Below are 72,089 nucleotides of genomic sequence, written 5' to 3'. Positions count from 1 at the left end.
TGTGATGCTTTAGAAGACCGAACAGGATGTAGCCGTAGTGGATCATAAGAAGGATGTTCTCATGATTCAAAAGGACAAAGGGTTTAAGAAGAGTGGAAAACTGAAGAAGAAAACTGTGCCCAAAGGAAAAGGAAAACGAACTGCCAAATCCAAGGTCAGAAGTCCACCTTCTGATACAAAGTGTTTATACTGTGACGGCAAGGGTCATTGGAAGAGAAACTACCCTAAGTTCTTGGAGGACAAGAAGAATGAAACGGCAGCTTCCACTTCAGGTATTGGGGGTTAATTTATCAAATACTGAAAATTCCCCAATATGGTATGAGATATACCTAATGCTCTATCATTTTGAATGTACAGGAGCAGTTGGGAACTAAGTATTTGGATAAAGGAGAAGTGATCCAAGAGGGAGCAGAAGCCAAGACTGCTAAGGATGCTAAAAGGGATCGAAATCTTCTTTAGGCACTAATCTAGATTAATTTGTTTTTCTACTTAGACATCATCTCTGTACTAAGTATTATGGAGAATCAATTTAAATAGTTTAGTTCTTACATTGAGATGTCTTAAAAGTGCTAAATTAACCGAAATATTCTAAACTTTGGTTATACCTATAAAAGAGACGCATCGAGATGTGACTCATACAACGAGATCATTCCAATGACAAAGGGATGAGAACAGAGTGTTCAATATAACCAAGAAAGCTTAAGAAGCAAAGAATTGAATTGACAAGAAAGAAGGTCTTGAGTCAAAAACAGAAGTTGATCGTCACTTTTAACCAATCCAAGTTGGAACGTCCAAAAGGATATGAATTGAAGAGTACGAATCAAGCTCTGTCCTCCGATAAACACTTTTTCTAGACATAGCTTCCCACATATAATCGAATTCCGTCTTAAAAGGCTAAATAGGGCCATGTATAAGAATTACAAGGCATAATTAGCGAATCTGACGCAATTTCTATAAAAGAAATTTGGGCTCCACACAACTAATCAAGAGAACAAAGTGTTTGTTGCTCATGATGATATCCTCCTAATAATTAGTTCCGAAAGGATTAATTAGTTGTGTAGGATAAGTGGGAGGAAAAGTCAAAGGCTTCGACCAAGAGCAACAAAACTGTTACATAACAGTGGGAAGAAAAGGAATGAGTACCTACCTCGCAAGATAAATAGAAATTCGTCAGAGAACGATCAAGTAGTTGAAAGTTACTCAAAAGAGATATCTCAAGTGTTGAGAGTATCAAGTTGCTCATAAGCCATGAAGGTCATTACTACTTATCTAACAAGCTCAGAAGATTAAAATCATACTGATAAGAGACAAGAGCATGGACCTGCGCAGAGACGGAAACCAAGTTTACTATTGCCTAGGAGTCAATACATTATGGAATCCTTTCTCATCAAGATCAAAAACTTGATAATTGGTCAATGGAGCGAAACTATTGGACGGAAATTAGTTTTCAAAGGAGAAAACTGAGAAGGATTGAAACATTAGAGTTTCCCAAAACTAGACGAAGAAGATTAAGACCTTGGATTCATAGACTATATATGAACGAGATCTTATATCAGTCTAAGTTTAAGTCCATAACTAACAAAAGGAAGTCAAAAACCGTAACGGTCACCGACTTTAGAAGTTAGTAAACAAGCATGCTTCGGAGATCCGTCAAGGGAGTGAAGCAAGCAAGAGTTGGAATCTTCGATTCGAAGAAGAAATCAAAGACGTTTGATTCCTGGAAGAATGAAGAAAATCTTGAATCTCCGGATTTAAAGAAGGTTAGTGGGAGTAACGCTTTTCAGGTCCGGTGTGCAATGTACACACCAAAATTGAGAACAACATAGGGGTGTTGGAATCAGTTGATGAAGGACCACAAAGGATGAAATGCTTTGGGCATCATATGTCTACGAGTATAGATCAAAATGATGATAGGGCTTAAATAAGAAAACTTGGGATTCTTAAAAGTCTAAATACGAAAGACTTTGGAAGAGACATTCGACCCAAACTTTATGGCGCATAGCTCAGCAAGACTCAGAGTCGGGGGACCCTGATGAGCAAGCATGCATGAAGAAGATGGTTATGTTATAGGCATAAGATCGATCATGTGGGACATGAATTAGCATTTGCCCAAGACATCGAGAATACTGGAGTATTGAGAGGTGTTAACATCCAAACTCAGATAAGACAATCTGAAACCACACTGACATCCTAAAAGGCTTGTAAAATTGCTAGGATGAGTTAGAGTGGAGAAAGTTGAACATGTTAATCAAACTTCCAAACATGGAAGGAAAGGAGGCTGAAAGTGTTTCAAACCGGGAACTGTTGTAGACTCTACAAACGAAAGAATGAAAGCCTTAAATCTAGTAAAGGATTACTAGAAACTATCAATGGAAAATCAAAGGAATCGTCCTTCGATTAATTGATAATAAGCAAAATTTGATCGAATGACATAGGTAGTCAACTAAACTGTCACCCAAGATAAAAGTATGAGAACCATAAAATATGTCCAAGGCATAAGGTATTTCAGAAATAACCTTGACTAAGTAAATTGAGTATGTAAAAGTGTTTTACCGAAGAGGCTCACATTTACAAACTCTCGTTATCGGAAATAAGTTAGTTATTTCATAGTCCTCTAAATTTGGTTTAGTGTTTAAACGACAGTCAACGGATAATAAAACATTCCAAGTAGGTTTGCCAGATACGTGATCTGATAAATGAAACCCTATTAAGTGAACTTGGACTATTTAATTATCATCTCCCTAGTCCAGGTCATTGCATGGACAACAATGACTTAGGAAGACTAGCACGTGAGGTCGACGAGATAGCGCTGTTTAATGGGCTATAGGAATAAGACTATTTGAATCGACTACATGGGTGTAATATTAGGAATATGCACTGGATAACCCTCAAATGAGAAGAAATACATGATGAAGGTCAAAACGCTTCTCATTGAGAAGATTGGAAAGATTCCTCAAAACATGAGTACTTCACTCATCTTATGTAAGGAATGTCCGACTTTGGCTTCGCCAAACGTCGCACCGTAAAAGGAGGTTATAAAAGTAGATACTGAGAAAGACATGATAGAAATGAAGCTGAGTGGAAGTACAAGAATGGATTGTGTCATCCTAATTATATTGGGAAAAAGTGTCTCAAGGCCGCTTGATGATTAGCGACTGAAAATGCGTGGCCGCGCTCAAATGGATTAAAAGTTAATCATTTTCCTTTGACAGTTGTGCTCGGGATCAAGAAAGTCTGAAAGATGTGACGTATCAGATGGGATCCAAATTGACACGGGAATCGAGCATTGCACTTGTTCTTAGTACAAGTGGGAGTCTGAAGGAGATATCCTTAGACCAAAGATGCAATGCGAGCAATTTGTCGAATAGGACAATTAATGAAGAAGATCAAGTCTAGACGATTTAGGGATCGTAGTGTTTAGCTAGAAACCAACTACGATCGTCGAATTACACAAAAGAATGTCTATTTGATCGAATGATATGACTAATGGGATGAGACATATATCATGGGAGAGTCCCACAAACATGTCTCATAGGACTAAGAGAAGTTTAAGCAAAGATAACACGAAAGGCCTGAAAGAAGAGATTTTGGGCGAAGGCTTAAAAGTGAAGTTTTAGAGCCCGGATTGGGGCCAGCCTTGGCTGGTCGGTTCCCCTAATGGAGCGGGTCAGATCTGCCCAGTTGGGCTTGATTTGGATGGCCACAACTTAGGAAAAATAGGAAAATAGAAAGTAGCTTCTGTTTTCGACTATTTCCGTAATCTTATTCAAACGAGACTTTTTGGGAAACCTAATTAGGGTGGGATTCTAACTTAGGGTTCTATATAATGTCTCTTAGGGGCTTGAATAAGGTATGAAGTTTCTCAAGAAGCTTTCTTACTTTACAACATCAAGTAGAGGAAGAAAGAGAGCTAATTCCCAAGCTATCTTAAAGAAGAAGTGTTCTTCTAACAAACCACCATTGTTGTTCTAGCTAGCAACAAGGTGGGAGATCAAATTGATCATTCGGGTGTCTTAAGTAGAGGAGCAACACTTGGAGCTCTTGGTCTTCATATTCGATTGGAATGGTTCGAGGAAAATTTAGCGATTAAGGTAATCACTAAACTCTTAGTTAATTATTAGCTTATACATGATGATCTTAGGACCTACTAGTGTTAGACATGAGATGTCTGTGATTCCGCTTAGAACAGTAGGCGACACCACGACCCTACACTGAAAGACACAAGAATAAGAATCAAAAGTTACTTCACCATTAACCGATTTAGTAATTTCGGAAGCGGAAATAAGAGTGAACTTAAAAGAAGGAATACAAAAAACATTACGTAGGATCAATGTTGAATTAAAACTAATAGAACCGATATTACATAATCGTACTCGAGTACCAGCGAGAAGACGAACAAAATAATTTTCCGGAGCCGTCAAATAATTTGAAAGGAAAGAAAGATCCGAACAAATATTTTTGTATGCACCTGAGTCAATAACTGAAGGAGCGAAAGGAAGGTACGTACTTGTTAAGTTAATACCCGAATCTTGCATGGTTGATGCGCCTGTAGACAATGGGACTGGGGACGTACATTGTTGTTCAAGAAGGCCGACCAAGTCTTGGTATTGTTCAAGAGACATAGAAGTTGGTAAAGGCACCAACGAATCAAGAGTGGCATTAGAAACAGAAGCGGCTAATGGGCCTTCTTTGTTTTTAGGAGGATAACATGCAACTTGTAGCAAGTGGACTGAAGATGGCCATGAAGTTTGTAATAATCACAAAACGGACGAGGACGCTTTGGTCTCGGTTTGTCAGATCGGTCTGGTCGGGTTCCAAACCGGCCATCATTATGACCGAAGCCAAAGAAGCGGCTTCCACCGTGATGATGGAGGAGTTCACGATATTTTGTTGTATCTCCTCTTGTTTGACAAGAGAATGGATTTTCAAAAGAGATGGAAAATGATCCATTAATAAGATTCTACTCTGAATAGCCGAGAACTGATTGTGAAGACCTTGAAGAAATTCCATGGCACTGTTTTGATTGGAGCGATCAAGAATAGCCATGTCCACAAATACACAGATCAATAGTCATTAAAGACATTAATTAATCTTGAAGAGATTAAGGCGGGTGAAATAAGATGTGACATAGAACCTTAATGTTTGAGGGAAGTAATAGCCCTCTTTAGTTGAAATGCCTTAGGGGCGTTTGTTTGATAAAAACGATCGTGGAGATTTTTCCATATGTCAGACGCAATATCATCGTAAAGACCGGATTGACGAAGATCCGGATCAATAGAGTTAGTAATCCAACTGACTACCAAATCATTACAACGCTCCCAAGGAGAAAGAGAAGATGTCATGATAGGTGTAGTAGTTTTAGAAGTAGTGTCTTCGGGATGAGTCATTAAAAAAATAATGAAAGGCTCTTATACAATATGAAGTGAGTATTCTCACTGTGATAATAGAAGAAATTGAGAGGGAGAGAGAGAGAGAGATCTGTTTGACCGAGAGCTATAGAGAGATCGAGTATAGGAGAATTATTAATTACGATTTCTCTATATATTCAAATTAGGGTTACAATGGTGTCTCTATATAGTTGTACAAGTAAAGATAAAGATAAACATGGACCAAATATACATTAGTCTATATCAAATCTAGGGTAGGTAGGATCACTTGGGTGAGCCCGATTGGGATCTTGCATGCCGGGTCGATTGGGTCGTGTTGGGTTGGACACATGGGTCGAGTACCCATAATAGATAGTGCCCATGGATGTGCTTTTATCTAGACTAGTGTGCCATGCCTCCCTAATAAGCACTTATTTATGCACTTACAAAAGAACACATACCTGTGTTTTCATATTTCATCTTTGGGTCCTGTCATGTGGGAACAAAGCACATGATAAATTTTAAAAAAATTTCTTAGTACTCACGTAAGAATCGTAGAACCAAGATTCCAAAAAGTAGTTGAAAGCTTATAAACTAGGAAAAAAGTTGATGTTTACCATGCCCCCTTGAGGCATATGGTAATATGGTATACAATCCATGCATCTATCTTGTTTTCATTGAGATTTTCTTACAGGAGGTTATTAATACTATTCAACAAAACTTTCCAACCCTTTATCTTGCTTACGTATTGGCTATTATTGACTTCATCATTCTCTTTAATACGAGAAAACAAAAATGGATGGCTAGTAGTTCTTGTTAGATAGAGAGATACGCAAGTAGTTGCCTAATTCTATTGGTTTCCAGATATACAGAGACTTGGTATTAAAATTGTATTCACAATACCGTGCTGGTAAATACATTGACTTATGTAGTGCTTTCTTTATTTGACTTATGTGGCGCTTTCATTAATTTTTAATCAACCCATGCATTTTTTATTCTCATAACTTTGTCATTGACTTTGATCGAACGTCACTATGATGAGAGCATGACGTAACTTTATTCACCTAAATAAGTTTAATATTTTGATCATGTCCTTAAACAAACCATAATTAGTTGGGTAGATCACACTACAAATTTTAGCCTACTAACATAGCTACTTCTCTTCAACAAAAAAAAAATATAGCTACTTCTGAATGCATTTATCTATTGTCAGTAATAACATAGAGCGGATCTAATATAGCTTTTGGAAATCAGAAAGAAAACATCCTACTCATAAAAAAAAAATTGATTTTTATGCAAATGTGTAAATTTAATAGGATTTTCGTGGGGTACCCCTGGTTAATTGGCGATTTGGAAAAAGAAAATTTGGCCAACACTCCCTAAAAAATATGGACCTAGGTTAAAAGGATAGGTCAATTTTTTTTAGTCTTCAGCTCTTTGAGTACTTTTTTAATTTGGAGAACTTTGCGACACCCTTGCAACGCCTTGCAACAGCTTTGCAACGCCTTGCAACAAATTTACAACTGCTTTGTAATAGCTTTGGAGCGCCTTGCAACACCTTACAATAGCTTTGTAACACCTTTGCAATGCATAGCAACACCTTTGTAAAGTCTTGCAACACCTTGCGGCGTCTTTGTAAATATTGAATTTTTAGCCAAACAAAATTACAAATATTTGGATTTTTAGCAAAATAAATACCAAATTTGAATTTTTAATAAAAAAAAAAATTAACTTGTTTTTTTAACTAAAAAAAGTTTAAAATTGGGTCTTCAACTCAATTTCCTGTTTGGAAATCTATCACCCAGGTTTAAATATTATGGAACTACCTTATTTGAAAATTTTGAGATTCTTTTGCCCTTATAATTAAAGGATATCTAGAATTTTTGGACATTTTTTTCCTAAACTCCCGAGCAGAACAACCCGTGTTCTCTCTCTTTTCTCTCTCTTCATATACTTCGCCACGCTGAAATCTTGAAATCTCATCCGCTTTTCGATCTTTCGACGAGCAAGGATTGGTTATTACGGTTCCACTTGCATCCGAAATATTTCGGAAAGCTTACATTTCTCTAGGTCGATTAAGGCTGAAGGTACCTCATAATTTCATTCTTAAAAAATTCTATTCATCCCTCAATTTTGGTCCTTTCCCCCAGCCCACCGCCGATGTGGCAACATATCACTGGAGTATATTTTGACATCGTTCTCTCTCCAATTGCTCCACACTCCAGTGATCTATTGCCACATCGGCGGAGGGCTGGGGGAGGAACCAAAATGGAGGGATGAATAGATTCTCTCTTCATTCTTAAGGATAGTGTGCGGGCAACTATTGTATTACCAACTTGAGGAATAGCTTACAGGCAGTCACATTCTCCAGAACGTATAATATATTTTGTTACAATACAATGTATACATACTATCTAAAATAAAATTGACATTTTTTTGTTTTGAAAGTAAAATTGACATTGAATGTTCTGGATGCAACAAATGAAAAAAAGGTACTTTAAAAGTCCAAACTTTGTCTTTAAAAGTTCAAACTTAGTTGTGTTATTAAGGATAGTGAGTGCGATAATCGCTATTGAATTCTCCAACAAACCTAGATAATCTGAGCCCATTCATAAAGCCCATAAAACTAAGCAATTCACTTGTCTTTTTTTAAGCAGGTGATTCATATTAATCCGAAAACCAAGGGTGTGTTTGATATCTCCTATTTCAACGGAAACAAAAGAATTTTCATGAAAATAGGTATTTCCACCGTTTGAGACGAAGTATAATTCCTTGACTTTGATTCCCTAGGGATTCTATTTCGATGAAATAGTCCACTTTTAATTCCTAGCTCCCCCTTGGAATTTGTTTCCGTGGAAAGTCAAAAATAAAAATAAAAATATTTTAATTTCGGATACTTGAAACTTAATATATATTTCCATATATGTTCAAAATGACATTTTTACCCATAAAATTTAGCAAATAAACTTTTACTTATACATTGGGCAAATGACATTTTTACCCTTCTTAGCAAATGACATGTTTACAAAGTTGTCAAATGACATTTTGACTGTATATAACCAAAATTACATTTTTACAATATTATAATATTAAATTGACATTTTACCCTTATGTTGTCAAAATGACATTTTTACTCTCGTATAATATCAAAATGTCATTTTTACCCTTTTGTGGTCTCACTGACATTCTTATCTTTATCTTGTAAAAATAGTATGTCTACACTTTTACATTAAAATGACAATTTTACCCTTTTATATTACTAAATATCTTTTTTATCCATACGTTGTCAAATTTACATTTTTATCTTGTTTTTTTTAAAACTTGACATGATCTTACTCTTAAATTAGCAAAGTGACACCAAGTTAAATAATTTTACGACATAGGTGTAAAAATATAATTTTGAAAATATAAGGGTAAAAATGTAATTTAGACAACATAAGGATGAAAATGTAATTTTGACAACATAAAAGTTCAAAATGTCATTTTGACTACATAAAGAATAAATAAAAACTCTTAATTGAATATTATATTCGTAGAAGTTAGTTGTCAACCAAATAACAAAGTTCGTAATTCAACGGAATAAAAATGACTACCAAACAAAAAAACTCTTATTTCCACGGAATAAATTTTGTGGAAGACTTTCCATGGAACTCTTTTATTTCCATTAAGTTATTTCCTTGATATCAAACACAACCCAAGAGTTTACAAGTATGTAAATAGTTCTTGAGAAAATTAACAGGTCTAAGACCTATCAAACTAATACAAGTCCGAAACACATTCAAAATTTGTAGATTTGATAAACTCCCTTACAAAACCAGGGACGGAACTAGGAGTAGAAATCAAGAGGGGCCAACCAAAAACCTTGTAAAATAAAAAATTCACAAAATCTAAGCCTACTAGTGCTCAAACTCGGGTCTCTTATGTCCACAACTCCCACATCTACCATCTTAACCACACTACATATATGTCATGAGTTTGACTTGAACGTTATTTATGTGATAAACCAGAGGGAAATCAACATTTCTAAATCAATTTGCAGCAGGTCAAGGGGGGCCATGGCCCCCCTTGGCCTGCATGTAGATCCGTCCCTGTACAAAACCACTCAGAATCAACTCAAAACCCATAAAAACACCTTCAAATGATTTAACTACTTTTTAAACACTAGATTAAAAACAAATTATATAAAAAATAAGAGTTTCTAGAATTGTTGATAATAAAGTCACGGAGTGCTCAGGGCGCCTGCAAACAAAATAAGTGAAAAGGTTAGGCATAATGGAATGACAAACCTAAAATAAAAAGATAATGTGCCTATAAAAGCATCCACTATCAAAATAACTGAGAGTTGAGTAATAGGGAACAGAGTGTCTGTTAGTTAAGAAATAACTGCCACTATTGCGAATCAGTTGGGTTTGCTCTCTCTCTCTCTCTCTCTCTCTATTTCTATATCTATATAGACTCTCACTCTCTCGTTGACCTTAAAGTAACAAAACCGCATCTAGTAATCAAAAAGAAAGTATTGTTGGTGCCTTTTCATTTCTATCTCTCTCTCTCTCTAAAGATCTATCTCAAACTCTTGGAGAGGATTGATTCACCTACTCACTACTCTTAAATTAGCTGTTATTTTCTTGCTGTTGGTTCTTCTTGATCGTGTCAAATAGCAAGTAATGATGATCACAATGACCGTCAAAGGAAAATCGTTGAATTACTTGGCCCTGAAGATAAGTATTGTTGTTTAACCTGTCGATATCCTTTGTCAACCAATTCCTGCCCATATCAAGAAGGTTTATCACTAACAGAATCACCAACATTGCTTATGTTCCTTCTGTTAGAGATGAAATTAATGTCGGAGTTTTGAGAAAAGATAACAACTATAACATAAGGATCTAACACCATATACTCAAACTAACTATCTTTCAATCACAAATCTTCATTCAACATAAACACTAACATTGTTGTTGTTCCTTTCATTAACAAAGAAAAAGACATTCAAAAACATTAGATAATAGTTATAGATACATACCAATTAATTACTTCAAATTTCTTCACAAAAGGATCTTCTCCAAAGAAAGCCCTAGTTCTTTCTCTTTCTAAGCTTATTCAAGTAGACATAAGAAACTCTACTTCCTCTCTTTAATTAATTTAAGGAGTCATTTTCCTTCTTTACCCCTTCTAGTTTGATAGAACTTTTACTCAAGTCCACATTTCATATTAGGCCCAAACTCAAATTTTGTTTAGAAGCACACTTTCAACATCCCCCCTTAAACCAAATTTCTATAGCTTCTCATACCTAAGATCCACTTCAATCTTTCAAAGGCATCATGCTTCAAGGGCTTCGTAAATATATCGGCTATTTGATCTTGAGACTTGCAATACATCACTTCAATATCACCTTCTTTAACATGTTCACGAATAAAATGGTAGCGTGTATCAATGTGCTTGCTTATTTCATGACAAGCGGGATTCTTGGCTAAAGCAATAGCCGATTTGTTATCAAGGAACACTTCGGTGGGACCAACTTGAGGGCATTGAAGATTCTTCAACATATTTCTTAACCAAATTGCATGACAAACTATAAAGCTAGAGGCTACATATTTCGCTTCACAAGTAGATAACGTCACAATGGGTTGTTTTTTGGAAGACCAAGTAAATGTCGTGTAACCCATAAAAAATATAAATCCCAATGTACTTTTTCTTTCATCTAAGTCTCTGCCCCAATCACTATCGGAATAACCGGTAAGCTTAAAATCTTGTTCACAAGAGAAAAATAAGCCATCATTAAGTGTACCTTTAACGTATTGAAGGAGTCTCTTTGCAACATTAAGATGAGATTCATCCGGTGTCTCCATGTACCTACTCACTAGCCCAACTCCATAGAGAATATCCGGTCGTGTACATGTAAGATAACGTAAACTTCCAATCAAACTTTTGAAATATGTAGGATCGACATCACTTCTCCTTGTGCATTTTCTCAATTCTACTCCACTTTCAAGAGGGGTGTTTACCGGATTACATGACTCCATTTTAAACCTTTCAAGGACTTCCTTAGCATATCCACTTTGAGAAATAAATATGCCATTTTCCATTTGCTTCACTTGAATACCAAGGAAATGACCCATCAACCCAATATCAGTCACATCAAATTCTTTAACCATACTCTTCTTGAACTCATCAAATAGTCTTAAATCATTACCAGTGAATATCAAATCATCAACATAGAGACAAACAAATAACATACCTCCATCTTCTTTCACTTTCATATATAAAGTGTGCTCATGAGGACACTTTTCGAACCCATTTTTTTGAAAATACTTATCAATTCTTGCATTCCATGCACATGGAGCTTGCTTTAACCTATAAAGGGCCTTCTTCAACTTATAAACTGTATCTTCTTTTCCATTTCTAACATACCCCAAAGGTTGTTCAACATATATCTCTTTCTCTAGAATACCATTCAAAAATGTCGACTTGACATCAAGTTAATAAATCTTCCATGAATATTGAGCAGCTATAGAGATTAATAATCTTATTGATTCCATACGAGCAACTGGAGCAAATACCTCACTATAATCAATGTCGGCTCTTTGCTTGTAACCTTTAGCTACAAGTCTTGTTTTATATCTTTGGACTTCTCCATTTGCATTCTTCTTTGTCTTATACACCCACTTTACACCAATAGGTTTGTATCCCTTTGGCAAACTTGTCAATACCCAAGTATCATTCTTTTCAATTGCATTAATTTCTTCATTCGTTGCATTTTTCCATTTTTCTTCTTGGATGGCCTCTTCATAACTAATAGGATCACAATCCATGAGAAAACAACACAAGTTTAATTCTTCTTCATTATCCACAACTTCATAAATCTCTCTCCAACTTCTAATTTTCATTGGCCTTTCATTAGACTTCCCCCCGATGATGAGGATGATGGAGATGAGGACGATGGGGATGAGGATGATGGTGTTTGTCGGTCTTTTTGAAATTCTCTTAGTGGTGCATCTTCTTGTTCATCACCTTCAAGTCTAAGTTCAACTGGAGTAATTTCTTTTCCTTTCCATTCCCATGTTAAATCTTCTTCAAATACCACATCCCTACTAAAAAGAACTTTATTGACAATTGGATTAAACAACTTGTAACATTTTGTTTGCTCATCATACCCAAGAAAAATACATTTCTCACCTTTGTCATCAAGTTTTGTTCTTCTTGCTTCTGGTATCTTTGCATAAGCAATACATCAAAATACCTTTAAATGAGCTAAACTAGGTTTGTAATAACCCCATGCCTCTTGCGGTATCTTCATATAAACACTTTTAGTGGGACATCTATTTAACAAGTATGCGGCACATGCAACGGCTTCACCCCAAAGTTCTTTAGGCAAACTTTTTTCTTTTAACATGCTTCTTGCCATGTTTAATATGGTGCGGTTTTTCCTTTCGGCAAATCCATTTAGTTGTGGTGTGTATGACGGAGTAAATTTATGAACAATCCCATGTTCTCTATAAAACATATCAAATGCTCTTGAGGTATATTCTCCACCTCGGACCTTAGTTTCTTTATCATAAAACCACTTTGTTTCTCAACCATGTTCTTGAATTCTTTGAATATTTCCAATCTTTCGGATTTATTTTTTAAGAAATAAACCCATGTTTTCCTACTAAAATCATCAATAAAAGTAAGAAAGTAATTATTACCTCAATTTGTCATTGGCTTCAGTGGACCACAAACATCAGTATGCACAAGCTCCAATATATTAGATGCTCTCCACCTTCCTTCTTTAGAAAAACTTATTCGATGATGTTTGCCAAAGATACATCCTTCACACACTTTGTTTGGGTGATCAATACATGGTAAACCCCTTACCATATTCTTGCTTGCCAAGGTCTTTATCCCGTCAAAGTTTAGATGCCCAAGTCTCAAGTGCCACAACCAAGATTCATCTTTCACAATAGAGTTTAAGCATTTTACATCACCATGTTGAATGTTCAAAGTGAGATGAAAAATCCTTCAATCTAATATCATATCCCTTCTCTAAAAGTTACCCCAAACTCAAACTCAAAATATTATTCTTCATATCGGGAACATAATAAACATCGGAAATATAGCTATGTTTGTCGTTTTTTAGTTGAATGAGAATGCTACCTTTTCCTCACACAGGAATCTTTGAGGAGTCACCAAACTTTATATTCCCCTTTATATTTTCATTTATAATTCTCTTTCCTATAAATATAATTACCCGCACCGGTATCGAAATACCAAGTTTTTGTTTGTGATTCATCAAAACCATCACAAGAAAAAATAATAATGTAGGATCAACATTAATTTCTACTTCATCTTCAACAAGGTTTGATTCTTCCTTAACTTCATTTTTATACCAACATTCATTACTATAATGCCCAAGCTTGTGACAATTATAGCATTCAACATCCCTTTTGTCTCTACCTTGGCTATTATAAGGTCTAGTAAAGTTTCCTCTACCTCTTCCTCTTGATCCATTTGTTCTTCCTCTATTAAATTTTTTTTCCTCTTTGGCTTCCAAAGCCTCTTTAAGATTATCATAACCTCTACCATAACTCTCATAGTCTCTTTCTTTTTGGGGTGTATATTGTTTTTCTTCTAAAGTGAGTTTTGCTTGAAGTACTTGATCAACCGAACAATTTGAAGAGGTTGCAACATTTCTATTTACCCTTTGTTCATGGATTTGCAAAGAACCAACAATAACCACATTATCAAATTTAGGTGTCAAAGATCGTAGAATTTTCTCCATCACCCGAACATCATCACATTTTTCACCACACCTTTTCATTTCGTTAACATTAGACAATACTCTTGAAACATAATCGCAGACAAGTTCTCCTTTATTCATACTCAACCTTTCAAATTCACCACACAAAATTTGAAGACGAGCCTTCACCACTTTATCAACTCATGTAAAAGAATTCTTGAGAATATTCCAAGCCTCTTTCGATGATTTTGCTTCGGACACTTTTTCAAATGTAGAATTATCAATCCCTTCATATATAAGAAACAAAGTTTTTTTTATCATTCTTTCTTCAATCTTTAAGGACACCTTTTTGCAAGTCATTCATGAGATCAGGTTCATGTTGTTTTTTGGGGATGCCTCTAGTAGTTCGAGGAGGTAACTGGTAGCTTGTATTTTCTATACCTTCTACAATGGAGGAATTATCAGGTGAATCTAGTTCAGTTACCTGTGGAGGATCAACTGGATCCTCAGGGTCTGATTGGATGAGTGGTGGTGGCATTAAAGGAGGAGCTAGAGTTGCAATGATATCTTGTTCAACATTTGTTGTCAATAGTATCCTCTACAGATATAAAGTTCTCCCCCTGCATGGATACTCAGAGTCCCCACTGAGAAATAATACTCACTCTGACAAAAAGTAACATCAACGGTAACATTCATATTTTGAGTAGGTGGATGGTAACATCTATAGCCCTTCTGATTATTCGAGTCACCAACAAATACACATTTACGTGCTCTTGGATCAAGCTTACTACGTTGATGAGGATGAATCTGAGTGTATGCAACACAACCAAATATGCGTGGTTCTAAACTTGTTGAAGACAGTATATTATGGAATGAACTCAATGTCTGTAAAGGAGCTTGGTATTGAAGAGTACTAGATGGTGTTCTATTTATAAGATATGCAGCGAAACAAAGAGCTTTACCCCAAAAATTTTGTGGCTTATGGGCTCCAAACAAAGAAGCACGAACAACTTCCAACAGATGTTGATTTTTTCGCTCAGCAACACCATGTTGTTAGGGTGTGTTAGCACATGTCGTTTGATGCACAATGCCATTTTGAATAAAAAAAATTACTCATCTCATTAGAAGTATACTCTCCACCATTGTCGGAACGTAGTGTCATAATCCTTTTTCGAAAATTGTGTTTGAACATATTGATGAAACTGTTTGAACTTGTCAAAAACTTCACTTTTTTTGCTTGAGAAGAAAAATCCATGTCATTCAGGAGCGATCATCAATAAATGTCACAAACCACGGGAAATCACTAATGGTAGGGATTTTAACCGCACACCAAACATCAGAGTGAATAATCATAAAAGGCATAGAATTTTTATGTAATCTCAAATGATAAGAAATTCGACGACTTTTAGCCAAAATACAAGTTTCACAATGAAAATTTGATTCTATAAACTTAGAAAATAAATCTAGAAACAAACGTTTCAAATAACTAAATGATGGGTGCCCCAAACGCCTATGCCATCTGTTTCATTATTTTTGATTCATCTCCTTTAACATGATGTGCTTGACTCAACCTTTCACTACAACCTTGTGTCAAGTCCAGGTAAAATACTCGTCCTCTTCTAGTACCACATCCAATCACGACCCTGGTGAGAAGATCCTGAAAAAGACAATACGAGGGCAAAAAACACACAGTGCAAGTCAAAGAATCAATTATTTATGGAATTGATAATAAGTCATAATCAAGAAAGGGGACAACCAAGACATGATCAAGACTCAATGATGGAGTGAGAGAAAGAGGTCGTTCTCCAAGGACAGGATAAGTAGTTCCATTAGCACTAGTAATATGGGTTTGGCTAGATGATTTAGTGGAATGTAGACCGTCAAAGCTAGATGGCATGTGGTCAGTAGCACCAGTGTCAATTATCCATGATCTATTACAAGTAAATGAGGGATCGCGTGATATACCGGAAGTAGCTAAAGTCGAAGCACTAGATGTACCTGCTGGAGATTCTGATGATGCCTCTGGAGCGCCGTCAGTAGATGCAAACGATGCTCTGCTTGTATTCTTCTATGGTCCTTTGTGAACCCATTCATCCTGCTGGATAACGAATCATCTCATAACAACCTTTAATTGTATGATTTTCTAGGCCTCACTTAGTACACTTCATTGGTGGTCGATTTTGAGTAGAGTCTGACTTCTGGTTGCCTAGACGATATCATTTGGATTTAGATGTAACTAAGGATGTGGCTTCGAAAGAAGTATTATCAAGTGACATAGTGCCCTGTCGATTAACCTCTCGCTTAATATGTGAATATACTGCTTCAAGTTTAGGCCTTGGTACGATTCTTAAAATTTCACCTCTAAGCTGATCAAAATTAGAATCTAATCCTGCAAGAAATATATAAACTCGAAGACGCTCGATTTCCTGACGTCTAGTTTCTTTATTTGTTGGGTTCTCCAAGTTACGCGGACTTAACAGATCAAGTTCCTGAAATATCCTTGTAACTTCACTATAATAATTGGCAAAAGAACCACCGCTTTGTTTCATAGTAAAACTTCTTCTATGCAGGTCAAATATTTTTGCTTCATTGGGTCATCAGAATGTGTTTTTTAAATTTCATCCCACACTTGCTTAGGATTCATATAATGAATAAATCGTCGCATTAAACTGGGTTGTATAGCATCAAACAACCAACTTCTAACTTGACAGTTTGCAGCACGCCACTTGTTATAAGACGAACCTGTCTTTTCCAATTGAACATCAACACCTGTCAAATAACCATGTTTTTCCTTTCCAGCAACCTTCATCTCAATAATTTGATGCCACAATGAATAGTTATTTTCATCTAGTTTAATACCGGCTGAAAAATATGAGTTGTTGTGACCACCGATGGAGCCAACAGATGACCCATCCATGATCAATGATTGAGTATCTTTTTCACCGACCATTAGAAAAGAAATAGGAGAACAAAATGAACCCTTTTTTTCTAAAAAAAAGTAGAGAGAAAAAGCTAAGTTAATGACAGAGAAAACTGATGGTGTTACCCGATGAAGAAATTGATTGTATCAGTCCTCTCCTCAATCTAAAGAAGAGAAACAAACCGATGTAAATCACTGACTTGAGAGGCTATGAGAAGTAGATAGATCTGATGTTGAATATATATTCAACTCAGACCTTATAATGAGAATGAAGATGATCCGACGAAGAATTTTGCACAACTATTGTGAAGCATCAAGATATATTAAGAGTTATGTTACAATGGGTATTTCTACAAAGTGAGTCGATATACAACAATGGAAACTACCAAATTTATACTAGTCTAAGTCTATACGGGGACTGCTTACCAAATTGTTATATTAGTTGATGAACAGGGAAAGGAAGCGGAAGTAACCCATTCGTCATACCTTAGCTTCCTACATGAAGCTCTCTCTGATGAAAGTGTTCCATAGTTTTTCAGCCTTTAGATGGAATCTGATTTTATTGTGATTTGGGTTGAATTTTTGGAAAAGCTATATTTTGTTGTTCCTCTGGTTATCAATTGATAAGTCGATATCTCTCTGTCTCGTCTTGATTAGACAGAGTTTTCCTTTCTCTAATTTATAGAGAGATAGACGATAAGCGAATAATGATTTGTCAGTATTCCTTCTTTTGGATTAACCGAGTTAGACATACATTAATGTAGTCGAGGCGAGAATTAATTCTCTTTCCTTAAGACATTTTACACCCGTGTAACAGTACCCAACGTTAGGGTGTATGCCTTCGGGATACAATGACTTTCCTTTCAGAATTTAAGATGGTACTTCTATATTCTGAAAGCGGACGAACCTTCGTACGTATTATGAGCTCTCGGACTAATGCGAGTGATCTTCTAGACGCTTTTAAAATTCACTCGAAACTTCTTTCTTCCTTTTTCTAGATATTCCAGACACACCAGAATTACTTCCCAATAATATATTCCAGACACACCAGAATATACTAGAATTACTTCCCAATAATATATTCCAGACACACCAGAATATATTAATTGTTAGAAGAGAAGAAGAGAATGAATTTGATGTGACGAATGAAGTGGGTTTGGTTGGTTTACATAGGAATCGAATGGGTGCATTTGTCTTTTGGGTTCAAAAGACATAACCCTTCAAATTCACGGACTCATCTGAAACTTAGAGTCGGTGCAATCTGGGCCTTCAGATTTCGCTTGAAATCGCGCAGCAAACGCGATCCGTTAGATAGAGAATGCTTGTCCCGAATTTGTGCTTAACAGAGGATCAAGATGGTCGTTGGATGACGATCTAAAGAGATCCTGCCTCCTGCCCGACGCGGGGCGAAAGACCAACGTTGGATCTTGCGGATCGAACTTTCCTGATTAAATACCAACGCTATCCCGAGATAGTTTGCCCGCTCTGTTGGATGCGCTCGGTTAGAACGCCAGCCGTCCAGATCTAGACGTGCTGGCTTCGACCACATGGCCCCCATTCCGACTTGTCTCCTATGACGCTTTAGTCCCTATTTCAGCTGATCTTCGTCAAAACTTTAAACTTGAATTTCTCATTCATTCGGAATCGGATATGAGTGATTCTTGACTCTAAATTGAAGAGTTCTATGAGACGAACATAATGGAGCGTCTCGTTCTGAGTTTGACGAGTCGGGTCGAGCCAAAATTGGCTCCTATTCGAACAATCCCCCACATGAATGAAAATTCGAGGTTTTACTTTGATATATGCAGACATACTATCCTGACAGAGCTCATATGCGGAACTTCGCTGCATCGGAAGAAGGTAGTCTTTCGACTTTGAACTTTTCCTAGTGAATAACTACAAGGTCTACAAGGACGTCAGTGAACTTTTCGTCTTGAAGTGAGTCCTGAAAATTGTAAACCAAAATAGCTATCACACAGCTAATCCCTTACTTAGTTAGTGTTAGAAGTGACTCGAATATGGATTGGTATCGGACCCGGTTTACAACCCGCCAACCCGTTTACCGAAGGTCTCGGCGCCGAACTTTGGACCCGTCAACGGAGCTGATTGCCGAGACGAGCTGGTATTCGAAGCAGCGCTGTGAGGCAGAGCTGGACTCTGAGACAGAGATGAAATGCGGAAGCTAGGCTTATGTCGGTGATTAGTGTTATCCGTGTATAATGTCGGTTGTAGAGAGTGGGTGAGGCGGTGGGATTAGGGTTTAGTGGCTATATAAACTAAACCCTAAGGAGATATTAGTAGCACAATCTCATGAATCTCTTGTATAAACTTGTTTGCTTATCATAGTGGAAATCATCGCGCCGTTGTCGCCGTGGAGTAGGTCTCACCAACCAAACCACGTAAATCTCTGTGTTCTATTCTTGATTGTTCTTTACTATTCCTATTGCTTGTCTTGGATTACTCGTATTGTTCATATTAACCCCAATTGGCATAACAAACTGGTATCGGAGCTGAGGTTTAGAGGTTTCTGTGATGGCGAAATACGAGATAGAGAAGTTCGATGGAAGTAATGATTTTAATCTTTGGAAGATTAAGATGCGAGCAGTATTAGTTCAACAGGGTCTGCTGAAGACGTTGAATGGGAAGGCTGCACTCGCTTAATCACTTTTGAAACAGAGAAGGAAGATCTCATGGAGAGGGCTCATGGTCAGATTCTGCTTTGTTTGAGCAATGAGGTCTTGGGGGAAGTAGCGACAGAAACTACAGCCGATGGACTATAGAGTAAGCTGGAGACAAGGTATATGACAAAATCTCTAACTAATCGTTTGTATCTAAAGAAGAAATTATTTAGTTTAGAGATGTTAGAAGGGGAATCGTTGAAAGACCATATGGATGAACTCAACCGAGTATTCTTAGATTTGGCAAATATAGATGTCAAATTCGAAGAAGAAGATAAGGAAGTACTATTGCTTGCATCCCTGCCACCATCATATGAAAGCTTTGTTGATTCTTTTATGTCTGGTAAAATAACTACAACCTTTGAGGATGTTAAAACAGCATTGAACTCGAAGGAGTTAAGACGGAGGTCAATGGAAGAAAGCAGCTCAGGAGATGGTTTGGTTGTAAGGGGAAGGTCGCAGCATGTGGTCGATGGGAAGGGCCGTTCACGGTCTAAATCGAAACCTAAGAAGTACAGATGCGTTAACTGTAAGAAAGAGGGGCACTTCAAAAGGAATTGTCTTGAGCTTAGGAAGAAGCCAGCAGAGGCAACAGTCATCGAAGAAGATGATGGTAGTGTCTTGGCAATCATTGAAGAATGTGATGAAGCTATGGTTCTGGCGATCAATACCTGTTTCGCTGAAGATAGGTGGATTTTGGATACTGGTTGTACATTCCATGTATATCGTCATAAGGAATGGTTTTCCACTTACACAATCATTAATGGCGGTAAGGTGTTAATGGAAAACGACGCTCCTTGTAAGGTGGTTGGAATTGGTATTATTCAGATCAAGATGGACGATGGTGTTGTGAGGACCATAACAAACATCAGACATGTTCCAGATTTGAGGAGGAATCTACTCTCTTTGGGAACTCTGGATGATAATGGTTGCAAATATGTTGGTGTAGGTGGTGTTCTTTGGATTTATAAGGGAAGTCTTACAGTTATGAAGGGGTTGAAAAAAAATGGTCTATATGTGCTACAGGGTAACATCCATTCAGATCTTTGGGGTCCCTCTCGGGTCAGCTCACATAGTAGGGGTAGATACATGTTAACCTTGATAGATGATTTTTCCAGGAAAGTATGGGTCTACATACTGAATCCAAAAATGAGGCATTCGTCAAGTTCAAGCAGTGGAAGACCTTGATCGAGAAGCAGACTGGAAAATCGATCAAACGCTTGAGGACTGACAATGGCATGGAATTTTGCGGAAACGAGTTTAATAGGTTTTGTGTAGACGAAGGGGTAGTGAGACACCATACGGTCAGAAACACCCCCACAGCAGAATGGGGTGGCAGAACGTATGAAGAAAACTCTATTGGAATGAGCTCGTTGTATGCTTTCGAATGCAGGGCTGCTGGAGGTGTTCTGGGCTGAAACAGTGAACACGGCGGCGAATCTGGTAAATATTTCACCCTGTACATCTATTGAGTGTAAAACTCCTAATGAGGTACGGTCCTCTTATCCTGGCAATTATGATAACTTGAGGATCTTTTGTTGTCTGGCTTATGCACATGTTAAGGAAGATAAACTTGATCCGAGGGCTAAGAAATGTGTATTTCTTGGGTATGAGATGTTACTTTGATGAGTTAGCCATGGTAACTCAGAAGTTAACGCCTGTAGATACTCGGGAGGTGGTAAACAAGTGGAGCAGGAAGATCATAGGGAGCAGGTGGAGTTTGAGATAGACACTCCGGAAGAGGTTCGGCCTCAGGTAAATGAGCAAGCTGAGGAAGATGAACCAGAGCTGGTTCATTACAGTATTGCGAGGAACAGGGGAAGGAGAGACATCCGGGCACCAGAAAGGTATGGGATGGCAGATATGGTTGCATTTGCACTTAGTGTGGGAGAAAGCATTGATGGAGGTGAACCATGCACCTACGAAGAAGCTATGAGGAGTGAGAATCACGACAGTGGTCTCTTGCCATGAATGAGGAGATTGAGTCTCTTCGGAAGAACTGGGCCTCGGAATTAGCCGAGCAGCCTAAGGGTCAGAAGATTGTTGGTAGCAAATAGGTTTTCAAGAAGAAGGAAGGAATCCCAGGGGTGGAAGATGCACGATACAAAGCACGATTAGTAGCTAAGGGGTTTACACAGCGAGAAGGGATAAACTTCAATGTGGTATTTTCTCATGTTGTTAAACATATCTCTATTAGAGTGATACTTGCTATGGTTGCTTTGTATGATATGGAATTGGAATAGCTTGATGTTAAGACTGCGTTCTTACATGGAGAGCTGGAGGAACAAATCTATATGCGTCAGCCAGAGGGGTTTGAAATTCTCGGGAAAGAAGACCAGGTCTGTTTGCTGAAGAAGTCTTTGTATGGACTGAAACGGTCTCCTAGGCAGTGGTATAAGTGTTTTGACACGTTTATGGTTAAAAACGGCTATGACAGAAGTGCTGATAGCTTGCAAGGATATGTCGGAAATCCACATGTTCTTGTCTCAGAAAACGTACATCGAGAAGGTGTTGGAACGTTTTGGTATGACTGAGGCAAAACCTGTCGGTACTCCATTGGCAGCACACTTCAAGCTTTCGGGTGAACTGTCACCGACAACTGATGATGAGACGGAGTAAATGTCTCGGGTGCCTTATGCAAATGTAGTAGGTAGCATTATGTATGCTATGATGTGCACAACGCCTGATATTTCACATGCTGTTAGTGTAGTAAGCAGATACATAGGTAGACCTGAGAGAGATCATTGGCAAGCTGTGAAATGGATACTGCGGTATCTGGGAGGAACTGCGGAACTTGGTTTGATTTACGACATAAGGGCTGACACTGTGGTTCAGTGGTTGGATTTACAGATGCGGATTTTTCGGGAGATCTTGATAGGAAGAGGTCGCTAACGGGCTATACGTTCTTACTCTGCGGGAGTGCCATTGGTTGGAGAGTAGTGCTGCAGTCGGTGGTAGCGCTGTCTACAACGGAAACTGAGTACATGGCAGCAACAGAGGCGGTGAAGGAGGCAATATGGATGAGTGGTTTAGTTCAGGATTTGGGCCTAAAGCAGGAGGTGACAGAGGTCTACTGCGACAACCAGAGTGCTATTCATTTGACCAAAAATCAAATGTATCACGATAGAACTAAACACATTGACGTCAGGTATCACTTTATCAAGGAAGTAATTGAACTAGGGAAGATCACGATGAAGAAGGTTTCTACGGCAGAGAATCCAACGGATATGCTAACCAAGGAAGTTACAACTTTCAAGTTTAAGCATTGCTTAGACTTGATTGGAATTTCCAGATGTTAGCCCTACCAGAGCTGGAGCGACGATGGCTCAGAGGCGCTGAGCTATGATGGTGGCAGATCTAAGTCAAGAGGAGCATATTCAAGTCAAGGTGGAGAATTGTTAGAAGTGACTCGAATATGGATTGGTATCGAATCCGGTTTAGGTGTCGGCGCCGAATTTTAGGTCCGTTAGCAAAGCTGATTGCTGAAACAGACCTGGTATGCGAAGCAGGGGTGTGAGGCAGAGCTGGACTCCGAGAAAGTGCTAAATGCGGAAGCTAGGCTTATGTCGGTGATCAGTGTTATCCATGTATAATGTCGGTTGTAGAGAGAGTCGGTTGTAGAGAGTCGGTGAGGTAGTGGGATTAGAGTTTAGTGGCTATATAAACTAAACCCTAAGGAGATATCAGTGGCACAATCTCACGAATCTCTTGTGTAAACTTTTTTCCTTATCATAGTGGAAATCATCGCGCTGTTGTCGCCGTGGAGTAGGCCTCACCAACCGAACCACGTAAATCTTTGTGTTCTGTTCTTGATTGTTCTTTACTATTCCTATTTCTTGTCTTGGATTACTCGTATTGTTCACATTAACCCCGATTGGCATAACACTTAGGTTCTCAGTTGTGTTGATTTCGGCCCTGAACAATCCAGATTTCGTTTATGCTTTAGAGAAGTCGGCCTAGACGACCTTCTTATAGAACCGGCATCACTTCACAGACATATAGGTTCTCCGTAATAAGGTATCCTGCTATACCTCACGTTAGAATCAAGTTCTAAGTTTTCGGATTCATTTAAAGCTTAATGCTTAGCCTCTCACTGCAGGCAACATTGTTGTCATCCTAGGAATGGGTAAGAGATAAAAATCTCTTACAGTGTTACTTTCGAGTCAGGATATAGCTTCAGTTGTCCTTTGAACCTAGATCGTGGGATCTCCAGTCATCTAGGTAGGGTTTCACCATGCCTTTACTCATTTACTTTAGGCATTAGCCCCATTCCCCTTGATGGTACAACTACTGACTCTCTAGATAACCCTTTTGTAAATGGATCCGCTAGGTTATCTTTGGATCCTATATAATTTATAGTTATGATCCCTTCAGAGAGAAGTTGCTTAACGGTATTATGTCTTTAACGAATGTGTCGAGACTTATCGTTGTACATCTTGCTATGTGCCTGTGCAATCGCTGTTTGGTTATCGCAGTGGATATTGATTGCAGGCACCGGCTTTGGCCATAGAATTATCGCAGCCATTCTACTTCTTCCCCTGCTTTATTTAGAGCAATGAATTCTGAATCCATTTTCGATCGAGCAATGCATGTTTGCTTCGAAGATTTCCATGATATGGCAGCCCCTCCCAGTGTAAACACATATCCACTGGTAGACTTTGTGTCATCGGCATCCGATATCCAATTTGCATCTGCATATCCCTCTAAGACTGCGGGATATGTGGTATAATGGAGTCTGTACTCTTTCGTCTTTCTTAGATACCATAACACTCTCGTTATGGCGTTCCAGAGAGTGTTATTCGGGTTACTCGTAAATTTGCTTAGCTTACTAACTGAGTAGGCTATGTCTGGTCGAGTACAGTTCATTAGGTACATCAGACTTCCCATAATCCGAGAGTACTCTAACTGTCTTAGTCTGTTCCATGTATTCTTCATTAAGTGAATACTTGGATCTATCGGAGTATTCGCCACGTTTAGGTCATCTTTGCTGAATTTGTCTAAGATTTTCTCAACGTAATGCATCTGAGATAAACTTATCCCTTCAGCCGTCTTGGAAACCTTAATTCCAAGAATGACCTCCGCTTTCCCTAAATCTTTCATGTCGAAAGTTTTTGAAAGCATCTTTTTAGTTGTATTAATGACATCTAAATTATTTCCCATAATTAACATGTCATCCATATACAAACTTAGCCACATTAATCACATTCGTTGATCTTGAATCCGTTTTATAGTAATGTGTCATCAAACTTTAAGTGCCACTGCTTTGGAGCTTGCTTTAGCCCATATTGTGATTTCACGAACCTACACACTTTCTTTTTCTTGACCCGGAGCTATGAACCCTTCTGGTTGGTTCATGTAAATCTCTTCTTCGAGTTATTCGTTTAAGAAAGCGGTTTTCACATCCATCTGATGAATTTCAAGATTGTATAAGGATGCTATAGCTACTAACACTCCTATTGAGGTGATTCGACTAAGTGGAGAATAGGTGTCGAAGTAATCTAAGCCTTCTTTTTGTCGGAATCCCTTTGCGACAAGTCTCGCTTTATACTTGTCTATAGATCCATCTATTTTCAATTTCTTTTTGAAAACCCATTTGCAGCCTAAAGGCTTACAACCCGGTGGGAGGTCTACTAGCTCCCATGTGTGATTTTGCATGACGGATTCCATTTCACTGTTAACAGCTTCTTTCCAGAATGGAGCTTCTGAAGTAGCCATTGCTTCTGCGAAAGTCTGAGGTTCATTTTCTACCATATAGATTACAAAATCAGGACCAAATGTCTTAGCTATTCTTGTCCTTTTGCTTCTTCGAGGTTCGAGTGTTGTTTCCTCGATTTGCATATCATCTTCTTTAGATGTTTCTGGATTTTCCTCTTCCTCATTTCTAACACGTTTTCTACTTTCAGATGAGACTTCTGAATTCTGTTTGAAAGGAAAGATGTGTTCAAAGAACTTAGCATCTCTCGATTCCAGAATGGTGTTTACGTGTATATCCTCAATTTCAGATTTTTGTATTAGAAATCTATAGGCGCCATTATTCATTGCGGGCCCTATGTATACACAGTCCGCAGTTTTAGGTCCTATCTTGACCTGTTTAGGAGGAGGAACTAATACCTTCGCTAGGCACACCCACACTTTCGTGTATTTAAAGGATGGCATCCTTTCTTTCCATAGTTCATATGGAATTTTCCCCGTCTTTCTATGGGGTAACTTATTTAATAAGTTATTAGCCGATAGTATCGCCTCCCCCCACAAGTTCTGAGGTAAACCATAACTAATTAAAAAAGCGTTCATCATTTCTTTTAACGTTCTGTTTTTCCGTTCTGCTACACCATTTTGTTGAGGTGTATAAGGAGCAGTCGCTTGATGAATTATGCCATTCTTCGCACATATCTCGGTGAAAGGAGATTCATACTCTCAACCTCGATCACTTCTCAAAGCCTTAATCTTTTTATTGAGTTGAATTTCTACTTGGGTTTTATAAAGCTCGAACTTTTCGATTGCTTCATCCTTACTCCTTAGTAAGTAAACATAACAAAAACGAGTAGAGTCATCGATGAAGGTTATAAAGTACTTTTTTCCACCTCTGGTTTGAACCATCTTCAACTCACAGAGCTCACTGTGAATTAAGTCTAGAGGTTATGTGTCTCGTTCTATTGATTTGAACGATGTCTTAGTCATTTTTTACTCTACAAATGTTCGTCTTGAGTCAATTTCGAATTTCGGAATTAACTCCAAGTGTATTAACTTCTTTAATGACTTATTATTCACATTGCTGATGTCGAAAATTGGCTCCCGGTTAAATCAACATGAAAAAAGGGAGTTGATGCATGACAGCCTCCGCTATGATAGAATATTCTGTTTAGAGAGGGGAGATTCCTCTGTACAGCTCTGCTTCTCTAATCTGCTCCGCTCCTCTGTTCCGCTTCTTTGCTCCTTGCTTCCTGCTTCAGCTCCTGACTTATTATCCAGCTCCTGATTCCTTGCTCCAGCTCCTGACCCCTTGGTCCTGTTCGTCTGTTCCCGAGGGGGCACAACCTGCAAAGGGTTCGAAAACCGCTCCGACGCTCAAGACAGTCAGGGTGCTCTGTGCAGTAAAAGAATGAATATTGATTGATCCTTTTGGGGGGGCGAGTTATGAGAACTCTGTTTTGGGGGGTGATCCTTCTGGTGTGAAGGGATCTTATTTTTAGGAGAGATGGTATGTTTGTTTCTCCAGAGATCGTGTCCTTTGAAGGACGATGTGGGGGGCCTTTTATAGGCGAATGTAAGCCGACTGTCCTTAGTGACGGTGGTGAGGCAGTGGCCGTCAAACCATAATAGAAGTTACCTCTTTTGCGTATCTAGGGTTTCTCTTCGAGTCTATCCAGGATCTTTGATAAGTGAAAGTTCCTAAGTTTAAGGATACTTCGTTGATATCTTGCCAGAGTGATAGATTCGAAAGGAGAAGTTTCCTCCTTTAGGTACGTGGAGTCCAACCGGGCTTAAACACTTCAAGATGTGTAACTGACTGAGATCTTTCAAAAAAGTACGGGTTTAAGTCATTAGGTTGCGCAGCACTGATATCTTCCCAGTTTTGGGCGTAAGATATGGGCCGCACCTGTGGAGACCCCCCTTATTCCTTTAGAGATCATAGGGCCGATCTATCCATGTCAAGGGAGTTTTGTGCAGAGCTGGTTTCTTCTGGCCAACCTCCCGATTGTGGGAATGTGTGGTGGACCATCAGGGGTTTTAGCTGTCTTGCTGCCTTAAGCCGAGCTGTTCAGAGAGACTTCTGGTCTGATCTTTGACTCTTCAGACATTAGTCAACGTTTGGACATTTTATGCATCATCATGAGTCCCGCCACTCCTTAGTTGAAAGTAGAGAGACTAAGGAGTAGAAGTAACTCGTGTGTTTTACTTTGAAGCCCAGAAGTCGAAAGTACTACCTTTCCCAGAGCTGTATCGTGAAGCTCTTTGGGTCGTCGATAGTGCCGAGCTGAAATGGCGTAACATTCCCTGGCGACCGCTTGATCCCCTTTTATTGTTCAACGAGATCACAACTCGTGATTCTTTCAAGAAGTTCCTTCCCAGGATAATGTTGTACGCGTGTAGTTCGTCGATGATTACGAACTCCATCATTAGTGCTCGGCTTAACGCCCCTTCTCCGATGAATATGGGTAAAGTGACCTTTCCCCCAGCTCGTAGTCGATCTCCCCCGAAACCTGTCAAGTAATGATCATAAATCTCGGTGTGATGTGCCCTCACCTGGAGTTTTTGGAGGCATGCTCGGCGTATGATTTCTGTGGAGCTTCCCATGTCAATTAGGATACGCCCTATTCTTCGATTGGCAACCAGTGCTATTACCACTAGGGGGTCTGTGTGAGGCACGATTACTCCTCTCAGGTCATTATTAGTGAATATTGTCGGAGGTGTAGCCTCGTCTCCTACCGTCATGATCTCAGGATCTTTCCGTCGTCGTTTGTTGCTTCTGTCCTCTGCATGAGTTGGTCCTCCAGCTATGACGTTGACACTTTCTTCGCCCTCGGATTCGGACTTCGTTTCTGCCTTGGCGAATATTTCCGCCAGAGTTCTTGATATTTCGCCGAGCTCTTTCGCCAGTACTGTCAAGCGTCTCATTGCTGTCACTGCTGGGGTCGTGTCTTGAGTTCCCTGGCTATCAGCCTGGCCTTTTCGACTTAAGTTGGCGGCCCTTTCGTCGGAAGGCTTTCCGAACGCATCGAGAATGGCTCGGGTGAGATTTGTAAAATTTCTCATTTCTGAGAGCGATCCTATTCCCGAGAATGTAGGACCCCTCAGATCGTCTGCCGTTCTGGGATTTTTGCCCAGTAGGGATTTCAACCTAGCTTCTGCTATGTCTAGGTTGCTCTGAAGTTTCATTATTCTCTCATCTTGTTTCCTTCTTTCAACCTTAAGCCAGTCGAGACCTGTTGAGATCATTATGAGGTATAAAGATCCTTCACGGTCTTCACCGGGTGTTCGTTTTTCTACTGGCATGTCTGCCTGAAGGTCTTTAGGAAAAAGTGATTAGTTCTGAAGAAGTATTAAGTAGAATTCGAGTTACCGAATGTGAGGATTTACTGAAGAGATCCCCTCCTTCTAGCGCCAAATGCTGATGTCGAAAATCGGCTCCCGGTTAAATCAACATGAAAAAGGGAGTTGATGCATGACAGCTTCCGTTATGATAGAATATTCTGTTTAGAGAGGGGAGATTCCTCTGTACAGCTCTGCTTCTCTACTCTGCTCCGCTCCTCTGTTCCGCTTCTTTGCTCTTTTCTTCCTACTTCAGCTCCTGACTTATTGTCCAGCTCCTGATTCCTTGCTCAACCTCCTGATACCTTGGTCCTGTTCGTCTGTTCTCGAGGGGGGAAAACCTGTAAAGGGTTCGAAAACCGCTCCGACGCTCAAGACAGTCAGGGTGCTCTTTGCAGTAAAAGAATGAATATTAATTGATCCTTTTGGGGGGCGAGTTATGAGAACTCTGTTTTGGGGGGCGATCCTTCTAATGTGAAGGGATCTTATTTTTAGGAGAGATGGTCTATTTGTTTCTCCAGAGATTGTGTCCTTTGAAGGACGATGTAGGGGGTCTCTTATAGGCGAAGGTAAGCTGACTTTCCTTAGTGGTGGTGGTGAGGCGGTGGCCGTCAAACCGTAATAGAAGTTACCTCTTTTGCGTATCTAGGATTTCTCTTCGAGCCTATCCCGGATCTTTGATAACTGAAAGTTCCTAAGTTCAAGGATACTTCGTTGATATCTTGCCGGAGTGATAGATTTTAAAGGAAAAGTTTCCTCCTTTTGGTACGTGGAGTCCAACCGGGCTTAAACACTTCAAGATGTGTAACCGACTGATATCTTTCTGGAAAGTCCGGATTTAAGTCATTAGGTTGCGCAACACTGATATCTTCCCAGTTCCGGGCGTAAGATATGGGCCGAACCTGTGGAGACCCCCCTTATTCCTTTAGAGGTCCTAGGGCCGATCTATCCATGCTAAGGGTGTTTTGTGCAGAGCTGGTTTCTTCTGGCCAACCACCCGGTTGTGGGAATGTGTGGTGGACCATCAGGGGTTTTAGCTGTCCTGCTGCCTTAAGCCGAGCTGTTCCGAGAGACTTCTGGTCTGATCTTTGACTCTTCAAACGTTAGTCAACATCTGGACATTTTATGCATCATCACACATGTCCTAGCCTTTCGTGCCATATATTGGAGGGCTCAACAATATAAAAGGAATTATTAATTTTATTAATAATAGACGCCTTTGGCGTTACAGAGGTTACATTTAATTTAAATAACCCGCCACATAAGTATCCCTTCCCAACATAAATCTCATTCTTAGACAGGACGAAGTTATTTGACTCATAGACTAGTTTGAACTCATTCTTGCTTAGAAGAGAACCAGAAATCAGATTCTTTCGGATGTCTTGAGCATGGAGTACATCGTTCAAAGTTACTTCCTTTCCTGAAGTGAACTTTAGTATGATCTTTCCTTTTCCTTTCACCCTAGTGGTTGAGTCGTTTTGCATGAATAGGGTCTCTTCTTCGGCTACTTCTTTATAAGAAGAGAAAAGGCTTTTGTCACCACAAATGTGACGAGTTGCTCAGGTGTCAATTCACTGCTCTCTTTGGTTGTTAACCAGGTTAACTTCAGATACCACAACACAGAGGTTCAATTTCGGAAGTTTCTCAGACACTTCTTCAGCTTCAGTAATCATAGCACATAGATTCTGATTTTCAGTTTCTTCTACTAGCGAGGCTTGGTCATTTGCCTTCTTATGTCGCTTGCCAGATTTGGAGCGACAATCCTTAGCTAGAGGGCCCTGTTTGCCACAGTTGTAGCATTCGCCGTTGAATTTCTTTTTCTTCGGCTTTCCTCCATTCTTAGACGGATGCTTATGCTTCGAATTCTTACTTGGACTCACCTCTACGACGTTCAAATTAGAGATCTTTTCAGATTTGTGCTCGACAATGCGATTGTCCTCTTCGATTCGAAGCTTTAAGATGAGTTCTTAAAGACTCATATCCTTGTTCTTATGGCGGAGATAAGTTTTGAAGTCTTTCCACCCCGTGGGTAATTTTTCGATCAAAGCTCGAACTTGGAAAGGTTCATTCGTTATCATATTCTCTACCTGTTGTTCTTGTAGGAGACTTTGCAGTTCTTGGACTTGGGCCATCACTGGTTTTGAATCAGTCATCTTGTAGTCCAAGAATCGTCCTACGATAAACTTTTTGACACCCGCCTTTTCACTTTTATACTTATTGATAAGGGTGTCCCACAGCTGTTTAGACGTTTCCATAACCGAATATAGATTATAGACTCCGTCGTCTAGACAGTTCAGGATGTAATTCTTGCACAAGAAATCATCTTGTTTCCATGCATCTATTTCAGCGGTACGTTGTGCCTCATTCTCTTTTTCTGCATGGGTGTGTCTCTCTTCGGTTAAGTATTTAACCAGACCCAATATCGTTAGGAAGAACATCATCCTCAACTTCCATCCGTTGAAGTCAGTTCCCTTGAACTTCTCTGGTTTTTCCCCATTCGTGGTGTTAGGCGGAATAACTCGTAGAGTAGTTCTTGTTCTTGCCATTTTCTTTTGTGAAACACACAGAAAATAAACCAAATCAATATCTTATAACCAGAGAAATAATCGTTATAAAATGTCTTAAGATTGTCGTTCCTCTGGTTATCAATCAATAAGTCGATATCTCTTTGTCTCGTCTTGATTAAGACAGAGTTTTCCTTGATCTCTAATTTATAAAGAGATAGGCGATAAGCGAATAATGATTTATCAGTATTCCTTCTTTCGGATTAACCAAGGTAGACATACGTTAATGTAGTCGAGGCGACAATTAATTCTCTTTCCTTAAGACATTTTACACCCCCGTAACAGTACCAAATGTTAGGGTGTATGCCTTCGGGATACAATGACTTTCCTTTCAGAATTTTAAGATGGTACTTCTATATTCTGAAAGCGGACGTACCTTGATAGGTATTATGAGCTCTCGGACTAATGCAAGTGATCTTATAGACGCTTTCAAAATTCACTCGAAACTTCTTTCTTCCTTTTTCGAGATATTCCAGACACACCAGAATATACTAGAATTACTTCCCAATAAGATATTCCAGACACACCAGAATATACTAATTGTTAGAAGAGAATAAGGGAATGAATTTGATGTGAAGAATGAAGTGGGTTTGGTTGGTTTATGTACGAATCAAATGGGTGCATTTGTCTTTTGGGTTCAAAAGACATAACCCTTCATATTCACGGACTCAACTGAAATTTGAGTCGGTGCAATCTGGGCCTTCAGATTTCGCTTGAAATCGCGGAGCAAACGCCATCCGTTAGATGGAGAATGCTTGTCCCAAATTTGTGCCCAACAGAGGATCAAGATGGTCGTTGGATGGGGATCTAAAGAGATCCCGCCTCCTGCCCGACGCGGGGAGAACGACAAACGTTGGATCTTGCAGATCCAACGTTCCTGATTAAATACCGACGCTATCCCGGGATAGTTTGCGCGCTCCGTCCAGATCTAGATGTGCTGGCTTCGACCAAATGGCCCCCATTCCGACTTGTCCTCTTTGACGCTTTAGTCCCTATTTCAACCGATCTCCGTCCAAACTTTAAACTGAAATTTCTCATTCATCCGGAATCGGATTTGAGTGATTCTTGGCTCTAAATTGAAGAGCTCTATGAGACAAACGTAATGGAGCGTCCCGTTCTGAGTTTGACGAGTCGGGTCGAGCCAAAATTGGCTCCGATTTCAACATATTTTACTTGACTATTGTGGACGGGTAGAAAGTCACACGGTTAGAAGGATTGTTAGGTGGGCACCAGCAACTAGGCTTCGGACCTTCAAATAGAGGGGTTCACGGGCAGAAGGTCGATTCTGGTAGTCGGGTACATGGGTAGCGGACGTCGGGGCTGGAAACAGCTACTGTTAGGCTAACGTCACTGTAGGAAACGGCTACTGGTAGGCTAACGTCAGGGTAGGAAACTGCTACTGGTAGGCTAATGTCAAGGTAGGAAACGGGTACTGGTAGGCTAACGTCAGGGTAGCAAACGGGTACAAGCAACCTGTAGACCGGCACAAATAAAACACAACCGTGAAGTCCAAGGGCACCGGGGATGATGTTGGCCAAGGATCCTCCGACGGTCAAGTCGGTAACTTAGTTCGATATAATAGATTGAATAGAACGTGATTGGAGTTACTAATGATGTCAGTGTCGTTGTAACGTCGGGGTATGGCATGACTCGTAGAGTGGCCGGAGCTCGGTTCTACGGAGTGACAAGTTGGTGTAGCTCTGGACTACTTGATTGACAGAGAAGACTTCTTATTATGGAAGAATAAACCTCTGGCTACGGAAGAGTAGACTTCTGCTTACCAAAGGACAGACTCCTGTTTACGAAAGGGCAAGATAGCAAGATACGAGAGGACCAGAAAGCCTCTAGCAAGTTCTGATGTGGTTTCGTGGATGCTTCCAGCCGGAACCTCTGCCTTAGGCTAGCTTAGATTAGAGGTCGTCGGAGTAGATGAATCCTAGCCGGAGTTTAGTAGATAGTGAATGAATGAAGTGATTGGAGTACGGCTTCTGGAATGCTAAGTCGAGACTGAGTAAGTGGTTTTCGGGTGAGAGTCTGATCCCCTTCCAAGAGTGAGGCTTCCTCTATTTATAGAGTGTATAGGATAGTAACAGCTCTTGGGGCGCAGGTTTGTTAGATCCGCAATAGTAGGATCCCACTAGACTGCCTCCGTGGCCGTTGATCTTTTGAGAGGGAAGGGTAGCCCTACGATACCCGCCACCTTAGTCTGTTCGTTGCCAGTAGAAATGGTCCACTACTCCTTTAAAGTAGCGCAAGACTCGGTCTTCTACCATGACTCCAACGTGTAACGACATGTTAGGATTTGACTGACTCAATCTCTAACGACTTGTCCACGTGTGACAACTAGCTGGAGTGTGGGTGGATTGTCATGGCAGACCGTATCCTGGCATGTCAAAAGCAGGGGCTAGAGCAAGCATGCTAGACTTTCTGGGCTTACGAGGTGTGTTGGGCTTTCGATGGGCTTCCTTACTAGGTCATTGAAGCTACTGAAGGCACTCATCTCATATAGTATGGGGGTGGGTGTATAAGGAAGGCGCAATGCTATTTTTTTCCAATACAGTTTGTCCCCCACTCCCTGAGTTAGCGAGTGGCTGACTTAGGGAGTAGTTGTAGCTCGAACTATTGAAATCGTGCCCGGAGGCTTTTGTACAATCGTTTTTCCCTTGCGGCACGCCGGAGCATTTTGATGTAAGCTTGAAGAAGCTGCATCATGACTGGCGGATATTCGAGTCAAGGAGACCCATATTTCAAAAGGAGATATGGACACTAGAGTTCGGCCACGCTCGGGACGTAGTATAGCGATGGGGAGATGGCTCGGTTGACTGGGTGAAGAGGAGTTACCCGCCTGACATCAAGCATCTAGGCTAGGGTGCGCAGGGCAGGCGCGTCCTGCCCTGTTAGGTGATGTGGCATGAAAATGCCACATTTAGGTCACTTAACTTCGATGAGTTAGTTCCTATTGAGTATTATAAATAATATTTTATGTACTTTTCTTGTTAGGTATCATATTTGGAGATAAATATGTAAATCGGAATAAAGGGAACGAATTGTCACTATCATTTCATGTGCCCAAAACGAGAGAAAAATTTCAAGCAAATCAAATTACAAGTGGAGGCAGTGGCGAGTCCAACGGTGAAAGTGGAAGTCAATTCCGAGTTCGGACGAGGAAGTTGTGAAAGGTAGAAGCCAAGGTCTTTTCTTGAAGGCACCCTCCTTTGGTTCTAGTTGTAGAGGCTAGATTAAGGCACTCCCTTGGTCTCTAAGTCAAAGCCCAACATCTAAGCCAAAGATCAAGAATACCCAAAGAAGAAGGAAGGTGTAAAGATTTTATGAGCACCCACTTTTGGGCCCAAGTCAAAGTAGTTTAAAGACTTAGTCAAGTTGACTAAGTCTAGGGTTTTAATCAAGTTAAAGGGGTCTTGGTCATTGATGAGACATGGAAATGTCCCATTTGAGTCTCTTAATTTAGACGAGTTAGTCTCTCTAGAGCAGTTACTCTCACGAATTACTCTCTTTTATGTTCAGGTACCTTTTTACAGAGTTACGCGTGCAAAACGGATAAAGTCGGAAAGAATGCAGACTAGGGGCATTTTGGTCATTTGTTGATTCTGACTTCTTGGTCAAGATTGATGCTCAGATGAGAAGAGGGGTCCGTGACGAGTTCGTGGGCGAAAACGGGAGTCAAATCGGAGTCCGGACGAGCAAATTAGCCAAAGTCAAAGTTGGAGTCAAATTTGGTTGACCAAATCACTTAAATACACGTGGCATGCAACCTGATGGTGAGGGACCAATTCCCGGGACTTCGGTGGGCGCAATGGGTAATATTCGGGACTGCTTTTAAGTGCTGATGTTGTGCAACGTGAAGCAAGATACTTGGATGCTCCTCTGCGCGTGATGCACGATCCGACGGTCACTTTAATTTCTGTACATGTGGCCTAATCTGACGAGTACCGTTGCACATTTATCCATCCAGCCGCGAACCACTGGATCCTTTTTGTGTTCCTCCTCATCAGTACGTGAAATGCTTTCCCTCTATCCTCTCCTCTTATTTCTCAAATCTCTTTTCAAATTCAAATAGAAAACAGAAAGAGAGATAGACCCGGGAGATAGAGAGAGAGAGATGGAGGAGGATTCTGTTGGTTAAACCCGAGAGAGAGAAGGAGATATTCTGGAAATCAAAACAGAAAGGGATAGAGAAGAATTTGGGAGTGGGGATTCTATATGTTTGGGTTATAAAAGAGGAAGAGATTGGGAAAGAAAGATATCATCGGTTTTTAGAACAGAAAAAAACAGAGAAGGAAGAAAGTAGAGAGAGAGAGAACAGAGAGCTTCTTTTTCTGATTTCTGTTTCTTTGAGTTGTAACCTTAATTTCTTAGTGAGAGAGAGAGAGAGAGATTACAGAGGAAGAAAGAAAGTTAGAGAGAGAGACGGGTTTTGAAGAAGAACAGGAGAGAGAGAGAGACTGAAACCGAGAGCTCCATGGAGTTTAGTTTTTCTTGATTTTTTTGATTTCTCTTTTGTAATCTTATTATCTTAGTGAGAAATAGAGAGAGATTACTGAGGAAGAGAGAAAGTTAGAGAGAGAGACGGATTTTAGAAAGAATAACAGAGAGAGAGAAACAGAAACCGAGAGCTTCCATGGAGTTTTTATTCATTGATTTTAATTTTATATCTTTGTCTTCTTCTTAGTATTTCTGTCTTTGTGAGAGAGATAGAGAGAGAGAATTAACAGAGAGATTAAGAAAAGAGAGAGAAAACAGGAAGTTTAGAGAGAGAAAGAGAGCTAAGGAAGGTGAGAAAATAAATTTCCCAGAGGGAAAATATTTCCGGGAAGACGAGAAAATCGTTTTCCCAGAGGGTGCGTTTGGCAAATCTCCGGGAAAAACAGAAGGAAATCAATTCCTTAGGCTCTGTTTGGTGGGAAAATCGCAGAAAAGTAAGTTTCTTTCTTCTTTTTCTTATATTACTTCAAATGTTTATCGTTTCCAGCATGAGTAGCTAAGTCTTTTATATCTAGGGTTTTAGATGAAGTTTTAATAATTATTCTAATGATAAATTTATTACAGTTTTTATTATTTTAACAATAATATCTTCCGGGTTTTTAGACCGTTCATGGACTGAAAATCTGAGTTATACAAAGAACTATCTAATTAGACCAAAATTACTTTGTCCTTAGAATTGTTAGGAAAACGGATTCGAAAACCCTAGGTTCCCTTTTTCTGAATACCGACTTATTTCTTTGTTTATTTATTTTTCTTGAGTTTTATGTTATATTTTTATTTTATCACCATCAAACCAATTTAATCTCAATAGTTTTAAGGTTAGAATTTAGTTTAACTTAGTCTCTGAGGAACGAACCGGTCTTACCAGGACTATTACTTGACGCCCGTATACTTGCGGGTGGAGCCCTTTTAGGGTAACCTTTTAGGCCCATCAAGTTTTTGGCGCCGCTGCCGGGGACTTAGTTTAAATTTAATCTAATTTTATTTCTATTTTTGGTAAGTTTATATTTTTGGACACTTTTACTTGCTTTTCCGTTTTTGGTGTAGAAAAACACAAAGGAGCAAAGGAGAAGACGCAACAAGGAGAGGAGCTCAAAAAGAGGAATTTACAATTTTTGTTATTTTTTATTTTTTTATTTTTGGTGAGAGAGAGACTTTCTTTTTATTTTTGGTTTTAAAGTTTTGACCCTAATTTGGAGGGCTTAATTAAATTGTAACCGAAAATCAAAACGGAGCCTCGACCTTCGGAACACTCGCGGGTCATCTACAAAGGTCATCGCCCGTCTTGAACGGGAGGTAAATTTCTTGAACACCCACGAATCTCCTGTCAGTGGGTTTTTGGTGTGAATTCGTGTGCCTAATTGCTGTGACCGAACTGTTTAGTGTAATCATTCTAGTAAGGGCACTAACCCAGTTACAAGATAAGAAACGGATTTCATCACCGTTCTCTTGCCCACATAGGTAACAACATTCACGAACCCAAACCTCACTTAAAAAGCTAAAATATTATTTAGACATCAGCCCCTAAGGTATCGAGCTCATAAGACCCTTCAAAAACAACTCGGGAAATTGACTCTTATCTAGGCATTCTCAGAGGAAAGTTTGTAAACAATTCTTGTCAAAAAGGCCGCCTCGAGAAGAGGAAACGTTTGCCGAAGGAAGACGGCTGTCACAACGTTCATCGTTGGTTGTCTTCCTGGAGAATTGTCTACCGACTACTCTGGTCGAGTAACCTTTATAAACAGTCAAAGTTCAAGTGTTGTGGAGAAGTAGGAGCTGTCTAGATTTGTAGGGTGAATCCGACAAACCTGTCTATTGTCTAGATTTTGTTTAGGTTGCTTGGTGGAGTCAGACTGTTTGTGTTTGCTTTCCTATAGGTTCCTCGTAGTGATTCTTTGGTTCGAATATCCTTGGTCGTTGGGCTCTAGTTTATGCCCAAAAGATATCGTGATAAGAGAGGTCGTTTCATCAGTAGAGAAGCACATTTAAGTAATCTTTTAGCGAGTCTCTCTTTGAGTGACACTATGGGTGAGAATCTAAACCAAGCCAGGGATGGAAATCAGCCTATGACACTCAGGGATTACATGAATCCCACTAGAACGTGTCAACCGTCATGTATACAGTTACCCCAATGCACGACTCAATTCGAGTTGAAACCGAGCACTATTCAAATGCTCCCTGTTTTCCGTGGGGTTGAGAACGAGAATCCCTACTACCATGTTAGAGATTTCGAAGAAATCTGTGGGACTATGAATTTCCCCAATATGCCTGACGAAATATTGAGACTTAGGTTGTTCCCTTTCTCACTGAAGGAGAAAGCAAAATCTTGGTTGTATGCCTTACAACCCCATTCCATTACTACATGGGAAGAATTGAGCAGTGCATTCCTTCTGAAATTCTTCCCGAAACACAAAACTACCTCTTTAAGGCAAAGTCTTAACAGTTTTGTGCAGCAAGAAGACGAATCTCTCTATAAATATCTTGAGAGATTTAAAGAAATCTTACTACAGTGTCCACACCATGGTTTTGAAAAAAACAGATTAGTCCAGATTCTCTATGACGGACTAAATTACCCAACTACATCCATGGTAGAATCATTCTGTGGTGGCGGTTTTACTCATAAATCCGCCGATGATTGCATGGCTTTTCTAGAAGATCTAGCTGAGAAATCCCAGCAATGGGAAACTTCTAGAGGACCTCCTACTAGGGCTAATCCTACTCCGAATAAAGCTGGCATCTATAGAGTTGATGAGTCAGATCTTAAACTCGCCGCCATGACGAGAAGGATAGAAGCCCTAGAACTTGGTCAGCCTAAAGCATTCAGGGAGGATCCCACTTAAGTCATGAGTGTTGGAAATGAATCCATCTCTTATCTGTGCTCGGTCTGTGGAGACCCATCTCATACTGGAAATAAGTGTACCCTATTTTTTGTTCCTGACGAAAAAGAGCATGCTAATGCTCTTTATCTAAACTCTAGGCAAGATAACCGTCAGAAATATGATCCTTACTCGAACACTTATAATCCGGGTTGGAGAAATCACCCCAATTTTTCTTGGTCAAAGGGTCAGGGTCAGGGCCAGATTAGTAGTTCAATGAACCCTCCTGGGTTTAATGCTCCTAGGAATCCTTATGCTCAAAACCAGGGTCAATCTAGTACCCAATATCCTTCTCAGAATAAGGAGTCTTTAGAGGAAACCATGAAGCAGCTAGCTAAGGCCCAAATGGAGTTTGCACAACAGACCAACCAGACTATATCTAGTCTAAGAACCGAGGTAGGTCAACTTACGGAAGCCCTTAGGCAGAGAGAACAGGGTATATTTCCTAGTCAACCAGAGCCAAACCCGAAGGGAAAAATGTCTATGGACCAGGCCAATGCAATAACCACCCTTAGAAGTGGTAGGGCAATTGACAATAAGGTAGGAGTTCCCGAAGATAATGAACAAAACTCTGAACCACCAACCTTACCAACTAGTACCCCTAGTAAAGAGCCTGTGAAGGCTCCTGAGTCTGAAAACCTGCCCATTGTACCTGAGCCATATGTCCCTAGAGCCCCTTATCCTCAGTGTCTGGTAGAACCTAAGAAGAAGTCTCAGTTTGAGGAGATAATGGAAATGTTCAAACAGGTTAGTATTAACATTCCATTATTAGATGCCATTAAACAGATCCCGTCTTACGCTAAATTCCTTAAAGACATATGTACTAGAAAGCGTAAGATGAACGTGCATAAGAAAGTCTTCTTGACTAATCAAGTGAATTCTATTATCCAACAAACCCTTCCATCTAAGTACAAAGACCCAGGAAGTCCTACGTTACCATGCACCATAGGAGAACATGAGATCGAACGAGCATTATTAGATCTAGGTGCTAGTGTTAACCTCCTTCCTTACTCGGTGTACTTACAGTTAGGTTTAGGAGAAATAAAACCCACTCCTGTAGTTCTCCAGTTGGCGGATCGGTCTATTAGACGACCACGTGGAATAGTGGAAGATGTTTTAATAAAGGTTGGTGAATTCATCTTTCCAGTAGATTTCATCATCTTGGATACCGACCCTGTTCGTGATACCCAAAGTCAGATTCCCGTCATTTTAGGACGACCATTCTTAGCTACATCTGATGCTGTCATATATTGTAGGAGTGGACTCTTAAATTTGTCTTTTGGAAACATGACTGTAGAGATGAACATCTATAAAGCTAGACTTTTTCCAGATGATGTTGAGGATTTTACCGAGTTGAATCTGATAGATATGTTTGTTCAGGATTCTTTACCTGAAACTTTATCCGAGGATCCCTTAGAAACACTGTTGGCTCATTTTGGCTTAGACTTTGATGAGGAGGGAAGTATCAATGAGGTAAATGCTTTGCTGGATTCTACCCCATTACTGGATACTGATAAGTGGAAAGCGAAAGTTGAACCCCTCATTTTGTCTAAGCCAATTGACTCGCCAACTTTAGAGACAAATCAACTATCATCTACCAATGAGTCCTGTGGTCCATCTATCCCAGAGTTGTCTACATCCACAGAAAAACCACCTTCCTTAGAATTGAAACCCTTGCCCGACAATTTAAAGTATTTGTTTCTAGGCCCATCTGAAACTCTACCTGTCATTATTGCTTCTGAGTTAGAAAAAGAACAGGAGAGTAGACTGTTAGATGTCCTTCGAAACCACAAAGAGGCCTTAGGGTGGTCAATATCAGATTTAAAGGGTATAAGTCCTTCTGTTTGCATGCACCATATCTACCTAGAGGAGGATGCTAAACCGTCAAGGGAAATGCAACGTAGACTTAACCCTCACATGAAGGAGGTAGTTAGAGCTGAAGTCCTGAAATTATTAGGTGCGGGTATCATATACCCTATTTCAGATAGTACTTGGGTCAGTCCTGTTCAAACTGTACCCAAGAAATCAGGCATTACTGTAGTCAAGAACGAAGCAAATGAGTTAATACCCACCAGGATGACCACTGGGTGGCGTGTTTGTGTTGACTACAGGAAATTGAACACGGTCACGAGGAAATACCATTTTCCTCTTCCTTTCATTGATCAGATGTTAGAGAGACTAGCTGGGCATAGCTACTACTGTTTCTTAGATGGCTATTCTGGCTATAATCAGATCCCAATAGCCCCTGAAGACCAAGAGAAAACCACTTTTACCTGTCCATTTGGAACTTATGCTTATCGTCGGATGCCTTTTGGGTTGTGTAATGCACCCGCCACTTTTCAAAGATGTATGATGAGCATATTTTCAGATATGGTAGAAAGGTTTCTTGAGGTCTTTATGGATGATTTTTCAGTCTTTGGCTCATCATTCGATCAATGTCTGCATCACCTCACACTCGTGTTGGTTCGATGCAAAGAGAAGAACTTAGTTCTCAATTGGGAGAAATGTCACTTTATGGTTCGCTCAGGAATAGTCTTAGGGCATGTCATTTCTGAAAAGGGCATTGAAGTAGATAAAGCAAAAGTTGAGTTGATAAAAAGCCTCCCAGTCCCTAAAACGGTCAAAGATATTCGATCGTTCTTAGGACATGCTGGATTTTATCGGCGGTTTATCAAAGATTTCAGCAAGATATCTAGACCTCTATGTAATCTTTTGGCAAAAGAGAACAAATTTGTCTTTGACGGTCCTTGCTTAGAAGCCTTTGAAAAACTGAAACTTATGCTTACATCCGCCCCTATTGTTCAACCTCCCAACTGGAGTACTCCACTTGAGATCATGTGTGATGCATCTGATTATGCCATTGGAGTCGTGTTAGGTCAACGTGAGAATAAACTTCTTCACGTTATATACTATGCCAGTAAGACGTTGAATGATGCACAGCTAAACTACTCTACCACTGAAAAAGAGTTGTTAGCTGTAGTGTATGCCTTAGAGAAGTTCAGATCATATCTCGTTGGGTCTAAGGTCATTATATTCTCTGATCATGCTGCATTAAAATATCTCCTTTCTAAAAAGGATGCAAAACCTAGGCTGATTAGATGGATACTGCTGCTACAGGAATTTGACATAGAAATTCGGGACAAAAAGGGTTCCAAAAATTTAGTAGCAGACCACTTGTCTAGACTTGTAGTCGAGTCTGTCAAAGACAAGTTACCCATGAGAGAGAGCTTTCCTGATGAGCAACTCTTTAGTGTCTCCCGATTACCTTGGTTTGCTGATATAGTGAACTATCTTCCTACTGGTCAAATACCCAAACACTGGACCAAGCAAGATCGTGATAAATTTTTAGCTGAGGTGAAACGGTTCTTCTGGGACGACCCATACTTATTCAAGTATTGTCCCGACTAGATCATTAGGAGATGTGTTCCTGATGAGGAATAATTGAAAATCATCTCCTTTTGTCATGATCATGCATGTGGAGGGCATTTTAGTAGTAAAAAGACAGCTGCCAAAATTCTGCAATGTGGTTTTTACTGGCCGTCTATATTTAAGGATACCCATGCATATTGTTTGGCATGTGAACGATGCCAAAAGTTGGGAAGCATTTCACGTAGGAACATGATGCCCCTTAATCCTATTTTGGTAGTTGAGGTCTTCGATGTGTGGGGCATCGATTTCATGGGTCCCTTCCCAAATTCATTTGGAAATCTGTACATCCTAGTGGCAGTTGACTATGTGTCTAAGTGGATAGAGGCGGTTGCTTGCAAAACGAATGATCACAAAGTTGTGATCACTTTCTTGAAGGAAAACATACTTTCACGTTTTGGTACACCGCGGGCAATTATTAGTGATGGGGGCACACACTTTTGTAATAGGCAGTTTGAGCTTTTGATGAATAAATATGGTATTACTCATAAAGTGTCTACCCCATATCATCCACAGACTAGTGGTCAAGTCGAGGTATCGAATAGGGAGATTAAACGCATTCTAGAGAAAACGGTTAACACCAATAGGAAGGATTGGTCTTTACGACTAACCGATGCACTATGGGCTTACCGTACAGCGTTTAAGACCCCTATTGGAATGTCTCCATATAGACTAGTGTATGGCAGAGCATGCCACTTACCCGTTGAGTTAGAGCACAGAGCATATTGGGCTATCAAGCAATTGAATTTTTCGCTTGACAAGGCGGGTAGAGAGAGAAAGTTGCAACTCAGTGAGTTGGAGGAGTTGAGAAATGATGCATATGAGAGTGCTAGGTTATATAAACATAAGATGAAAATGTTGCATGATAAAATTATTTTAAGAAAAACATTTTCACCGGGTCAGAAAGTTTTATTATATAACACACGTTTGCATTTATTTCCTGGTAAACTCCGTTCTAGATGGACGTGGCCTTTCACGGTCAAGTTTGTGTATCCTTATGGTGCGGTTGACATTGAAGACAGAAATGGTAGTGTGTCCAAAGTGAATGGACAACGGCTGAAACCATTTTTAGAGATGTTGACCGATACAGAGGACGTTCCTATCGAAGATCCTGTCTATCAAAACTGATCCGCTATGATCAGTTTCGTCTGGCTGAAGACGTTAAACTTAGCGCTTTCTGGGAGACAACCCATGCATAGGACTTCTGAATCTGGTAACATCTTTCCCTAATCCTGTTATTTTGCATAGTCTTCAGAACATTGAGGACAATGTTCGGTTTAAGTTTGGGGATGGGGGATTGAATTTTTAGTCCTTATTTCAAAAATTCAAAAGGGTTCAAAATTTTTGCTTTTTGGATTAAAAACGTGAGTCTAGTTGTTTTTGCTTGTTAATAGTTATAGAGTCCAGTTGGTTGTACTATGCTTTTGCTAAGGGTTTTTCCACGAATTTCGAGTCTTGAAGTTGTCTGTGCACTAGCCATGTGAGTATTAGATAGGTGAAGAGTAGACTTTTCTAAGAGAACTTAATCGATCATTAGTGGAGACTTAACCCAGGTGAGATTCTGAGCCTTTCTTTTTGTTTTGAGTGATCTCTTCTGAGCTAATTCTGAGTAGAATGAAGAGCTACTCAACCTCGCAGTATTCCTTAGAACTCAGTTGATCTCTTGAGTTCAAATTTTACAACCACTACGGATGTCATCAGGAATGCAAACCTTCTCTTGTAGTCTGAGAAACTTGAAAACAGTGTCAACTATAGGAAGATAGGAACTTCATCATTTAGAACCCTGAGAATAAGGCATGAAGCAAAGTGAATAGAATTTTACCAAGGAAAGAATAATGTGAAGAAAGTATGTTATGCATCTTGAGTTTTATTACCAGAGTCAGTAGCAAAAAAAAAAAAAATGAAAAAAAAAAAAAAAATGAAAATATGAAAAATGCAAGAAAAAAGTGTTTATGTAGTTTTGTTTGAGTGTTTACCCCTTGAAGAAGTTCTTGAAGATTTGAAGACGTCGAGTTCTCAGGAGTTCTAGTCAGATCCTCATTAGTGTCTATCGACCTCTAGGAAGCATTGTTAGATAGTAGATCAGGTGAGAAGAGTTGGTTAGTTTCCCCATTCCATATTAGTGGTTGTTTCCTTCTTGAGATCAGTCGTCCACAGAATTTTAGTCCGTCTTTTTCATGTGTTGAGTTTTCCTTCATATTCATACCAACACATAGAGTGAACCATTCTTGAGTGACTTTGATTTTTGAGTGTATGACCGTGAGGCAGTAGTCGAGGCGAAATGTATCGAGACGGTAATCGAGGTCTTGTCTTTTCAGAACCGAAATGATACTCATATTGGCTGGTCACCTGCACTTCGAGTCTTGATTACTAGTGAAGGGATTTTTAGCATTTGTATGGTTTGGTCGACTTAGATTTCATGTCTATTAACTTTTGAAAATCTACCGGATGAACATTTTTAGTCCACATCATATTTAGACCCTTTTGCATCTTTGATCTTTGAATTTTGTGGGTATATTCACTGCAAACCCTCACGAGACAAAACTCGTGCTCTTGGGTAACCAAGAGGTTTAACGGCTTGTTGCACGTGCTAAGTGCAATCGTGGGTCCCTACGAAAGTGGTGAAATAGGTTTAGTTTTATTTTTTTGTTTTGCTCGAGGACTAGCAAAATCTAAGTTTGGGGATGTTTGGGGATGTTTGATGAGACATGGAAATGTCCCATCTGAGTCTCTTAATTTAGACGAGTTAGTCTCTCTAGAGCAGTTACTCTCACGAATTACTCTCTTTTATGTTCAGGTACCTTTTTACAGAGTTACGCGTGTAAAACGGATAAAGTCGGAAAGAATGCAGACTAGGGGCATTTTGGTCATTTGTTGATTCTGACTTCTTGGTCAAGATTGATGCTCAGATGAGAAGAGGGGTCCGTGACGAGTTCGTGGGCGAAAACGGGAGTCAAATCGGAGTCCGGACGAGCAAATTAGCCAAAGTCAAAGTTGGAGTCAAATTTGGTTGACCAAATCACTTAAATACACGTGGCATGCAACCTGATGGTGAGGGACCAATTCCCGGGACTTCGGTGGGCGCAATGGGTAATATTCGGGACTGTTTTTAAGTGCTGATGTTGTGCAACGCGAAGCAAGATACTTGGATGCTCCTCTGCGCGTGATGCACGATCCGACGGTCACTTTAATTTCTGTACATGTGGCCTAATCTGACGAGTACCGTTGCACATTTATCCATCCAGCCGCGAACCACTGGATCCTTTTTGTGTTCCTCCTCATCAGTACGTGAAATGCTTTCCCTCTATCCTCTCCTCTTATTTCTCAAATCTCTTTTCAAATTCAAATAGAAAACAGAAAGAGAGATAGACCCGGGAGATAGAGAGAGAGAGAGATGGAGGAGGATTCTGTTGGTTAAACCCGAGTGAGAGAAGGAGATATTCTGGAAATCAAAACAGAAAGGGATAGAGAAGAATTTGGGAGTGGGGATTCTATATGTTTGGGTTATAAAAGAGGAAGAGATTGGGAAAGAAAGATATCATCGGTTTTTAGAACAAAAAAAAACAGAGAAGGAAGAAAGTAGAGAGAGAGAACAGAGAGCTTCTATTTCTGATTTCTGTTTCTTTGAGTTGTAACCTTAATTTCTTAGTGAGAGAGAGAGAGAGATTACAGAGGAAGAAAGAAAGTTAGAGAGAGAGACGGGTTTTGAAGAAGAACAGGAGAGAGAGAGACTGAAACCGAGAGCTCCATGGAGTTTAATTTTTCTTGATTTTTTTGATTTCTCTTTTGTAATCTTATTATCTTAGTGAGAAATAGAGAGAGATTACTGAGGAAGAGAGAAAGTTAGAGAGAGAGACGGATTTTAGAAAGAATAACAGAGAGAGAGAAACAGAAACCGAGAGCTTCCATGGAGTTTTTATTCATTGATTTTAATTTTATATCTTTGTCTTCTTCTTAGTATTTCTGTCTTTGTGAGAGAGATAGAGAGAGAGAATTAACAGAGAGATTAAGAAAAGAGAGAGAAAACAGGAAGTTTAAAGAGAGAAAGAGAGCTAAGGAAGGTGAGAAAATAAATTTCCCAGAGGGAAAATATTTCCGGGAAGACAAGAAAATCGTTTTCCCAGAGGGTGCGTTTGGCAAATCTCCGGGAAAAACAGAAGGAAATCAATTCCTTAGGCTCTGTTTGGTGGGAAAATCGCAGAAAAGTAAGTTTCTTTCTTCTTTTTCTTATATTACTTCAAATGTTTATCGTTTCTAGCATGAGTAGCTAAGTCTTTTATATCTAGGGTTTTAGATGAAGTTTTAATAATTATTCTAATGATAAATTTATTACAGTTTTTATTATTTTAACGATAATATCTTCCGGGTTTTTAGACCGTTCATGGACTGAAAATCTGAGTTATACAAAGAACTATCGAATTAGACCAAAATTACTTTGTCCTTAGAATTGTTAGGAAAAAGGATTCGAAAACCCTAGGTTCCCTTTTTCTGAATACCGACTTATTTCTTTGTTTATTTATTTTTCTTGAGTTTTATGTTATATTTTTATTTTATCACCATCAAACCAATTTTAAATCTCAATAGTTTTAAGGTTAGAATTTAGTTTAACTTAGTCTCTGAGGAACGAACCGGTCTTACCAGGACTATTACTTGACGCCCGTATACTTGCGGGTGGAGCCCTTTTAGGGTAACCTTTTAGGCCCATCAGTCATCATCTTCTACAACACACAACAAGGGGTTGGAGAGCTAGGGTTTCAAGTTCTTAAGTGTTCTTCATCAAAAGCTTTGAGTTGGGTTTGAAGAGAGAACAAGAGAGGAAGGTGAAGGAGGCCGGCCAAGCTAGGCCGGCCTAAGCTTGGCCGGAACAGCAGCAGCTCGGGTCTTTGAAGGAGCATGGAGCTCGACGCGTGAAGAAGCAGCTGCTAGCATCAACCGGACGCGACCAAAGCTGCTCCGAACAGCAGCTTCTTCACGGGACAGTGGGCAGCTCGGAGCATCAAGGGTTGCTCGTGAGAGCTGCACACCAGCTCGGGACGCCTTCACGCTTCCTCAATGGCTCGGGTAGAGCACGAGAAGCATGGGACAGTAGCAGCCTAGCATGAGACGGCTCGGACAACACTTCATTTGGCCGGATCTTGGCCGAAATTTCTATTTCTTTGGCCGGACTTTTATGAGTTTTCCGGCAACTTTCTTGATCCGAAACTTTAGGGCTTTTGTTCCCCTCATCCTGGCTAGGTTCTCATGTGGTTTGATGTGATTTTGGGTTACAAATTTCTAGAGAGAGAAAGCTAGGGTTAGGTTTAATGGAGGTTGTGTTCTAAATGAAGAAGATGATGGTGGTTGCTATGGGGAACCCAGAATTTGCTAAGGGGAGATCGGCTGCATCTTAAAGACTCATATTTTCCGACGATCTTATCCTCGAACCACATCGAAAAAGGGGGATTCTCTCATCATTTTCTTTCCATTTCTTATTCAATCACCATATTTAGCTAACTTTAGTGTGTCGATTATATGAGATGAAACGTAATGAATTCGTGATTATGTTTAATATGATTTGATGTTTTGATTATAAATTGATGTTCATTAATTTTGATTATCGTTTTGATCGTATTTTCATGTGTCTTGTCAAGCACTTCGCATAGTTAATAGACGAAACGAAGTATTCGATATCGATCGTAGTCTAAGTCATAATTTCCTGTGTCTTGTCATGCACTTCACATAGTTAGGCGACTAGACGATACTTTCTATGACTCGGGATTAACCGATTTAGGCGTTTGTTTGACTAAGTATGATCTCCGGATATACGTAGTACTTAGAAACATCTACTTTAGGAGTCGAATATCAATTGTACCTCGATACATTAGATCGGACTACACGTAGTCGTAGGTTTATCATTATCGGATTCTCGATTCGACACCTCTCTCACTTATTTGTCTCCCGACTCTTGTTGCCTCCCGACTCTTGTTGCCTCCCGACTCTTGTTCCTCCGACTCTTCTCTAGCATCTCTCTCGCCTATTTACATTAGATTATCTAGTTAGCTTTACTTGTTTTCTTTTCTTATTACTTATTCATATTAAAACCCCCCATTTACCTTTGTCCTTTCCGTTTTTGTCTAAGTTAGCTAGTAATACTAAAATCGACGGACAAGACCTTTCGACAATCGAAGTACCTTCCTATCCTTGGATCGACTCCGGTTTTACCGGCTACTACTTGATACCTCCGCTTGGGTGTGCAACCTTTTCGGGTGCATCATGTTTTTGGCGCCGCTGCCGGGGATAGGTCTAGTAGTTTGGAGATCGTTTGTCGTTTTGTTCATTAGTTTAGTGTTACTTATTTACTTAGACGTTTTCTTTGTTTATTTTTCCTAGTTTCTTTTTATTTTTTTGGTTTTCTCGTAGGTACTCATCCAAGGAGCTCTAAAGGACGAAAGTTAACAAGTTTTGGGATATAAAGGGAGACACAAAAAAAGGGAAGAGTCAAATTGTGGTAACAAACACCACCTCTAGTATCGTTCCCTAACCTTACCTATTTGAGCGGCTTAAGTGCATTTGCATCTTGTCTATTATTGATAGTAGTAGTCGAATTGAACACTTGTGATTGCTTGCATTTTGCTTTAATTGTGCTTCAATGGATGTTTATGGGAATGATAGTTGGAATGATGGGTATGAGGTTCATCGCCCGCTTAGAAGTCTTAGAGACTACCTTGAACCTAATATGGCTAGCATACCTTCATGCATCATATTTCCGAGTAATGAGTGTAATTTAGACATACACCCTGAGATTATTCCATTACTTCCTATATTTCGAGGCCTAGAGAATGAAGATCCATATTTTCATTTGAGAGAGTTCAATGAGATTTGCTCGATACTCCCAATCAATGGAGAACTTGAGGGAATCGCTAAGCTCAAATTATTTCCGTTGTCATTAAAATAAAAGTCGAAGATATGGTTTCATTCTTTAAGGCCTAGGACTATAAGAAGTTGGGATGAGATGACTAGGGTGTTTTTGAAAAAGTTCTTTCCCACTTATCGAACCACCACCTTAAGAAGAGAAATTATGAACTTTGAGCAAAACAAAGAGGAGACCTTCTTTAGGTGTTGGGAGAGATTTAAAGACCTCCTTATCTCATGTCCACATCATAACTACGAAACATGGAGGGTCATCGGGTTCTTTTACGATGGCTTGACCTCCAAAATGAACAAATTCGTGGAAGTGATGTGCAACGCAGAGTTTATGAGTAAAAGTCCTAATGAGGCTTGGGAGTATCTCGACCTTTTAGCGGAGAAGACCCAAGATTGGGACACACCCGTTAATAGTGACCGAGATATAGCCGAAGGAAACCATTACTCAAAAAGAGGCATATGCTTTTTAAAGAAAAATGGGGAAGTACATGATAAAGTTTTCAACGTGTCTCGGAAAGAATTTATAGATATGCATGATGGTGATTTGGTGATTGATAGTGTCTGTAGCATTTGTGCAAGTCGAGAACACCTAACGGGTGAATGGCCTACTATTTCTCTTTATCAAGATGTCTCATTAGGATGCACAAATGTCATGGACACTCATATGAAGCCCGTAGGTTCAAGGAGTGATGCCCTTACTAATGATTATGAGAATCTTGAAGAACCCTTAGTTGGTTTTACTTGTGCGTCTCATCATAAGAGGACTCTTGAAGATGTTTCGAAATCATTTTATGAGGTAGAAACTCAGATTAGCCAAAACACCTTGCATGCCCTTAAAGAAATGGAAGCAAAATTGAAAGACATCGAGAAAGGGGTTTCACAACCCCAAACTCCAACAAATCCCAAGGGTACAGGTGAGGGTAATACACCTAGTGCTAATGTTAAGTCCAACTCCATTCTCGAAAGTGATGAAATGATTAACTTAGATACTCCCATGACGGTAAACATACCCGAGGATCGTGCGATTTTTGAGAATGGTGGTGGGCATAACGAGGTTTTAAAGTCGGAATCTGAGTCTAAACCAGTTGATGGACCTAAACCCTCATTCTTTCAACAATTTTTCCCTACCTATGATATATATATATGCTTGCGCCGGTAGTTCAAAGGAAGAATACTATTAATGCCCAGGAGGACCATAACAACATGAATAGTTTGATTCCTAAGACCTTTGTAGATCATTTTGGTGAAATGCATGCCCCCTCTATTATTATATCAAACTTTGTTGCCTTGACATCATCCAAGTTTGGGGATTACCTCTTACTTTTTGCCGTCTCACTTATGTACCCATACCATTACATTGTTGTGAGACGGTTCATACCGGTTAAAACTTTCTTATGAATAGACCCCCAAATCTTTCGTCTTTTGTTATATGATTGGTTGGTCTATTGAGATGGGTGTGATGTTTGTGGGTATTATCTATAGAAACCCTCCACGAGACCTAACTCGTGCTCTTGTAAAACAAAAGAATCAATGACTAATTGTATGGTTCGATGCAATCGAGTGATACTGCGTGAGTGGTCATTTTTATTTGGTCATGCTTATGCTTCATTCTTATGTTATTTACTGATATGTTAGGAGTGTTTCTCACTTTGTATACTTTTGGGACGTGGTTCATTCCAGGTTTGGGGATGGCGATAGGCTTATCATCAACTTGAAACTCGAATACATAAGTCTTGGTAGTATCACTTTTTATCTCCTTCGGCTATGGTAATATCCTTCCACTCTTCTCTTTAACTTATTGTACCTCTTATATTTTAGGGAACATATGCTTAGAACATTGAGGACAATGTTAGTTTTAAGTTTGGGGATAGGGATACGACCATTTAGTTGCATGACATCATGACCTTAGAATTCAAAAGACAAGAGGGTTCAACAAATTGACCAAATTTAAAAAAATTTGGATAGATTTGGTATGATTCTAGTGGTATTCTTAAGTATGTTGATGCATATGGCCCTTTCTCGATAAATCTTATGCATGCTCTTAGTCCCTTCATGAATGTTAAGTCCTTTAGTGTTCGTGTGCTATCATGTGAGTATCATCTTAAGGAAGAAGAAACACTTCTAAGTGACCTAAAATAGTCATTAGGGGAGACTTAAACCCATGTGAGATATCTGTGCCCTTTTATTTCCTTTGAGTGTACTCTTCCGCGCTAACTCCGAGTAGAATGAAGAGCTACTCAACTTCGCAACTTTCAATAGAGCTTAGACGATCTCATGAGCTCAACTTCCTTAGCCACTAGGAGTGACATCAGGATAGCGAATAAACCTTACTCTTGTAGTCCATGAAACCCGATAATGGTGTCAACTTTAGGGAAACGGATACTCCACCATCCATTCATCATACTACTCCCGAGAATGAAGGCATGAAAAGTAAAGAAGAAAGAATGTGAAAGAAAAATGTGAAAGTAAAGGTGATTTGTTGAGAATACTAGTTGTATTTTTGTTTTGGTGTTTGGGTATGTGTGCAAAAAAAAAAAAGAATAAGTGAAAAAGTGAAAAAGAAAGGAAAAAAGCAAAAGAAAAAAGAAAGGAAAAAAAAAAGAAAAAAGAAAGAAAGTTGGTTTATATGTGTTATTTTGTGTTTGTGTAAGTGTTATGAAAATAAAGTATTCAATGCAAGAAGTCAAGTTTAAAGGTTGTTTGAGTGTTCTTTTATCATTGAAGGCGTCGACATTCTCGGGAGTTCATCATCTTCCATTCCATCTCTTGTATCCGTTTACCTTTAGGAGGCACTATTAGAGGGTAGAGTGGGTGAGAAGGGTGAGTGAGCTTCCCCATTCCGTTAGTGGTTATTTCCATTCCTAAGAGATCATTTCGTTTTAGAACTTGATATCCTCATTTAATTTTTGTTGTGTTGAGTTTACTTTATTCCATGCTCACACATGAGAGTAAACCATTATGATTCGTTTTTGAGTGATTTCATGTTTAAGAGCGTATGACCGTGAGGCCAAAGTCGAGGTGAAATGTGCTATGATAGGAAATAAGGTTTTGTTACTTTAGACTTGGATGATACTCATGATGATGGGACACTTGCATTTGAGCATGAAACTAATAGTGAGGAGACTCTTAACATGCTTTTGTGTTTATTGGTTTGACTCATATGTTTGACATACTTAAGTCTCTCACTCGTTGATCATCATTAGGACGCGTAGGGCAGGCGCGTCTTGCCCTGCTAGGTCGCGCAGGGCAGGAACATCCTGCCTTGGCCGGTATGCAGCAGGCAGAAATTCCTGCCCTGTCCCATGGCAGCAGCCCCCCTTCTTCTTCTTTTTTTATTTTTTTTATTATTATTATTTTTTTTGTGTATGTATACTGGAAAAGTGTGACCTGATGTTTTTGTTCCCGGATCCTTGGTTCGATTCGACAGGTAAGTTGGTTCGGCAACGTGACGATCGGTGTTGTTAATTCGACCTTAAGTTTTCGCCAAATTACTCCGCCAAGTTCTGCTTTTTCTGGCTGCATCTCATCCATAACGTCTTTGAAGGTCGTAGACGAGATGTGTCGGATGACATGGTCCGCTTAATTTACTTTGCCTCCCATATATAAGGGGATGAGGGGTCTTGGACCTTTGTTGGTTGCAAGTGTTCATTGGAGCCATTTTTGGAGGAGATTTTGGAGAGGATTTTCTTGAAGAATGCTTGGAGAGAAGAACTTGAAGATCTTGACATAATCTTTGAATCTTTCTTCAGTGTTCTTCGCGTTCTTCGTATGTTGGTAAAAATACTTATATTTTGATCTTTCCCAACAAAAATTGTAGCATGTTTTCCATATTTTGATCTTATGGTAGTGTAAGGTTTCACCAAGTTATGTTCCTTGCTTGTCATGTTAATATAGTGAACTTAACATGTGAATGGTAGAAAATGTGTAACAGCGTGGTAGAATCATGTTGGGCTTGTAGTAGTGATGGGCCTAAAAAGTTTCCTAAATAGGTCACCACCCGCAAGTATACGGGCGTCAAGTGATAATTCCGGTAAGTCCGGTTCGTTCCTCAGAGACTAAGTGAAACCTATTCTAAGACTTGGAAGTAAGACGGTTTTTGTAATGATTCGATTTTGGTTTTGAATAAAATATTAAAATAAAATTATGGAAATAAAATAATTACAAATGATACAAGGAACTCAAATGGGGGAGAGCCTAGGGTTTTCTGAATCCGTTCTCCTAACAATTCTAACGACAATTTATTTTGGTCTGATTAGATAGTTCTTTATATAACTCAGGTTTTCAGTCCATGAACGGTCTAAAAACCCGGAAGATTTTATCGTTAAAATGGTAAAAACTTTAATAAATTGTCGAGAAAATGATTATTACGACTTCATCTAAACTCTAGATAGAAAATTAGTTCTTCATGATAAAGGATGGAAGCTTAACTATATAGAAAAAGAAAAGAAAAGTAGAAAAGTTGAATTTCTTACTAATTTTCCAGCCAAACAGAGCCTAAGGAAGTGATTTCCTTCTGATTTTCCGAGATTCTGCCAAACGCACCCTCCGGGAAAACGATTTTCTCGTCTTCCCGGAAATGAATTTTCTGAGAGAAAATTATTTTTTTCGTCTTCTTTCTTTCTGTTTCTTTTTCAATCTTTCTGTAATCTCTCTCTCTCTACAATATCCCTCTGTCTCTCTCTCTTTCTCTGTAATCTTTTCTCTCACTAAAAAGTTACAATCAAAAGAAGAATAAGAAAGATAGAAGATGATGATGATGATCGGTTTTCTCTCTCTAACCTCTCCTTCTCTGTTTTTTCTCTGCTAAACCCGTGATTTCTGTCTAATCTCTCTTCAACCTCTCTTAATTTCTCTCTGTCACTAAAAGAAATTCAGAAGATGAAGATGAAAGATGGATGATGATGTTGAGCGAAGAGATGATCGTCTGGTTCCTGCCACTCCCCTTTCTCTCTCTAATATAGTCGGTTTTGGTTGAGCTACCAGAGGAAGACCCTCCAGTCGAGATGCCCTCTACTGTGTTTTCCGTCCCTCTATATAGAAGAAGAAAATTGAACCCAATCTTTTCCTCCAATTTGAATCCTTTCCAAAATCACCAAAGAAGATCAAGAAAGAGAATATCCCCAGCCATTTCATTCCTTCTCGGTCTTGTCACTTTCCTTCTCTGTTTCGTTAATCCTTTGGTTACAAATAAATCTCCCTAACTCTTCCTTTCTCTACTGAATATTCTTTCCAAAGTATTAAGAGATAAGAGAGAAAGAGATGTGCGGTTTAACAGTGGATAGGGACGAGAGAATGGAGGAAGTACTGACCGTTCCAATATTTGCTACTAAGTGAAGAAGTTTTGGTGCATCTCGGAATAACTTAATAGGCTGGGACACAAGCACAGATTCACGGGATTAAAGAGAGTGTTCGACAGCCCATGGATTCAGTTGGCTTGATCGAGGGCTACTAAAGTATCGTGCTCCCGCGTGCATGCAGTCTGAGCTTTCATGTTCCTGTAAATATTGAACCACTCACGTGGATCGACGTGTAGCTGTCCAGAGGACCACATTATGTGTCCCACGGAGTAGCGTAAGATGATACTTCGGGTTGTGGAGACTGTCCATTTGTTGGAAGTTCACATTAACCGTCTGATGGAGCGGGCCTACTCTCATTAAGATGCAACAGTAACACTGGATCTCCACAACATGGTATATCTTTTGCGCCCGATACTTGTACCGAAATATCCCTACTGCTCAAAGATCCACACTCCAGCACCATCAGATTGAGCGGGACCACTGAAATTTCGACTCCATGAAATACAGGATCACCTACTCTGGTACTCCTGCTGACTTGGTCATCCATGCTTGACTTCAACTTTGACTTAGGCTATCCTTCTCGTCCGGGCTCCGATTTGACTTCTGTCTTCGCCGTTGGGTTCGTATTGGACTCTACTTTCACATGAGCCCTAATATTGACCAGAATACCCTTGTCATTAAAATGACCAAAATGTCCCTCAAGTATATCTTTATCACGATGTTTTCGCATCGAACTCCGTAAATGAGACCTGAGAAAGAAAATCAAACACATCATCAGAGTAACCGCTCGAACTGGACTAACTAACCCGAGTTAAGAGATTCCAATGAGACATTTTCATGTCTCATCAAGTAGCCGTGTAAGCTAGGGCAAAACTTTCTTACCATAACTATGTCGGCTAGAATAGTCGTATGGTTGCCTGGTTTTACTATTGTAGTAGGCGTGGATTTCCACCAAGTTATGTTTCTTGCTTGCCCCATATTAGTATAGTGAACTTAACATATGCATGGCAGAAAATGTGTAACGGCGGGGTAGAATGATGCTAGGCTTGTAGTTGCCATGTAAGCTAGGGTAGAACTTTCTTACCATAACTATGTGGGCTAGGGTAGCCATATGTTTGCCTTGTTTTACTCTTATAGTAGGCGTGGGTTTCCACAAAGTTATGTTTCTTTCTTGCCTTGTAGTATAGTGAACTTAACATATGCATGGCAGAAAATGTGTAACGGCGGGGTAGAATCATGCTAGGCTTGTAGTTTCCATGTAAGCTAGGGTAGGACTTTGTCATCGTAACCGTGAGAGCTAGGGTAGCCCTGTCATGCCCCATTCTTTTTGTACTTGCCCAACACTTCGCGTGGGTTAGGGTAGCCCTACCAAGCCCCACTCTTTTTGTGCCCGCTCAGAACTTCGTGTGGGCTAGGGTAGCCATACGCGTTAGTCTCAAGTAGAAAAGACTTTATGCTTCTTAGGTTTGGCTTTTGGTGGTCGCAAGGGTTAGGCCAAACCCTTGCTAGGAGTAGTCTATTCTTACTTAGACGTGTGCTCCGTAGGATGGATGAACGAGTAGACAACTCTTCCAGTGGGTATACTAGTGCTTCGACACATGGTGGAGCTAGCTCGCGTGCTCCTGCTGGGCGGCCCAATGTGTTAATAAACCCTTCATAGACTATCACCGACAACTGCTTGAAGAAAATTGAGAAGAAGTATAAGATACCAAAAGACCTGAAGCTCATGGCACGTGGCCCGTAAGAATTGGTAGACAGTGATATGCCAGGTTGGGTTGCCTTATATGAGCATAGCTTCGACAGCAGCCTCCGACTTCCAATCCCTTCCTTAGCATATGACACCATTAGACAGTTCGAGATTCTCCCATCCCAGCTGACGCCCAATGCTTGGAGAGTCCTGCTATGTCTTGACCGGTTGGCTGACCCGGGCAGGGTACTACACGGGAGGATGTGTCCGCATTTTATCTCTTGAAACTCGATAAAGGACAGTATCAGTTTCGCATCCGAAGTGGTAGGACCCAGGTGGTGTTAGGCTTGCCTTCTAGGGAGAGGCGATGGTATGACCGATACTTCTTCGCAAAGGGTCCCAGCTTGTTTGATGGGCGTGACGAGTCGTGGATCCCTTCGAGATGGAGACTCGCTAGTGAGTAGTGTTTATTGTTTGTTTGTCGGTATTGTGTGAGTTTTGTCGTTTCCTGCCTCACTTGGTCTAACTGTGTTAGTTCATGTAGATAACGAGCAATGGAACAAAATCGACTTTGTGGAACGGGACGCTGTTAGGCGTTTCGACTTCTGCCTGAATCTTAGCCCTATAGACGGGCATTGGGAGATCATACTTGGCCATAAGACAGCCGACGAAGTGAACCCCGGTATGTGCTCTATACTCCTTACATTTCATTGCTCCATTTTCTTGCCTATGTTTTTTTTTGAAGTAGTATATAAAGTAGTATGGGCTTACTTTCCTTCAGACGACGTAATGACAAAGAAGAGATATCGTATGCCCGAGGTTGTTGTTGCTAGAGAAGCAATTGTCGGAGTTACGACAGCGTCGCCTCCTCATCCTCTGCGTATCCGTCTCAGGCCCTCTGTCGTTCCTTCTCCTTCTGTTGCAAGTGCTGAGCCGCTCGCTACCTACGATCGTGGCTCCTTCGACGGGTAGTAGTAGCAATGTGGTGCATTTTGAGGTGCCTTCATCATCGTCAGTACTTTGCGATCCTTCTTTCGTGCCACATGTAGTCCCTCACTTGCTCATGGAGGAAGACAGGCCTGGCTTTGCAAAGATGGGGTATGGCGAGACCATAGACTGGTCTATGACTCAGGCTTATCGGGTTCGTACTCCTTCTTTCTTACTTAGGCGCTTTGATCTTTCCTTGTATTGATTTGTTGTCTAACGTTGTGATTTTATGTGCTTCTGTTGCAGGCTTTGACTGGCATGGGTTATGCTAGGGATCTTCAAGACCAACAAATTGTCGAGTGGAAGTAGAAGTATTACGCAGAACATCTCCTTGTTGAGGAGAAATCTCGCCTTGCGGAGGAGAAGAGTCGTCTTGCCGAGGAGCGGGGTCGTCTTGCCGAAGAGTTCAAAGGCATTTTGAAGGTAAAAGAAGACGAGATTGACGAGGAGATTGAAGATAATGGGGTGCGGGTGCAGATACATGCAAGGGCCACACTTATGCGGGAGTACGTGGCAGGGACGTATCTTACCGAGTGGAACCCGGCCGCTACGATTGCGCTTGACGACAAACAGCAGGCAGAGGATAAGGCGATTGAAGAGGCGGAGAAAGCTAGGGTTGGGGCTAGAGCGTCGGGTAGCCGTGCCCGCTGAGTTGTACAGTTATTGGACTAGCTCCTCCCTACCGAGCGGTAGTTAGACTTACTTTGTCTTGTTTGCCCACAGGTCTATGTCAGAACTACTTCTGTACCTTCTTTTGTGTCGGTTGGCACTTAACTAATCGTTTCCAAGACTACAGTATGCTTGGTTGCCCATGGGGCATGTTAGATTCTCTTATGGGATTGTGTTGACAAAGTTGATGTTTGCTTGAACTATGCTTTAACCGTGCTTTAATTATGCTTTATTGATGTCTTGCGAAGTGGTGAACATTGAGTACAGAAAACCAATAAAAAAATGTAACAAGTATTGATGTAGTAGGACAAAGAATGGTGCGTCAGGGCAGCCTAGGGTGACGCTTTATTGTTGGTTCCCCGTTGTTTGAGGAGGTAAGGAAAGGCATATGTCAGGGTAGCCTGAGTCGTCGGTTTAGTCTTCGGTGGACTCGTTGAATCAATGTTGTATGTCTTGTTGAGTAGAGGGTAGGTTGTGCCCTCCACTTTGCTTTGTATTACTCCGACCCGGGCAGAGATGTGCATGCTAACAATGGGGAGGCGTCATCTGGGCAGAGGTGTCGAATTGTTTGTGTGAACCGTCTATTGCCGTCTCTTATCCCCCCAGCCTAAGTGTAGAGTTTGTTTACTTTAGACTTACGGTGTTATTCTCGTTGGCGTCGTATCATGGGAGAAGGGCGTCCTTTTTCCAGCTTGTCTAAATCCTCCATTAGATAGTCGATCATGCACATTGAAATGAGGGGTGGTCGATGGCAATGCCATCGACCTTTCGAAACTCGAGTTAGTGAATTTCTGAGATACCAACAAAAAATAGACGAATGAGGTAAGGGCATGTATTACTCTCCCTCATGTTAAGTGTTGGACTGGGCTTGTTCTAGCCTTAGGTTGCTATCTGGTTGACGTCGTCAGATGGGAGATGGGTGTCTTTTCTCCAACTTATCCAAGTCCGCCATTAGATAGTCGGTCCTGCACACTGAAATGAGGGGTGGTCGATGGCAATGCCATCGACCTTCAAAAACTCAACTTAGTAAAGTTCTGAGATGACAACAAAATTTTGGACAAAGGAGGTAAGGGCATGTGTTACTCTCTCTCAGGAAGAATCGGACTAGGCTTGTTCTAGTCTCAGGCTATTATCCTGGTTGACGTCGTAAGGTGGGAGAAGAGTGTTCTATTTTCAACTTGTCCAAGTCTACCGTTTGATAGCCAACCTGTACATCAAAAGAAGAGATGGTCGATGGCATTGCCATCGACCCTCCGACGCTCAAGTCAGTAATGATCTGAGGAGAAAGTAAAAAATGGATAGAAGAGGTAAGAGTATGAAATACTTCCTGTTCCCATTCGGGGGTTAGATTTGGGCACGTCGTGTGCTACCGAGTTATACTAGAGTTGTGGTTGCCCTTATGCTCCTTGGTCTCGGAGTTGAACCAACTTTACCAGATGCATATGTACATGATGCCTCACCAGCTGGTCTAATGGGTCTAGAAAAGGTACAACTTTAGATGAGTGGTGTTCCGACTGTTGTTAATATTGAGCCCATCTTTTACTTGGAGCTTGTATGCCCCCTGGCCTATCACCCATGTGATTAGGTAAGGGCCTTCCCAGTTGAGGGCTAGCTTGCCTACTCCAACCTCTTTGGTATTCTGAAAAACCTTGCAGAGGACCCAGTCACCTACTTTGAAGGTTCGAGCCCTACTGTTCCTGTTGTAATGACGGGCTCCCTTTTGTTGGTATGTTGCATTCTTTATTACTGCCATGTCTCAAAGCTCGTCGACAGTGTCGAGGTTGTGGTTGAGTTGTTCCCAATTTGACTCTTCTGTAGTCCATTGACAACGAACTGATGGTACTCCGGCTTCTACTGGTATGACCGCTTCAGAACCGTAGGCTAGGGAGAAAGGAGTCTCGCCAATTAAGGTTCTAACAGTAGTTCGACACGACCATAGAACCCCTAGTAACTCGTCAGCCGAAGCCCGTTTAGCTTTTTTGAGTCTCTTCTTTATAGTTTTCGTGATGGTCTTATTAGAAGACTCTGCTTGTCCGTTAGATTGAGGGTAGCGTAGGGTAGAGAAGCTCAACTTGATTCTCCATCCCTTGCAGAAGTCTTGGAAATCAAAACTGATGAATTGGGAACCGTTGTCCGTAACGATCTCCTTGGGTACCTCGAACCTGCAAATAACATTTTTCGAAATAAAATTCTTTACCTCGCGATCTCTGACCTGGTGGAATGCCTCAGCCTCGATCCACTTGGTGAAGTAGTCTGTCAGGGCTAGCATGTAAACTCTCTGCCCTAGAGCAGTGGGTAGTTTTCCCACAATGTCCATACCCCACTTCATGAATGGCCATGGTGAGAGTATGGAGTTGAGTTTTTCTAGAGGTAAAGGGAGGAGTTGGCAAACCTCTGGCAACTAACGCAATTTCTGACGTGACTTATAGAATCTGCTCGCATGGTAGGCCAGTAGTAGCCGGCTGTTAGGACTCGACTGGCTAGACTATGACTTCCTGAGTGGTTGCCACATTCTCTTTCATGAAGCTCGTCTAGCACGTACTTGGCTTCCTCTGGAGTGACACATTTGAGATAGGGTCCAGAGTAGGACCTTTTGAGTAGTTGACCTTCCAGCATTGTGAACCTAGCTGCCTTTGCTCTTAGTTTGTGTGCCTCATTCTTATCTTCTGGTAGTTCGTCAGTAGTCAAATAGCTTGTTATGAGTGTCATCCAATTGTTGGTGGAGTCCACATTCGATACTTCTAAGGTAGAATTTTTCCACGTGGCCGGCCATTGGAGGATAACCAGTAGGATTGACTGCTCTGACTTGGCTGGAATTGACGAACCTAGATTGGCTAGGGCATCGGCGTGCCCATTCTCCAGTCTGGCCACTTGTGTTATGTTGGCCTCTTCGAAGTCAGCTAACATCTTCTTTACCTTGGCTAGGTAAGCGGTCATCCTGGCATCTCTGGTCTGGTATGCTCCTTGCGTCTGATTGACTATCATTGGGAGTCTGACTTTATTTATAGCATTTGGATATCCATTTCTTTGGCGAGAGCTAGCCCGACGATCAGTATTCGTACTCTGCTTCGTTGTTTGTGGCTTTGAACTCACATCTGATGGCACGCTGGATTTGGTCTCCCTCGGGGGATTGGAGGACTAGCCCTGGCCCGACCTCATTCATGTTACTGGAGCCATCAACTGACAAGGTCCATTTCAGCTTTTTGTGCTCTGCAAGACATAATAACTCCTTCTGGGCTTGAATTAGAGTACTAGGTGTAAAGTCGGCCACAAAGTCAGCCAACACTTGGGACTTAATCGCAGTACGAGGCTGGTAGGAAATATCATGCTCACTTAGTTTAACTGCCCACTTGGTCAGTCTACCAGATAGTTCTAGTTTGTGAAGTACATTTTTTTATGGAAATGTAGTAACTACGACTATCGGGTGGCACTGAAAATAGGGTTTTAGCTTCTTGGCAGCCATTACTAAGGCCAGTGCAAGCTTTTCTGGCTGGCTATAATGGGTCTCTGCATCAAGGAGGGACTTGCTAACATAATAGACGAGTAGTTTTTTACCTTGTTCTTCCCGTACTAATACTCCACTTACTGCTGTTTCAGAAACTATTAGGTAGACATACAAATTTTCTCCCTCTTGAAGCTTGGATAACAAAGGTGGAGAAGTCAGGTACTCCTTCAGTTGTTGGGGTGCTTCTTCGCATGCTGGAGTCCATGCAAATTCTTTGGCCTTCCGTAGGGTAGAGAAGAAATGGTGACATTTTTCAGAGGAACGTGAGATAAAACGACTAAATGCTACCACTCGACCAGCTAGTTTCTGCACATCTTTGATGCATGTGGGAGAAGGGATGTTCATCACAGACTGGATCAGGTCTGGGTTGGCCTCTACTCCTCTGTGAGTCACCATGAAGCCCAAGAACTTCCCTGGAGAAACACCAAAGGAACACTTAGTAGGATTAAGTTTCATATTGTACCTTTCTAGCACGTCGAAAGCCTGCTGAAGATGTCTGAGATGTTATTCGGCCATCAGAGACTTGACTAGCATGTCGTCGATGTAGACTTCCATGGTGTCCCCTAACATGCCCGCAAACATTTTGTTTACCAATCTCTGGTAGGTTGCCCCTACGTTCTTCAACCCGAACGACATGACCTTGTAGCAGAAGATGCCTCTTTCTGTGATGAAGGCAGTCTTTTCCTAGTCTGTTGGGTGCATTAGTATCTGGTTGTACCCAGAGAATGCGTCCATAAAGCTGAGTAGTTGGTGGCCTGTAGTGGCGTACACAAGCATGTCGATATTAGGTAGCGGGAATGAATCCTTGGGACAAGCTTTGTTTGGGTCTGTGAAGTCAATACAGACTCTCCACTTCCCATTTTTCTTCTTCACCACGACTACGTTAGCCAACCAGTCGGGGTAGTTGACTTCTCGGATAGCCCAGCTTCAATCAGCTTCTGAACTTCCTCATTTATTATCTTGTTGCATTCTGGAGCAAATTTTCTACGCTTCTGTCTTACTGGAGGATGGCCAGGATATACCTGTAATTTGTGTACCATTTACCTTAGGGTCGATTCCAGTCATGTCAGAATGAGACCAGGCAAAGCAATCATGGTGGGCTGTAAGGAACTCGACAAGCTTGCTCCGTAGGGTAGGATTGAGCTTGGAACCAATATGCACTTTGTGATCCGGGAAGTCTGGGTGGATCTGGACTTCATCTAGCTCCTCCATACTTGGGCAGTCTGGAGCGGTGCTACTGAGTTTCTCTTTCTGTAATTGCTATAAGGCTGACTATGGCGCTTTCATTGCGTTTTTGTAACAATTCCTTGAGGTGCTCTGCTCCCCTCTGATCTCTCGTACACCCAGGGAGTCGGGACCCTGAGCACTTGGTGGAATATAGATGGTACTGCCCTCATGCTATGGATTCAAGGCCTATCAAGTATGATATTTGATGGGCCTATAAAGTTTCCTAAATAGGTCACCACCCGCAAGTATACGGGTGTCAAGTAGTAAACCCGGTAAGACCGGAGTCGATCCGCGGAGACTAAGTCAAACTCACTCTAAGACCTACAACTAACTTGGTTTTTGAATTCGATTTTGATTTTACCGATTAAATAGTAAAATATTAAAATAACGTAAAGATGTAATAACGGCGAACGGATGAATGGAGGAGAAGTCTAGGGTTTTGAATTTATTTTAATCATGCATAAACATCGATTTAAATCTATTATCTTTTGGTAACTAAACGAATAATCAATTCTTAAGGACTCTAACTATTATTTATCAACTCTCAAGTATCCAATATTAAAGAACCTAATCTAAATATAATGGATCAAGACTATCGAAGTATAAGTAATGAAAGACTCAAAAAGAAATTGAAATATGTCTAAGCACCTAAGTTGTCGAAATAATCATCTAATAATCATGCATAACAAAAACGTCATCAAAACCCTAAACTAGGTGTTTAGCTACTCATCACTAAAGAGATCATAATCATGGTGGGATGAATAAGAATTAATAAAATAAGAGAGGGAGAAATAATCGGCAAAGAAACAACCTTTTTTCTCGCAATTTTCCCTCTGCGCAGCCAAACAGACCCTTAGGGAAGTGTATTTTCCTTCTGGTTTTGCTGAATTCTGCCAAACGCACCCTCAGGGAAAACGACTTTTTCGTCTTCCCGGAAAATACTTCTCTGTGGGAAAATTATTTTCCTTCTTCTCCAATTTTCTTTCTCTCTCTAACTTTTTGTTTTTATCTTTCTCTTCTCACTCTTTCTATTTTCTCTTAATAGAAACAGTAAATAAGAACAATGAACATGACTAAATCAATACGAATTAAAGACGAAGAAGAAGATTGAAACTTTGATTCTTTTAATCTTTTCTCTCTTTATACAATCTCTCTCTCTCTACTGTAATCTCTCTCTATCTCACAAAGAAGGAGATAACAAAAGTAGAAAAATAAAAGTGCAAAAGAAAACGAGTGGGATGATGATGGCTCTTGGTTTCGATTTCTGTTTCTCTCTCTCTCTCAACCGTGATCTTCCTCTCTCTCTCTCTAAACCGTGCTTTCTGTCTTTCTAGCCGTGGGAAGATGATCATACAACTCCCTGTTTCTTCTTGTTATAAAGCCGTGATCAGATACCCGAGACCAAAACTTCCTCTCTCGATCACGATTCTTTATTTTCCTTCCATCTTCACGTTCTCTAAAGAGAAACTTTCTCTCTCTAAATATATCTTTCTAAATCAGAGAGGAAGATACCAAAACCAATTGGTTCCTCTCTCTGTCTCGGTTTTCTTTCTATTTTCGAAAATTCCCAGCCATCCTTCTCTCAATCTCTTAATATCTCTTGCCTTCCTTTGCTGTTCTTGAAAAGGAATAAAATCTTTAGTTTCTTAAAAAGAGATTAGAGAAGAAGAAGGAGATAAGCCCTGCCCAAGCCTACGTTGCTGGCAAGAAATAGGGGCGGCTATGGTGTTGCACGGATCAGGGAAGAAAACCTACAACGACCCTCATTGGTGACCACGTGTGGATGGAGACAGGACAGCCGTTCGATCTAGAGGGAGTGTCGTGTTATCTTGCGAGCAGTACACGGGATTAGCGCCTGGAAAAGATCCCGAAGAGAGCCTGTGTGCCCACCAGTAGTGACCGAAAGCAACCCACAACTGATCCGGGACATCCGATTTACTTTCCTCCTGCGTGCCATGTGTCACCGGCCATTTGGTTCACTTTAGTCCATTTGCTTTGGCCTCATCTTTGACCTGGTCTCGTTTTCTCGTCCAGACTCCGATTCGATTTCCGTTTTCACCCACGGGCTCGTCTTGGACTCTACTTTAACCCGATCATCAATATTGGCAAGAATACCCTTGTCATTAAAATGATCAAAATGCCCCTCAAGTAACTCTTTATCACGATGTTTTCGCATCGAACACCGTAAACGAGACCTGAGAAAGAAAATCAAACAAATCATCAGAGTAACCGCTCGAACTGGACTAACTAACCCGAGTTAAGAGAGTCAGATGGGACATTTAAGCATGAGGAATGGCTTCTTTTGAGCGGGCTTAAACATTTGCAACATTAAGAGAGATAGCAAGAGCGTCATGATGAGCGTTGATGATCCCTGTGGCTTCATTGTCTATGAAGCTTATTGTCTGGTTGGTTTAAGCATGAGGAATGGCTTCTGTTGAGCAAACCATTCCGACCGACAGTCAGAATTTCTTCGAATATGTCCTTGAATTCATTCGAGACTTGAGCAAAACCCAGATTGGAGAAGAATATGGTCCTTGGGTTCCCTTTATTGGAACTATGTTCCTATTTATTTTTGTTTCTAACTGGTCAGGGGCTCTTTTACCTCGGAAAATCATACAGTTACCTCACGGGGAGTTAGCCGCACCCACAAATGATATAAATACTACTGTTGCTTTAGCTTTACCTACGTCTGTGGCATATTTCTATGCGGGTCTTACCAAAAAAGGATTGGGTTATTTCGGTAAATACATTCAACCAACTCCAATACTTTTACCAATTAACATCCTAGAAGATTTCACAAAACCCTTATCACTTAGTAACCAAGCGTCGCCCAATGGTTCTATGGGCTAGAGGGTTGGCTTCAACTCTAGCATTCTTCTTGGCGGTAGAGTGCCTGACTCCACTCACTTCTGAGCCTCTTGAGATTAGTATACACGTCTTCGTAGGAATCGGCTGCTCTGGTTCGATGACTTGGGTGTCTCGGTGTGCCAAGGTACTCTTCCCTTTGTTTGTCAATAAGTCGGTAAGGTGGGCTCTTTTCAGCAATTCTGCAACTTCTAGCCTGAGGGTTATGCAATCTGTAATTTTGTGGTCGTGATCCCCGTGGAACTCGGACCACTTGGTTGTGTCTCTCTTCTCGCTAGGAGTCTTTGTCTTTCATTGACATCTCACAGTACTGCTCATGCCCTTCATAACCGCTACTAGTTTGACTGGTTCAATGCTTAGGTTGTACTCTGGAATCCTGGTGCGAATGGGTCCTTGAGGCTTCTATGCTGGGCGACCTGATTGAGGGTCAAGTGGCATTTTGTTCTCCCTAGGCGGGCCACGTCTAGAAGTTGGGTAGGGCTCCCATGATCAGCTATCTGTTCTCCGATCTGGTCGTCTAGAGCGACGGTCCCTGTTTCTGTCATCATAAGAATAATATTTGCTTCGGTGGTCTTCGTCTTCCTCCCACTGAATTTTTACCCAAGCGCGAGCTAGGGCATCCTCCATGGTGGTGCAGTTGAATTTAGTAAGCTTTTTATATAGCTCTCCTTCTGGTAGCAAGCCTTTTCGAAGTGCATCAACGGCAGCCTCTTGGTTGCAGTAGGGAATCGACACCTTCTCTCGATTGAACCTCCCCACGTAGTCTCTGAGTGGCTCACCCCTTCTCTGGTGCACTCGGTAGAGATCGCCAGATAGCTTTACTGGTTTTTTTCTACTGGCGAACTGCTCTATCAATGTGTCTGTGAGCTGGGCAAAAGAGGCGATCGAATTGTTGGGCAGATTCGTGTACCACTGCAAAGCTGGACCGACGAGGCTTGAACCGAAACTCTTGCACATGCACGCCTCCCTGTGATCTCTGGGTATTGCAGCGGTGAAATCCTCTGCTTATATGAAGCAATGTGATTGTCTAGATCGGAAGTTCCATCGTACATTCTCATGTTAGGGAATAAAAACTTCTTAGGCATTTCTACTAAGGCAATAGCATCAACGAACGGTGAGTCGGCGTAGCACTGGGGCAGACTCTTCCTTAGTGGGGCTTGAACTCCAGGGATCCTAGTGATCATTGCCTCCATCTCTGCGAGTTTCCTAGCCACGACCTGCTCTAGAGGAGTACCTGTAAAAGACAAGTTTAGAATGTCATCTTGTGAATTAAGGGTCGTCCCACCTGCCACAGTGTGTGAGGGGGGAATAGTAAACATTGAAGAGGAAAAAAGAGGAGCAGTAGTGGAGTGTAGGGGCAGAGTAGAGTGTAAGGGCAGAGTAGAAATCTGGAATGAAGGCAGAGGCGTCATGAAGGGATTAGCGCCTTCACGTTCTCTAAAGAGAAACTTTCTCTCTCTAAATATATATTTCTAAATCAGAGAGGAAGATACCAAAACCATTTGGTTCCTCTCTCTGTCTCGATTTTCTTTCTATTTTCGAAAATTCCCAGCCATCCTTCTCTCAATCTCTTAATATCTCTTGCCTTCCTTTGTTGTTCTTGAAAAGGAATAAAATCTTTAGTTTCTTAAAAAGAGATTAGAGAAGAAGAAGGAGATAAACCCTGCCCAGTCAGGATACGTTGCTGGCAAGAAATAGGGGCGGCTATGGTGTTGCACGGATCAGCGAAGAAAACCTACAACGACCCTCATTGGTGACCACGTGTGGATGGAGACAGGACAGCCGTTCGATCTAGAGGGAGTGTCGTGTTATCTTGCGAGCAGTACACGGGATTAGCGCCTGGAAAAGATCCCGAAGAGAGCCTGTGTGCCCACCAGTAGTGACCGAAAGCAACCCACAACTGATCCGGGACATCCGATTTACTTTCCTCCTGCGTGCCATGTGTCACTGGCCATTTGGTTCACTTTAGTCCATTTGCTTTGACCTCATCTTTGACCTGGTCTCGTTTTCTCGTCCGGACTCCGATTCGATTTCCGTTTTCACCCACGGGCTCGTCTTGGACTCTACTTTAACCCGATCATCAATATTGGCCAGAATACCCTTGTCATTAAAATGATCAAAATGTCCCTCAAGTAAGTATTTATCACGATGTTTTCGCATCGAACTCCGTAAATGAGACCTGAGAAAAAAAATCAAACAAATCATCAGAGTAACCGCTCGAGTTGGATTAACTAACCCGAGTTAAGAGAGTCAGATGGGACATTTTCATGTCTCATCAAACATCCCCAAACTTAGATTTTGCTAGTCCTCGAGCAAAACAGAAAAATAAAACTAAGCCCAGTTCACCACTTTCGTAGGGAATCACGATTACACTTAGCACGTGCAACAAGCCGTTAAACCTCTGGGTTACTGTAGAGGACGAGTTTTGTCTCGTGAGGGTTTGCAGTGAACATACCCACAAAATTCAAAAATCTCAAAAATGCAGAAGGGTCTAAATATGATATGGACTAAAAATGTTTATCCGGTAAACTTTCGAAAGTTAATAGAAATGAAATCCAAGTTGACCAAACCAGACAAATGCTAAAAATCCCTTCACTAGTAATCCAGACTCGAAGCGCACGTGACAAGCCAATATGAGTATCATTTCGGTTCAGAACAGACAAGACCTTGATTACCTTCTCAATACATTTCGCCTCGACTACTGCCTTACGATCATACACTCAAAAATTAAAGTCACTCAGAAATGGCTCACTCAATGTGCGAGTATGAGTATGAAAGAAACTCGACACATTACAAAAGATGGACTAAATTTTTCGTAAACGACTTGATCTCATAAGAAGGAAACAACCACTAATACGGGATGGGGAAGCTAACCAACTCTTCTCACCTGATCAACTATCTAACAATGCTTCCTAGAGGTCAATAGACTATAATGATGATGTGACTAGAACTCCTGAGAACTCGACGTCTTCAAATTTGTAAGAACTACATCAAGGATAAATACTTAAACCAAACTACACAAATACTTTTTTTCTTTTCTTTTTCTATGTTTTTTTCTTCTTTTTTTTCACTTCTGGTAGTAAAACTCAAAATACACAACTTACTTTCTTAACAATTTCCTTGGGTATAATTTTCTCCACTTTGCTTCATGCCTTATTCTCAGGGTTCTAAATGATGGATGAGATCTATTTTCCTCTAGTTGACATTGCTTTCAAGTTTCTCAGACTACAAGAGAAGGGTTTACTTCCTGATGACATCACTAGTGGTTGAAAATTTGAACTCAAGAGATCAACTGAGCTCTAATGAATATTGCGAGGTTGAGTAGCTCTTCATTCTACTCGGAGTTATCACAGAAGAGATCACTCAAAACAAAAGGAAAGGCTCAGAATCTCACATAGGTTAAGTCTCCACTAATGATCGATTAAGTACTCTCAGAAAAGTCAACTCTTCACCTATCTAACACTCACATAGCTAGTGCACAACAACTCCAAGACTCGAAATTCATGGAAAAACCTTTAGCAAACGGATAGTCCGACCAACTAGACTCTATAACTACTAACAAGCAAAAACAACTAGACTCACATTTTCAATCCAAAAATTAAAAAATTTTGAAAATTTTTAAATTTTAAACCCTTTTGAATTTTTGAAATAAGGACTAAAAATTCAATCCCCTATCCCCAAACTTAAACCGAACATTGTCCTCAATGTTCTGAAGACTATGCAAAAATAATAGGATTAGGGAAAGACGTTACCAGATTCAGAAGTCCTATGCATGGGTTGCCTCCCAGAAAGCGTAAAGTTTAACGTCTTCAGCCAAACGAAACTGATCTTAGCAAATCAGTTTGGATAGACAGGATCTTCGATAGAAACATCCTCTGTATCGTTCAACATCTCAAAAAATGGTTTTAACCGTTGTCCATTCACTATGAACATACTACCATCTTTGTCCTCGATATCGACTGCACCATAAGGATAAACGAGCTTGACCGTGAAAGGTCCTGTCCATCTAGAACGGAATTTACTGATGCACCCGAAAAGGTTGCACACCCAAGCGGAGGTATCAAGTAGTAATCCGGCAAAGCCGGGATCGATCCAAGGATAAGAAGGTAGTTTGGATATCGAAGGGTCTTATCCCTCGGTCTAAATATTAAAGGCTTACTTAAACAAAAGCGGAAATAAAAGAAAGTAATGTGAGGTTTATAATCGAATAAGCAATAAGGAAATAAAGTAAGTAAAACAAACTAAAATATCAATGTAAGAGGGCGAGAGAGATTTGAGAGAAGAGTTCGGAGGAACAAGAGTCGGGAGACGATAAGACTCGATTCGAGAAACAAATAAGTGAGAGAGGTGTCGAAGTCCGGGAATCCATAATGATAAACCTACGACTATGTGTAGTCCGATTCGATGTGTCGAGGTACAATCGATGTTCGACTCCTAAAGTAGATGTCTCTAAGTACTATGTATATCCGGAGATCATACTTAGTCAAACAAACGTCTAAATCGGTTAATCCCGAGTCATCGAAAGTGTTGTCTAGTCGCCTAACTATGTGAAGTGCATGACAAGACACATGAAATTATGACTTAGACTACGATCGATATCGAATACTTCGTTTCGTCTATTAACTATGCGAAGTGCTTGACAAGACACATGAAAATACGATCAAAACGATAATCGAAATAAATGGACATCAATTTATAATCAAAACATCAAATCATATTAAACATAGTCACGAATTCATCACATTTCATCTCATATAATCGACATACTAAAGTTAGCTAAACATGATGATTGAATAAGAAATGGAAAGGAAATGATGAGAAAATCCCCCTTTTTCGATGTGGTTCGAGGCTAAGATCGACGGAAAATATGAGTCTTTAAGGTGCAGCCGATCTCCCCGTAGCAATTTTCTGGATTTCCCTTTAATAGTAAACTCTGGGTGTCCCCGAGCAAAAATCAGATTTCCCCATAGCGACCACCATCATCTTCTCCATTTTTCACCCAAACTCCATTAAAGCTTCATCAAGCTTTCTCTCTCTAGATATTTCTTACCCAAAATCAAATCAAACTACATGGGAAGATAGATCAAGACATGGGGAGTAAAAGCCCTATGGTTTCGAATCAAGAAAGTTGCCGGAAACCCTCGAAAAATCCGGTCAAAGAAACCCTAGTTCCGGCCAACCCTAGATCCGGCCATGTGCACACTGTCGACCCCTTCCATGCGATGTCCGAGCAACCCGAGCACGTTCCCATGCCAACCGAGCTATGCCTTGAAGGCCCGAGTGTGCAGCAGGTCGCGTCCTTGGAGCAGCTCGGGCTGCTGTTCCGAGCAGCAGCAGGTCGCGTCCTTGGAGCAGCTCGGGCTGCTGTTCCGAGCAGCAGCAGGTCGCGTCAGCAGCTCGGGCTGCTGTTCCGAGCAGCAGCAGGTCGCGTCCGAGTAGCTCTTGTGGTGCCGTTCCCGTGCTCCCATGTCCGAGCTCTTGTGGTGCCGGCCAACTTGGCCGGCACCCTCCTTCTCTCTCTTTCCTCTAACTCAAACCCCCTTGCTTTTGGTGGTGAAGAAGATGATAAACCCTAGAAAACCCTCAAGAACAAACAAAACCTAGCCTCCTCTTCCTCTCCTTTCTTGGTTGTTGAATGATGGAATGATGAAGAAGATGATGAATAGTGTATTTGACTCAAACCCTAGACTTAGTCAACCTTGACTTTGACTCAAACTTGAGTCTATTGGGTGCCTCCAAAATCTCTTCCTTCTTCCTTCTTTGGGCTTGGGTTTTAGACTTGGGTTTTAATCTTCACTTGGAAATCAAGAGGGTGTCTTCTAGAATTATAACCAAAGGAGGGTGCCTTCATAGCATCTTTGTTTTAAGACCGAACCTCGACTTCTTTCTTTCACAACTTCCCCGTCCGAACTCGGAATTGACTTCCGTTTTCACCGTTGGACTCGTCTTTGACTCCTCTTCTCATATGATTTGCTTGAAGTCCTTTTCTCTCGTTTTGGGCACATGAAATGATAGTGATAATTCGCTCCCTTTATTCCGAATTAAGTTCTTTATTCCAAATATGGTACCTAAACAAGAAAAACACATAAAATGTTATTGATAACACTCGAAAAGGACTAATTGGTCTAAGTTAGGCTCCTTAAATGTGACATTTTCGTGTCACATCAACATCCCCAAACTTAAACTTTGCTAGTCCTCGAGCAAACAAAACAAAATAAAAGCCTAACTCACTTTCGGAGGAATCCCGGTTGCATTTAGCATATGCAACAAGCCGTTAAACCCCTAGGTTACCCCTAGTGGACGAGTGTTGTCTCGTGAGGGTTTCCATAGATGATACCCACAAACATCGAGTCTCATGAGACACAAGAGTCCAACATCCAAATCATAGATAAGCATGGTTCAAATAGTAAAGGGTTTAAGCATGTCAAAACATAATGAATCAAGTAAACAAGTTCATGTGAAAGCTAAAGGCCCCTTCACTAATGATCTTACCCTAAAGTGCTAGTGTCATACCATAATGAGCAACATCTATGTTCCGAAGTCACAACGCCTTGGTTCCTAGTTTAGTACATTTCGCCTCGACTTTGGCCTCACGGACATACACTCCAAATATGAAATCACTCAAGAATGGTTCGCTCGTATGTGTGAGTGTGATCACTAAACATGGACTCAACACATAAAAAGGGGTGGGGACAACATTTTGGAACGAATGATCTCCTAAAAGGAATTAGCCACTAAATGGAGTGGGGAAGCTCACTCGCCCTTCTCACCTATTCTACCCTCTAAGGATGCCTTCCAAAGGTTGACGGATGCAAAAGATGGATGAGATGGTGGATTCCCAAGAATGTCGATCTCTTCATGATGAACCTC

General features: G+C 40.6%; 1 protein-coding gene, 1 non-coding gene and 1 pseudogene across 2 annotated transcripts; 1 reads left to right on the top strand and 2 right to left on the bottom strand.

Moving 5' to 3' along the window:
• Positions 1-37,612: 37,612 nt before the first annotated feature.
• LOC147567871 (uncharacterized) lies at positions 37,613-57,604 on the top strand (annotated as a pseudogene).
• Positions 49,119-49,225, bottom strand: LOC147567872 (small nucleolar RNA R71). The gene has a single exon (XR_015231607.1). It is a non-coding gene; the product is annotated as a small nucleolar RNA R71 (small nucleolar RNA).
• Positions 57,605-59,378: 1,774 nt separating the features above from the next.
• Positions 59,379-60,559, bottom strand: LOC147567870 (uncharacterized). The gene is made up of 2 exons (XM_086658639.1): positions 60,015-60,559; positions 59,379-59,784 (listed from the first exon to the last, which is right to left on the bottom strand). The coding sequence occupies exons 1-2, from the start codon at positions 60,557-60,559 to the stop codon at positions 59,379-59,381; spliced, it is 951 nt and encodes a 316-aa protein (XP_086514765.1).
• Between the last annotated feature and the right edge of the window lie 11,530 nt (positions 60,560-72,089).

The sequence above is a fragment of the Eschscholzia californica genome, unplaced genomic scaffold (assembly GCF_041429995.1).
Source record: "Eschscholzia californica isolate CP2 unplaced genomic scaffold, dmEscCali1.0.p SCAF_1, whole genome shotgun sequence".
In the NCBI taxonomy this organism is placed as follows: Eukaryota; Viridiplantae; Streptophyta; class Magnoliopsida; order Ranunculales; family Papaveraceae; genus Eschscholzia; species Eschscholzia californica.
Note: the sequence above shows the minus strand (reverse complement) of the source record. Positions and strands in the feature narration are given on the sequence as shown.

Excerpts from the sequence above, each read along its gene's own strand:
- LOC147567870 (XM_086658639.1), bottom strand. The coding sequence starts at position 60,559 with ATGACCGCTTACCTAGCCAAGGTAAAGAAGATGTTAGCTGACTTCGAA. Across the intron at positions 59,785-60,014 it reads AATTGCGTTAGTTGCCAGAG|GTTCGAGGTACCCAAGGAGA; the intron begins GTTTGCCAACTC and ends TGTTATTTGCAG.